We start from the raw sequence: 57,607 nt of genomic DNA, 5'->3' as shown, positions 1-57,607 counted from the left end.
CAACTCGCTTCTGTTGTGAATTCAAAACAGGAATAGTTCGACTGCTCATATACGCATTTAAGTTAATGGTGCTTATTCGAAAGGTCTTTCGAATAACGCGCCGATAGTGTCAATCGAAACCAGTCGAGTATAATGTAAATAAATCTGACACTCGGGACCAGACGCTCAGTCAGTCGGTTGTCCGCTGAGTTCAAAATTCAGCTGTTTTAATTTCTCCCGGATAACTCCTAGAAATCGTAGGACCGAATCGCAACCAGAACAGGTTATGGGCTCAGTACGTTCTAGCCAGCGATTGTGATCTCGGAGAGGAAGGATCGTGTGTCAACTCGGCGCGATCGACTCGCAGTGTGCTGCAGAAACGAGAAGTCTCCTACGATCGGCAGTGGAATCGAAATAAACACGGAAAATGGATCAGCCAGATGAATCCAGTTCGAGGGTGAAGATAGAGAAGCTGAATAGTCCCGAAGATTGGCCACGATGGAGATGGGCGATGGGCCACGTGTTCCGCGCGAATGAACTGGAAGACATTGTGTACGGACTAGAAAAATGTCCGAGGCCGGATCCAGCGGACGCTCCCGGGAGAGAGAAACTTCGAAGGTGGAACAAACAAGACGCCAAAGCAGTGAGTCTCATAGCGAGCGCGCTAAGTCGTCCCATAGCTGAGCTCGTGCTGACTTGCAGTACTGCCAGCGACACCTGGAAGAAACTCTGCTCACGCTTCGAGAGGAGCTCTAGTCAACGATTGGAATCTCTGATTGAACAATTCTACAAGGCTCAGAGGGATGAATCTGAGGACATGAGCACTCATATAGCGAAACTACAGAAACTGTTTCTCGACCTGAACATCGAGTTGGACCGGCAGAAGGAAAATCAACTATCGGAGAAAATGCTGACCGGTCGGATTCTCTCGACCCTAGGGAAGAATTTCAACGGCTTCAGGGATGTATGGGACACGATAGCGGCGAAAGATCAGACAGTCAATCTTCTGATCGAGAAGCTGTGCAACATCGAAATGCGTGATGGACCCGAGCAGAACCACGCCTTCGCCGTCAAGAAGATCTCGAACGCGCCAACTTCTGTCGAGTCTAAACAGTCTCAGAAGAAAAAGAAGTTTCCGTGTAGGAAATGCAAGAAGCTAGGACATTGGGCTAAGGAATGTCCGTCAGCGGATGATCGACGGAAAATTGGTTTGATCGCAGGCGCTTTCAGTGCCAACGGTACGGACTCAATCTCAGACATGTGGTTGTGTGACAGTGGTGCCTCGGTACATATAACCGCCAACAAATCATTCTTCACCGATCTGGAAATGTTCAGCGCCCCGAAGAGAATACAACTTGGCAAGAAGGAGCAGTTCATGGATGCTCTCGGAGAAGGGACCATCGAGGTACAGCTGCTTTGTCGTGACAAGTGGCTAGATGCTCAGCTTCTCAACGTCTGGTACGTCCCAAGCGCCAGTTTCAATCTGTTCTCGGTGAAAATGGCTGCGAAAAGAGGCGTGAGCATCACTCTGACTGAGAACAGTGTGTCCATCAGATCTACCGAGGATGGCAGCCTGCTCGGGGAAGGAAGCGAGAAGAACGGTCTGTATGTTCTAAATATGAGGGTGAAACCTCCGTCAGAAGTTCACGCGAACCTCACCTTCCCCACAGACCGCTTGCAGTTATATCACGAGCGCTTTGGTCACCAAAACAAACGCTACGTGAAGAGCTTTCTCGACCGCATCGGAGTCAAGATCCCGAAAGGTCCGGAGACCTTCTGTGATGGATGCGCCATCGGGAAACTACATCAACTGCCCTTCCACACAAGACCGCCGCAATCGAAAGTAGTTGGTGAGCTCATACACGGAGATGTCAACGGTCCGATATCCGTTCCATCGTTGTCCGGAGCGAAGTACTTCGTTTGCTTTAAGGACGACTTCAGTAAATTCCGGAGAGTCTTCTTCCTCAGACAGAAAAGCGAGGTTTTCGAAAGGCTGGAAACGTTCCTGAACGAAGCATCTGCCAATGGTCATACGGTGAAACGATTTCGATGTGATGGCGGCGGGGAATTCGACAATTCGGCAATTTCTCGGCTGCTCGGCAAGCATGGCATACAACAATTAACTTGCCCACCGTACACTCCACAGGTCAACGGCTCCGTGGAACGGGAAAACCGAACGATTGTTGAGGCGGCTCGCTCGATGCTAAACTCGACCAAGCTGCCAAGATGTCTGTGGGCGGAGGCCTCGAACACGGCAGTGTATCTCCTTAATCTGACCGGGAAGTCTTCCGACGAGCGAAAAACCCCGTACGAGCTATGGTTCAAAAGAACCCTACATCATGTGAATCATCTGCGCGTCTTCGGAACGGAATGCTACGTTTTGGTTCAGCACCAGTTTCGGAGGAAGTTTGATGATAAGGGGAAACTGGGCTACTTTGTCGGCTATGTAAATGATTTCGACGGCTACCGGGTGTGGATTCCTCTGGAAAGACGTGTGGTTTCAACCCGTCACCTCAGGTTCAAAAGTGAGATCACTTGCAATCAGCGTTGTGGAGAGGTCTCTACGTTACCGATTGAGACCAAGAGCGTGGAGAGCCAGACGAACTCTCGCATCGAAGAGAACTTGTCGACCGAGCTCGGACAGCCGGACAAGCCAGTGGGGTCACCGCACGGTTCAGGCTTGCCGGAGTCTGAGGCTGCCGAGGAGGAAGAGGATATCTTCCAAGATGCAAAGGATCAGGCGAGCGATTCGGAGGAAGACACCGACCAAGGGTCAAATACCCTCAGGAGGAGCACGCGTGTCAGGAAACAGCCATCCCGATTCTCGCAAGAGGAGTTCTCCATGATGTCAATGTCTCCGGCGTGCTACCGTGAGGCGATGGACAGCAATGAGAAAGAAAAATGGAAGCAAGCAATGGACGAAGAGATGGAGTCGATCCGGGAAAACGAAACTTGGGATCTTGTGGAAAGACCCGCCGGAGTAAAAATCCTCCAAAACCGCTGGGTACTTCGCGTGAAGGAGACCCCGACCGGGGAGCGCTACCGTGCAAGATTGGTTGCTAAGGGGTTCGGTCAGAGATCTGGTGTTGATTTCGACGAAACTTTTTCCCCCGTGGCTAGATATTCTACCGTAAGATTAATGATATCTATCGCGGCCGAGAGAGGTATGACGATGCGACAGTTCGACGTCAAATGCGCATTCCTCTACGGACTTCTTGACGAAGAGGTTTTCATGAAACAACCGGAGGGGTTCGACGACAACTCGGGCCGAGTGTGTCGGCTGAAACGCGGGCTCTACGGTCTGAAACAAGGGCCACGCTGCTGGAACATGAGGTTCGCAAGGTTCATGCGAGATCGTGGATTCAATGTCAGCACAGCGGATCCGTGCCTGTTCTTCCGAAGTCATGGCGGCAGCTCGATCTTCGTCGCGGTGTACGTGGACGACGGTCTGGTGATAACAGACAACGCGACAAAAATGTGAGGAATTTCTCGAAGTTCTCAGGAACGAGTTCAAAATCACCGTCGGTGATCCCTCCACCTACCTTGGGATACAAATTCGTCGACAAGCAGGAAATGCGATCAGCATATCGCAGGCCAAGTACGTGGAGAAAGTCCTGAACAGGTTTGGAATGGAGTCTTGTAATCCAGTTTCCACACCTGCCGGACGAGAGGACTCTCAAGATGGGGACTCATCACCCACGGAAAACCGTACAGAGAGGCCGTGGGCTGCCTGTTGTACTTGGCCACGGCTTCCCGTCCGGACATAGCCTATGCTGTCAGCAAAGCGGCACGACGGATGGAAAATCCAACCCAGGCCGACTGGAACATGGTACTAAGGGTGTTCCGCTACCTGCGAGGAACTAAGGATCTCGGAATCGTCTATGGCTCGAAGTCACCGTTGGAGGTCTACTCCGACGCCGACTTCGCGGGAGAACCGACCACTCGTCGATCAACCAGCGGTTTGGTTGCGATGTATGCGGGAGGTGCCGTCTCGTGGAGGAGCCAACTGCAGCGAAGTGTGTCGTTGTCGACGACCGAAGCTGAGGTGATTTCCGCGAGCGAAGGGGCGAAAGAGCTAATATGGTTGAAGAGGCTACTGAGCGAGCTTCTTAACGATCACCGCGATGTGATTCTCTTCGTCGACAATGCAAGCGCGATAAAACTCGCGAAAAATCCGGAATTTCATAAACGATCGAAACATGTAGAAGTACGCCACCTGTTCGTCAGAGAAAAATATCTAGAAGGTGTTTTGAGATTACAGCATATCGACGGCAAGAATCAACCCGCCGATATTTTTACTTAAAGACTTTAGAGAGGGTACGTTTTCAATTCCTGCGATCAAGAATCGGAATGAAGCCAAACTATTCGGAGGAAGTGTTGTGAATTCAAAACAGGAATAGTTCGACTGCTCATATACGCATTTAAGTTAATGGTGCTTATTCGAAAGGTCTTTCGAATAACGCGCCGATAGTGTCAATCGAAACCAGTCGAGTATAATGTAAATAAATCTGACACTCGGGACCAGACGCTCAGTCAGTCGGTTGTCCGCTGAGTTCAAAATTCAGCTGTTTTAATTTCTCCCGGATAACTCCTAGAAATCGTAGGACCGAATCGCAACCAGAACATGCTTATTCCGAAATTCTTGAAGAACATTGCTAGATTCTTTTCATTCCACACTTCATGTCCTCTCCGACATTCCGACGATCTTGAAGATTCAAGCTTCACCACCAGTAATCGTATTTCGCGTCTCCCTCTCCTCGCTCCGCGATTTGAGAGTCTGCTCAGAGAGGTCACCCCCAGGAATGAACTTGCGTTCCGTAACATCTCCGGCGTCTCCGCCAGCCTCGAATCATTGTCGGGAGATGTCTACTCTGCCTGAATTCTCATTTTGCCTCGTGACCACCACAGTGACGGTGGGGAAGGTGCCAGCTTAGTGTTTACTACCGCCGAATAAAGCAATCGCAACTTACCTTACCTCTCAATCGGAAACCTCGACTCCCGAATTCCCCCTCAGGAAATATCAGCCCGCCTCGGGGCTTGAACCCGAAACCTCCCTTATGATGGCGGCGTCCATATAGCGAGCGGCTGCATGTGCCGCTCAAGCTGGCCACTCGGCCACCACTATCCACTCTACCTGACGATCATTCGCTCGATCTAGCTGCAGACCAGAGCTCAGGCTCAGGTCAGATGATTGTGTCGATGGACATGCTGGGAACGCTAGGCGACCGTTCCTGCCAAATAGGGTGCTCCCCTGTTTGAGGCTAATCGTATGAGGGAATTCCCGCATGAGGATTTTTTCCAAAATGGAGCCTCGCGTGATTGTGCCAGTGGTTCCGCGCACGAGGAATTTTCGCAGGGCAGCGAGCTTGTTTATGTTCAACTCTAGGCGAAGGATCTTCGAGCTAACTCGGCAATAGTTGCGCACGAGCTCGTTCCATCGCCGGCTGTACGAATAGCGGTCTGGATTTCTCGCCAAGTCAACATTCTGCTTAGGCACTGGTTCCCAACCTTCCTGTCTCTCGGGAGGTCAATTTCAGGAACCGTGCGATGAAGTCACGGAAGTGATACGGAATTCATCAGCATAAACGTCGCGGTTTTCTACCGTATACCACAGTCAGCGCTGTATTCTTCACTCTGATTTGAGTGATGATCATGTTGTGATATTGGCACCAAGGAGTTCCTCGTAGTTGGTTCGAATCCCCCGTATTATGCTCACAACGCGTAGGATAATCATTCGACGTCTTTTGGAGCACCTGGTTGGGAGCCCCTGCGCTAAGGCTTGACTATCATCATGCCAGCCAGTATGGCCATAGCCTTCAATAATACACTCGGGTGATGCGGCGTCGGAACCTGAGTCAAGAATGCACTCTCCTATCCAGAACTTAATTGTGGAACCCCAAACATGGCGAGAAGAGCGAATCCCGAGAACGGCTCCGGCCCTTATCGCCCCAGGCAAGTCGCGGAGCTCGACTGAGAATCGAGTCACCCAACCACCGTTAGAACGAGAGCCCTGAGAGTCGCGCGCAAAAACTTCGGAAATTCGGAGGAAGAGAGCCGGTCACGATATCGAAGGGGAATGTTTATTAGAATGTTTATGAAAAAGTAAGAGGTCAGGGAGTGATCTGAGGGTGAGGAATCTCAGGCACTCCTGCCGGTCTAAGGAAAAAACGTACGAGTATTCTTCGATTAACGCGCTGTTCATCCTTCCGGTCTCGGGAAAGAGTTAGCTCGAGTCGCCGACAGACCAGCAATCATTACTGGAATTTACATCTGATTACCTCCATGATCAAGGTCGGATGGACTTCTACACTGATATTTTTGAGGCGCCGGTTGGATATCCCTGTGCCCTGTGTATTGGAGGAGTCTAGCAAACATGTGAGACAGGGAAACTTACCGCAGGAAGAGTTGCAATACTGGTTGCGGTGATTTTTGATAATTCTGACAAATCGTATCGCTAGGCAAGACGAGCTCCGTCGTCTTCTTCGAGAGGTCCCCCATCTTGACGAAGCAGGGCTTCTGATCGTTCTCGGTGCGACCTCTTATTGCGCGTCCGAGACGATTGGTCATCGGATGCTGGGCAGCTGTCGAGGCAAAGCTATCGAATCACGGAATCACTTCTTCGAGTATCACATGCGGCAATGTTCCACGTACCTCGTGAAGTTTCGTAGCACTCTCTCTTCGATGATTCCAGAGGGACACTAGCCGGGGGAGTTGGGCTCGATCGGCAGATGGGCACGTGGATAGCTCTCATGGGGAAGTCAGTCTCGGGAGAGAAATACTCCGATGAGCCCAGGCCACGTGGTATGCGAGACACGTCGAATCTTCGTCCCGATTCCAGGAGAGTGAATTGACCTGTCAGCAAGGAAACAAGCTGAGACAGGCTCCCTCAACACCGGACCACATCTGCTTTTCGCATGACGGATGTCTAACAGCAGATTCATGGTTGGCCGCTCAGGACACGAAGTTGGACTCCCCTCTGAACGCGTCTACTCGGACAGGAATGATCTTTTTGCTTCATCGGAAATCGGAATCCAGGGTTCTGTCCGGACGACCTCATCCGCACAAACCTTGTTGCATTGTGAAGAAAGTCAGGCTTCCCCTAGTCTGCGTCCACCTCTGCCGAACAGACTCTGACTCGGGTAAACAATCCGTACCTTCTTCCCTCTCATGAGATTTCAATGCGCGAATGCTCGATCGTTGCGGGGAGAACAACGAAGTTTTCATCGAGAGGCCTGTGGATCTGCGCTCGTGCGAATTAGAGTCCGGCTGGATCTCTCTATTGAACGTGTCCTTCTCCTCAAGTCAACCCGGTCGCTAGGCAAACGAACGATGATGCGGTGTATCGGAGAGGGAGGAGGGGACCACGATCGCTGCCGCGCCCAGACCCCCGACGGAGAAAGTAACCCTTGACCCGTGGTTTCTTCGCATCCTCTTCCGATGGGTGTGAAAGGTGAACAACGAGACTATCCTCCTCTGCCAGAATCATCTGAGCTCCCAGAAACCCTTCCCGAAAAATCTTAGTGGCTCTCGTCGGGATACGTCCTTGGAGTGCTCCCTTGCAGTTCGCGGCCATGTCAACGAGATTTTAATCGCAGTGAGACGAACTCTGAGCGATGTTGAGGCGCTACCCGGGTCCATATGAGCGTCTGAGGTGCTGAAATAGCGTGGTGTTTGCGTGGGTGAACTTCATGAAAAAAAGGATGGAGGAAATCTGTGCTGTACCCAAGGAACTCGTCGCTCGAAGAGATTATTGGTCGGCTCCGGGCTTCAGGGAGTCCGCGCGTTCCGTTCGAACCTTGTTACTTAGACGATATTCTCGGTCAGATGTCCCTCGGAAGGAGACCCATGATCGATCACGGTCGCCGTGATCCAGAGAGCCAATGTCTCACCGAATTCCGAAGGGACTTGCTCTTGGACAATTTCGGAGCGGCTAGGCTGACCTCGAGCACGGGGCGGGTACGAAACCTGACCCCGTAGCCGGATTACAGAAGCACGTCTTGGGGGAGACTTGAGTCTTGAGACTTGAGTCCGACAATGAGTTATATCGCAGCCGGCTCATCGCCTCGTGTGCACGACGGAGAGCTCCGGGCGCGTCCCGAGCGGTGTCGAATTCATTCCAAGAGTACATTCATCGGCAAGAATAATTAGTCTGGGCTTAGTTGAGAACTTGTTGTAACGTAACGCTGGAGCTGCAGAGCATGATTAGAACGATAACAATGATGATGACCTCTCCACTCGTTGGAGGCACGGTTGTCCCAGGATTCCGGATATGCTCTCTTCACCTATAAGGAGATGACATCCATCACCGGGCATCTCCGTCACCGGTTCAGTAGCTCTGCGAAGAAATGAGAGCCATTTGACAATTCAACGTTATATAGCGGCTGTTCGTGACCTTGTTGCGCGAGTGCGCGGGGTCTGCCGATTCTTCTTTGACCGACTGCCTAATGATGTCATGATATTTGTGGGGCAGGCCATCACGGATGTGAATATCCACACATAGAGAGGTTGACACAGATTGATGAAAACCTCGGCGCGGAATCCCGCGTTAGAGCTTCCGCTCATGCCACCAGGTCTCGACCTGGCCGAAAAGTTCCAGCTCACAAAGGAAGAGCCGAGGAGATTTATGCGAAAACGATATTCAAATCAGGCTTGGGCCGGAGGGACGAATTCCACGAGGGATGTCCTTTTTTCCTCGCTTCTTCTCCTTGATGACAGCGGCAGCTCCGCTGTTCTCATCTCGCTCGGGTCTAGACTCTAGACGTGTCCGGTTGGCAGCCACACAAGTTGGGAACACAGGGAACATTCTCCACCCGACTTCGAGCAAAATCATCTAAACTTGTCCCCGCTTCGCTTCTCCAACGCAGAAACCGAGATTGTTTCAGCTCCATGCCGCGCGGACTCGGATAAAACCTCCAGGAGCTATGTCTTGAACGTTCCGCTCGGAGAAGCTATTCGAGGCCTCATAATCTAGTGATTAGCTCTTGGGAGCTCTCATGTCAATTCCAGTCAGAGCAAGCGGAGTAAAACGTCGTTCTTCTCTTCGATCGTCCACGCGTCCAACGTTTTGGTGGAGATTGTGCGTTCCTATCGAGTTCCCCCGGGAGAGAGAAAACCGGGATGACAGTCGCAGATAGTGACACCCAACCGATTATTCCATTGTTCGCGCGCTCGTCTTTTCACTACTTCTCTGCATAAATCGAAGTGTCGCCGAAAAACAAGACATAGAATCGTCCTAAATGCCAGCTGTGTCTCGAAGGCAAGCCTCGGATTTCCGCACCCGACGGACGCCTCGAGCATCGCTAAGCGGTGGCATCCGAGAAAAATGACAGCCGTCCCAAGAAATTATCAAGGAAATATCTGGTAAGAACTTTCCATCGACGGTCGCTTCAACGCGTATCAGGCATAATCAAAGAATGGAGGATGGCATTGTGCTATGAATTCTGCGAGTTTCGGAGTCGGTTCAAGCTTCAAGCATCTTTCGGGACGGATGTCGCCTCCCGGGACATCCAGCGTTTCGCAACACACAGCGTTGCGTTGGATACGCGTAAGTCGTCTCGGGAAGCTTTTCCGAGCGCTCGTATTTATTTGTGGCATCTCAATGATGGCGCGGCGTTGTTTCTCGGTCGTATTTGTGTCGCATACACAGTTTGCGGCAGGATCCGCAGGCTTTTCAGCGACAATCACTCCAGAGGCTCTCGCTTCCATGCTGATTGAAATCCGGGATGTCTGATTCTGAATAAACAATGAATGGTGAGCGGGAGCATTGTGCTCGCGCTGGATCTTGCAGCTGACCAGCGGAAGCCGTCTAGTGGGGATGCGCAAGCCTACATCGCGATTTTAGAACCGTCGTAGTGTTCTGGAGAAAAAAAATCCTCGATCTTGCAGAGCCTTAGAGAGAACATTTTCGGCAGAGTTCTCGCCATTGGCTGTTGGGTTCCAATTCGCCATTATGTTCTAAGCAGCGCTCAGGATCTGCTCGGTCTTGATTCCCCCAAAGACTGCTCTCACCGGATTGTGCGTTCAATCATCCGAGCATGTACCCCTGACTGCACAGATCAATTTCATCCCATGGTGGTCGCCCCGCCAACGCTCCAGGATGTGGGTCAGCTCATCTCTCCTGAGGAAAAGAAACAGATTGTACGTCAGTCGAGAGTCCCCGCTCCCCTATCAAAGGTGCTCGAGACATCGACGGCAAGGTCGGGAGATCGTTCGCACTGAAGCTTGCGCTCTGACTCGATATTCCTCTCGTTGCCTCGGGATGGCGGAGTTAAGGATTCGGCTCTCATTATCTGCTCAGTGGAACCGTCGAAAACGCAGGTGGGACACACCTCCATAGGTGACCCATTTCTGATCTCAATTCTCATGTCGCATAGGCCCTCACGCTGAAATCCGATACGATTGGCAGCCAGGGAAATCCAAACCAGATGATCCACGAATCTCGTGAGCCTTTGTTGCTTCGCATATGCGAGCTATACTCTCTTTTGACGAAACATTCTCGCAGCTCCGGGGGGGGACCTTGGGGGCGTACGGGCGAACAAGAGAATTTTCCGCGGAAAGAACCAATTATTTGAATGATGCGCACTCCTGCGATGAAGTCTGCCAGAGCAGACAGAGAGAGCCTCCCGAGAATTGCTCGTCTTCCTTGTGCGGGTTTATTGGCACTGAGCTACCGACAGATCTTGACGCTCCGGAAAGATTATTTGAAGAAATCTCAGCTGGATCGACCCTCAGGACCGTCCCTCGCACTCGAAGGTCACGGATGTCATGAGGAAAACGAGCAGCAGCAGTCACGGCTTTCGAGTGATTCGTCTTGGTCGCAATTGGAGGAACAGTGTTGGGCAACATACACAAGACTCGAACGATTGTGTACTTGCAAGGAGACCTTGCGAGATTTCGGCTGCCCCGGGCAGGGCGGGCCTTCGCAAAAAAAGACGCTTCTGATTCGAGGTCTCATCACTTTATTGACCCGGGAACAAACGTGGCCGCATTCGCAATATCACACTACATCGCTTCCACTTCGCACCCTCTGTCTGCAAGACCTGCTATGAGCAGCCGGGGCCGATATCATACTGTGCCAGATCAAATGTATCACACTCGAACCTCAGACCGCAGGTTCGTGCTCGCGGAATTCAATCCGGAACAGTAATATTGTTGCCTCGTCTAGTACAGTGGAAGCTCCACTGATTCTCTCCGCTGCTCGGGGACTTTGTAGGGCAAGTTCACACGCCGAATCACTCACTCGTTCTGGAAGGGAAGAACTTCTGTAGGTGTGTAAGGAGCAACTGTTGAGGTTCCGAAGCGAGCGGAGTCTTCTTCCGCCCACCCTTCCGGCTTCATCATACCCGGCTGTGAGATTACCTTCCAATACTCACACTGGGGCGGCTTTGACGTCACAGGAAGTCGGCGTTCGCTGTTCCCGCTCAATTGAACAAAGGATTGCTGTTCACTGTTGTCGTGGGATGGGAAGGTCTCCTTTCAATTCTATTTTGAAAACATCCGCCCCGTGGTTATTACAGCCCGGATGCGCGTAGGAATCGGAGACAACATCTCACCGGGCTCGACGAACGCTGACATCTTCCAACATGAAGAGACAAATGCCATGCGACTCCCACGGAGCGAGACTCTGCGATGAGGCCCGCGAGTCCTGAGTTTCTGAGGAAAGTCGGGTCTGCATCACCTTTCGCGACAGAGGGGGGTCGGTTGGCGGAATTCTGCATGTGAATACAGACGAACGCGATGAGGGAGGAGTCTCGTCTTCATCATAGGCAGATCCTGCAGCCGTTCTCCAAGTATATGTAAATTCATTACAAACCCAGGCACGAGGGCCCTGCCGAACGTCAGAAAAGTTTCTGCTCTTGGACACGCGAGGGGGGCAGGACTGTATTCTGTGGGCTCGGAGAATCCGATAGCTCGTGAGTTTTCGCCTCGCAGAATTCTCGTTCCCGGGTAAGAGGAACCACACTCGAGTCTCATGAACTCTTGATATTCTGTAAAAGTGAATGGAACCAAACTTCACCGGACGTCGTACACGCATCAAAGTTCTCCAGCAGATACGTGCCCGCGCTAAAAAGCGCCGCTCTCTGGTCGGAAGAGCGTACGGAGACGGGCGACCACATCTCCGAAGGAACTTCTTGAAGAGTTTTCTGCCGAGCGTCCGGTCGGAGTCGCCGCGGCTTCTTCGACAACGCTAATTCCTCTCGGAATCCTCGACCCTCGCGGGAGAATCCACCATCAGAGCAACTCACTGGATCTCTCCGAAACGAAACTCGACCTAATATTCGAACGTATTCTCTCCTTAGCCGAGGCAGAGAGCGGGGAACATACTCTGCCGAAACCAATCTCATGGTGTCGCCTATTCAGCTCTCCATCGGGAAGTGGAGCGGATTTCGAAGTCCCTCAGAGGGTTCTGACTCCGACACTACCACAATTTCGGTCCCTGAGAGAAGCGAGCTCAGCAGCATCGGAGATCGATGACTGACTTGTGATTCCCAATCGCTCATTTGCGACTATAAGACGAGCCTTACGCGGACTTCATACACTCACATAGATCACGCCTCTGACATTCATATAAATTTCTCGGAGATGATACGCTGCGAGGCATCTTCCCTTGGAGTCTTCCATAAAAGAAAGATTCCCGACGTCTAGTGGAACATTAATCATAGTGGGAGCACTGCGCCCGTGCTCTCTTTGACGCCGGACTCCACGCTAGCAAACGAATCTGCGAGAACAATTTATCCCTGCCGAGCTCTCTCCTCTCGGCTGTGACATGCGAAGAATTACGACGATGTGAAGTTCTCAGTCGCATTCTTCGCTTTCTGGGGAGGCAATACGCCTTCGCAGTGTCCAATTAGTCCAACTCAGAGGCGTTGAATAGCTATGATGCATTAACTTCACGTGCTCCCGCCGCACCAGGCCGTTCCCCGAACCATGATCTTATACGTAGCATATGAGTCCCGATCCCCCAAGTAGGGAGCCCCGCAACTCCTGATGACGATTTTCCGGCACGAGAAGCCCGCCAGAACTTTCGAGAACAAAAGACGGATGGGAGTTATCAGCCTCGTGCGCTGTTCCAAAACATCCTTCGCAGATAATGGTAACGCAGAGGGAGGCTCCAGCCGTGGGGATGTAAGCCGGTGAAAAATTAAAGGACGGGAGACAGCCAAATGAATAATGACTCTGCGGATGAAAGAATTAATTTGAATCGGAAAGGAATCAAGAATTGACAGCTCCCAGCGCTTGGAAGCCGTTTTCCACGCAAGCACGACCGCCAGCGGCCTTGTCAGCGCTGCATTGTAGGAACGAACCAGCGATCCCGTAAGAGTTCGTCTATTCCTCGCCTAACAAGAGAGGCGAACTCGAATTATCCAGCCTAAGGGGCTTGGATGTCCTCGACCTCCTGAAATACCCGGAGATCATGCTCCTGATTCGATGAGTGTGCTTTGGAGCCTTCGGATGCTGCGTAGGATTCCCGCTCGAGGGTCCTTCGTAAAAGGTAACGCAGCGGTCAGGGAGGAAGTGACGGAGACTCGTGACATTGATTCCGGTACGGGGTCATTATTCAATTTACATATAGTCGGGCTCCCAATCGTTGGGGGATGGAGGGGGATTCGATTTAGATGAGAATTCCGGCAAATTCATTCACTTGGTGATGGATTCAGGGGCGTTCGGTGGACAGAGCTCCACTGTTGGCACGGAGTCGTCAACCGCGAGGGATTCAGGAGGACGGTCGAGAAAAGACGAGAACGCCCGTCATAATAGATCAAGTGCCCATCGATCGAGCCGACCGAAAATGCCGAGCCCAAGCTGCGCACTAGCCGAGCCAAAAAGAGTAGCTCTGGTCGGAATCACCCTTCTGCGAGGCTGCTGACTTGTCGTCTCATTAGGCCCGATCCCGGGGGCCCCGTGATCTACGTCTGGCTCCGGGATTCGGACTTTTTACCCTGTGAAGCGTCCGCGAGGCTGGTCATCAATTTGGGCGTGAAATATGAAGAGCGGCTCGCTCGAGGGATTCCTTCTCGAAAGCCTCGTCGCGACGTCGGCGCCCCTCTCGAGCAATTTCTACTTCGGAGAATCCTTTCATTTTTGCACAAGACCTACTCTTTGATCGGCCTACACGCTCCGACAATCTACCTTTTTACCCCGGAGCTGCACGCAGAGCTCCCGGGTGGACGTTCTCATTGGAGCCGAGATTCGCGACTGACCTCAGGAACAGAGAATTACCATCATGCTCCTCCAAGCTCAAGGTCATATTGAACGGACGCATCCATGGGGGAGCTGAAAATTAATTGGCTGCCTGAAAATTGCCACCGGTTCGGAGTTTCCCCATCGGTTCACGATCTTCCACTTCGAGTTGGAATGCTCCTCATGCACTCCACGCAGATGCTGACGAGGTTCTCTCGGAGGAAAAAGCATCAAGGCAAGGAAGGTCGAGAAGCTCTGACCCATGGTCTCCGAGAAGCCCGGTACTTATCCACTCATACATACCTCGGCTTTGAAGGCAGCGATATCAGCTCGAAAGCAATTCGAGGAGCCGCTCCATTGTCGTACGACAAGCTTGCTACCGGTCAACACCCGCTGTAGACATGTTGTTGGCTCGGGCGGAAGGAGGGCAGGGGGCGACAGCTCCGAGAGAACCTCCGATTCACCCGCGAGCTTACGCGGTTGCCGTCACTCCTAGATATCTTCCCTCTCGTCAGACAACCAATGTTATACAACAAAATCATGGGACGATGCATACCCTCCCGTATCGTTGAACCCTCGGGTGTGGGGGAGGAACCGTCTTGTGCTTCGGACGTAGAAGGCGGGGGGGGGCGGCGGTATACATCGTAAGATCCGGACTGTTTACTAGCTCGGTCGACTACCCTTTGCATGGCGTGATTGACCTGACGTGAGCCATCGGCACCACGCTGTAAAGCAAGCTCCCATTGCATAGAGGGCGTCCGACAGTTCCGAAACACCTAATCGTATTTGGCAACGTGTATCTGAATTTAGCTGTCTCCGGGTTACAAGGTGGGTGATGGTGAGAGTTTTCGCGAGAAATGCTTCCTTCTCTTTCGATATATACGAGTCGACCAGTTGACATCCATTAAGGATCATCGAATGCGTCCCTCTGGGATCCGACTTGGGTCGCTGGAGGAAAAATTCCAGAAGGGCTCGGTTGGCAGCCGTACCGGTGTCCACGTCTATGAAATCTTCGCCAGGGGAGCATTCGGCGCTCCGTAAGCGCAGTTAAGAAGGTCGCGTAAGGCGATCTTGAAACCTGGAGCCGAGATCTCGAGACAAGGAGCCTTGTCCTCTCGAGCGCTGATTTCGATGCTATGAATGCTGGTAAAACGTGAGCTCAAATGAATGTAAGGAGAGCATTTCCCTGCCTTCGATTTCGAATCAGCTTCCACCGAAATCCTCCATGAAGAGTCTAGAATTTTCAAACCGAATATTCTTTGTGCGATAGAGAGCTCTCGGAATGATTCTGGTGAGAGATAATCGACAGAGTACCAGCTTTCAGCGTAGCGGGAAGGAGGGGAGGAATTCGAGCCACTCCAACGGGGTGCACAGATCACAAGTCGAGTATGGAAACCAGCGACTGAGATCGTATCAATGAACCTAGAATTCATTTTGATTTCGTGCTTCGCATCTGTATACGATGTGGAATACATGTAAGTATATAAATCCTCCGACGGCTCTCCTTTTGTCGGAAACCGAGGAAGGACCCCGTTAGGAGTTATCGGGGAGTGACCCCGTTTTCCTTGGAGAAAAGCGGTGAGATATCCAATCATTCTCCAGTTTCTGATGAGAGTCGCTCTGAACCATCGGTGATCTTGAGAATCTTGAGGGAAATTCAAATGTAAGGTGAGTTTCAGGTGACGCTCGGCACATTGTCCAAACTCGCAGACAGCCTTCCTCATGCCTCGGAGGAGAAGATGTAAAACTATAGTGTCAAGGACGAGAAGACGTCTGAGATGAGTTGCTGCGAGTCCCGCTCATTAAGACGACGCGGCGGTGTCGAATTCTCTCTGTCGCGTTCATGGAAATTCTCCTTTAGAACAATGCCTCACGCACGAATTTCCTCTTCTGATTCATTTTCCGTGTTGAGGCAGCAATGATCGTACGCTGAGAGGGTTCAGGAGTTCCCCTACGCATTCCTTTCCTCTACCCTGTAACCGAGGAGTCTTCGTTCTACCGAGTGAGGAAACCGACAAGCATAGGCCGCTCGATTGCATGCTAGCGAGACTCTTCTTCGCCCACGGCCGCTCCGGAGCACGCTTCAACAAAGGCTCCAGCTCAAGTATTCTGACGTCTCTGCGGAAAGGAAGCATCATGATGAGAATTGTTTCCGTTTTTCCGCGACTTCTCACCTGAAAATGTTTGTATTGGAGCCCAAGGAAGAAGAACTGTTCGTGCGAGTCCTCACTCGCTCTTTCCCTGACGACTAGAGCTCCGATAGACCTCTTTGGCAAACGTGCCGAAATATAAATAATCCCCCGGCACCGATGGAATCCACAACCGTTCAGTGGAGCTTTTATGTCGCCACAGTGGGGTCTCGCATTGACGGCTTCAGTTACAACGCATTACGGACTGACGGATATCCCAAGGAGAAAAACGGATTTTCAAGACTGTCGAACGAGCATCGCAGGACGGACGCCGGGCCCTGTCATAAAGAGTCGAGTGGAGCGAATCGGGAAGAGCTTAGCGCTCATGTCGTGAAGTCGTGAATGATCGAGTAGGTTCGGAACGACATCGGTGAGTGATTCAATGAATGGAGCAGTACCTCCAGAGCTCGTCTCATCAATCGATTATCATCACCATTGTTGAGCTTTCCCCTCGAACGAATTGCGACACGAACAGATAGAAGGGTTGGCGAAAAGGCCTGCGTTGGATGATTTGAATCCACTGGTGAACCTACTGGACGAGAGACGCACCCCGTCGACCTAATTTCGAAACGGCATTTGGACACGAATGGATCAAGTGACCGACCTCTCATCACCCTAATAGCACTGGTCCCGATGTTCCATGCAGCTCAAATTGTGTGCCGTCATGCTTGTTCTTCTGAATGGCTGAAACAATTCAGGTTCTCGACTGCGCATCCCGCTCCACCGAAATATCGTCTTCTGGATTGGAGGGACTGCGGTTGCTCTCCTTGCCCTCGAGAAAAGTTGCGAAGCCAGTGCGACCCATCCATTTCATGATGTGTGTTTTTCTCTCACACAAAACCCAAGAATCCCAAACAGAGTTGAGAGTTTGCGAGATATCCGGAACGCAATTAGGCCTCCCCCTCGAATCGTTTCCCAGCTCCACGAACGATTGTCGTAGGCCAGCGGAGAGGTCATCCTCCGTTGCCGGTAGCTGTTGATCTGATCTTGCGTGAGCAATACACGCTTCAATAACAACGCTGTTGTCTCAGTGTGTTTGCTATCTCGCCTTCTGATAATAGACGGGCGAGCTCGAGTCCGACTGCTTGTATGAAGCTCCGAGAGACCCAGACTCATTAGAATGCGACATCGGTTCGTGGATCGGAGACATCGATGAGACAGCTGAAAGCCAGATGCACCAAGCGAGTGCTGCATCGTCTCGAGAGCTTCCCGAGACAGCGTCACGAAAGCTCGCTAGCTCAATAATTGATTCCGGAGAAGTGCCATTGTCTGCGAATGGTTGTTTCTCGGTACGTGAACATCAATGATATCTGGCTTTAGGTGGAGCTAAGCCGATCTTTATTTAGGTGCTGTCGCGCTCGCACTGAGCATCGGTGCCAAGTGTTGCTCAGATCGACGATCACGGGAGGCACTCGAGGAGCTCCGGACTCCGTTCCAGCCCTAAGAGAGCGAACGGAGCAGGTGAGCGATTCAAATGATATTCTCGGCAGCGAATGGGGGGAAGGTCTTCAATGTACCCTGAGATGGTCGTGGTTTCCCACCAATGGAACTCCTGGGCTCCGGTTGAGAACGTTCGCGGAATGACATTACTTGAGCAGAAATTCTAGAATTCGAACCCGGCGAACGTCCATCAATCAACGCCTAATTAGATAGACCGTCCGTCGCAATTCGCAAATCAGAATATCTGACCGCTAATCATAATGCACTTTAGACCACTTAACTCTTGAATCGTACGATTTGCATGCCGAAGACAGACCCCCGAAGGGATCGAGCGATTGAAGTACAGCTGTCTGTTCGAGACAGAGTGGATGTCAAGTTCGCACAAGACTCGATTTAAGAAACAGCGGAGAGCGGAGAAATACGGAACTACCGCGGTCCGAATCGACTCAAGGTCCAGGTGAACCCGTCGGACGTGGCCTCGCAGCGGGGAGGATGACATCTCTTTTCTGTTGTCGACCGAAGAATGTTTCGTGTGGCTTCCTTCCGGAACTCCCCCAAGGTCCCAGGAGCTTGGCTTCCCCCTCGTCATCTATCCCCGTGGCTGCAGCGCACGGCGAGTCTGTGCCGACAAGCGTCGTAAGATGCGTTTGACAGGAACAGACCGGATTTTATAATGACCAAAGTTTCTCCTTTCGAGAACCACAAGCCAGTGGTTCGAGGACGCAGCAAACGTCGGGCTGGAAAGCCGCGACTACGTCGTTCGATGCAGAGCTCGGGAGCTTGGGCAATAGTCGTCTCTGTTTAATATGGCGACACACAGCGGGGGAGATCGTTCAGACTGGAAATTCTTACGACAAACCACACGCATTCAATGCCGGAGCCGCGAAAGTAATCGCTGAGTTTGTTCGTATTCTTCGCTGATGACTGGAGATATCTCCCTGCAGATAAAACGAACGACGTGCTATCGCACAGGCGTAGAGAGGCGGGACGCTACGAGGAACCAAGATGGCTTTGTCACGAGAAAAGTGTCTTGTCCCGCCGCCGCTAACGAGTTCTTCCTCCAGGACCCTCTTGTTCCCCAGCTGGCGGAGAGGAAGCGCTCTCTCAAAGTCGTATGACACCTACAATACATATGTACATATATGCCGAGCGATGCTCGAACGTCTTCGATGAACACGCATGAGACTCGAGACAAAGTGAACACCGAGCAAACAGTCTACTTCAACCGGAGAAAACCAAGCCACGAGAAGAATGATGACGATCGGATTTCTGCGAGCAAAATACTCCGCTCAAACGAGCCGCGAGCGCTGCGACGCTCGCATTTTTGATTCCGGTCGTTGAACAGCCCGCCGCTTTTCCACGGGTCTTTTGTTCCGCGACATTCGGCGACACGCTCGATGAACGGGTGGCCTTCGGAGAACTCGACGAATGACAAGTTCGGGCTGTGAACCGCACGCTTTACCTGTTTCTTCTTGGTGTCCTTGGAGCAGTGCAGGTGGTGTAATTGAACACCATGAAGCGGTGGATTGTTCTTCCATGAGAGCGGAACCGACCGACTATCCCTGCGAAACACGTCTGCTGCACCAGAGCCCCACGTCGAACAGACTCGTCCCGTTTTCACGCCGGAAGGGAAGAAAATCTGTATAATATACTCGATATGAACCATAACAGCCTGCATCGATGATGTATGACGTTAACCAACATGGAGCATCCATGTAGATCGGAAGATATTACTTTACTCGCTCACCGCAAGGGTGGACGGTCATTAGTAGCCACTTGGGACTTCGACGAGAGACCGTGTAGAGAAGCAACTTCCGTCGATCTGTCTCCCAATCGAACGAGTGAAGGTGTTCCTATGTAGAGAGCTAGTCGACGAGAGCCACTCTCCATACATTCGCATCGAGAACCCCACGAGACGGGACGCCGCTGGTCAAGTGAGCTGGCTCTCCCCGTCGGAAAAATCGCGCATGTGCCAAACGGGATTCTAGGGAAAATGTCCCGTGCCCGCGCATCTCTGTGTGTCACTCGGAAGCTCTTCGCGGTTTGAAAAAAAATTGAGATGGACAGTCTACTGCTCCTTCAAACTCTCATCGGAAAGTTCGTCCGACGCTCCCCGACCAGACGAACTGAGCCGAGTTCATTGGAAAGTTTCTCCCTTGTAAGTAGACGTTCTTTTGTCAAAGGTGAGAAACAGGCTGCCTCCCGTCTCTCAGTCAGTCCTTCCGCTTCTTCTCAACGCCCGTTCGACTGAGAGCGATGTCATCCGGATTAGTAGTTTCCCTGGGGCGTTCACCCTCACCCTCGCAACACATTAATGAGGCCACCCTGATAAAAGCACCCAACGAGTTTACGAGCCAGCTCCATATAATCCTCCGCCATTGACCGTCTCTGAACAATCCATGTCCCTTAGCGTCTTCAAACGGCTCCCAATTCTTTTTCACTCTTCTATAAGCTACTTTATTGTTTTCTCTGGGAGTTACGGTAGCGCGACTTCGCTTTCAGCGAGGTCTTTCCCAGTCGAGAGGAAAGTTGTTCTTGATGTTATTTGCTCCGACATTGATTCAACTCCACTTTCAAGTTCAAGGAGCTCGCTCGAATGCTTCCCAGCGAGACTCTTCCGTACAGTGCGTCGGGCGCGTCAAAACTCAACCTCCTCCGCGGAAGGAGCTGTGGGGATTTCGTGGAGCAGATCCCTCCGGGGTATTCTAGACCGCGTACTTCATCGAGGTAGAACGAGGGGACGGGGCTGCGGAGCCTCGTGGGAATGACACGGATGTCGACCTCGTCGCCACGGCCTTGTTGTCTGATAAGTGTCACCGAGATGTCAGTGGCGCAAGGAACGTATTTCCGTGTTAGCGAGAAGCTTCTCGGCGGTAAGAGCGCCACTTGTTCTCCGGGGGGTCGATGGTATTCCATGAATAACACACTAGGACGACTACGGCGGTGATTCTGACGTGGGCGTACATGCAGAAGGCTTCCTCGACAGTGGGCTTCGTTATACAGGATAAGTTCCTCCGAATCGCACGTCTGACCTCACCCACCACCAACCAGACGGTCCGCTTCGTGCGACACTTTCCTATGGAGGGCATTCTGGGCCTGACAATGAGCACGAGCAAACTGAATAAACGCTCTGGTGTTCAGCTCATGCATAGGAACGTGAGAGGAAAGAATCCAGCCGAGCCGAGTAATCTGAAGCAGACCCAAAACAGTGCAGGACTCGGCATGGCGGGGGTACGCTCGCTACGGCCGATTCTCCGAGCGAGCGAGGGGGTTTCTACGGTTCATTCGACCGTTCTGAGTCGAACAACGGCGGTCCGATACCGCGTGAATCTCTCGGGGAAAATCCGGGCAAAAACTGGAACGGGGTTTGTAGTGACCCAGTTGATTTGCTAGGCTAAAGCTCTTGATCTTGATGCAATTATATGCATTCAACGCAGACACGGAAAAATCACGGAAGATTGTAGCGGTTGAGGGATTCCCCGTAGAGAAAACTGTGCCATGCTGTCCCTAGCGAAATGTCGGGGCGAGCCGCAGGCGGCGGAGGGCGGACCGGCCCCGGACGAAGCTCGCGGTCCGCGGGACTTACGGATGAGCCTCATTGGAACTTCGCGGTGACGGTCGATCTCGCATGCGTTATTTCCATCAGAACAGTTCCATTCTTGTATCTGGTCGGCGATGACAGCGCGGTCCGAATCCGCACTAAGGTGTAGGCTACCAGGAAGAGGATTGTCATCCACAATGTTCGTGTCACGGTCCTCAATGTCCATAGGAGACGTCGAGCATTGTGCGGATTTCGCGCTACTAACATTTCGATGTTGATTCCGAGGAATATGACGTCGTCTTTTCTGTCCTCTGATATTTGATCAGGCCGATCCCGGGAGGGCCTAGCATGTCTGCCCATGTTGGAATCGCTCTTTTGGTGTGTCACGCCGCTGCCTCGTCTGAGAATGTGTAAGGTTCGTTTCTTGACTTCGTTATCATCGCTGATGGCGGCATTCAAACACAGCCATTCGCTCCTCTGCGGTATCCTGCGCGACTATAGGGAGGTGGACCGATGAATGATTCACTGGATTGTGGCGGCTGGGCGCACCTGGACGACGGCCCTCAGCATAGAATCATCCGCCTATGAGGGTGGAGAATTTCCAGGCACCAATCAGGTTAATTCAGGACTACAATCCAAGCGAGGAGTATTGCCTTGTGAGCTATGGGTGATTTCCTTGGTTGGACTCGCTCGATCCAGGCTCGTCGAGGACACATCTATATCGTATGTTCGCCCCATCCCCCAGGCGAGTCCCTCAAGGGGTTTCGAGGAAGTTCACTCGAATAACGAGTAAGGTAGCATGTCGTGGATTAAGTTTGTTTAGGAATACCCGATGGCCAGCTTGCTCGGAGCCTCGGCATCCGTCGCGCATTCTCATGACGAATGCTTCCGATCTCCCCCCTCGGCTCTGTCCGCGGGGTCTTTCTCTACTGCCAGGGTGTATGTACTTGTATTAACCCGCACCATGCCCGAAGAGAACACTAGACCAGCAATTGTCGGCGCTAAAGCGAAGTACCATACAGCCGCTGTAATGGCTTAGGGTAAATGCTATACAGTTGAGCTCACCAGAGGCTTAGCCACGGACGGAGGGTCGAGTCCTAGAGAAAACGCTTGTTCACGATATGTTCCAGTTCAGGAATCGCAATCTGGAATCCGATGACCGACGCGGCTAGTCTGGGTCCACCCGAATCACCTGCCGCAACGCCCTTCGATATTGGACTTCGAATCCGAATATAATTCGACAACAATCGGGAAATTACTGCAAACTCCTTGAGAAGTTTTCCTGTTCGGTGAGTGACCCGAATCGATAATCAAAGGATAATGGTCCTGAGGTATTCCCTCTCCCGGAGGGCTCTTTCTATATTGCATTTTCTCCTAAACTCATCTTTACATTGACGCGGAACAATTGGCCGCATACGAGCCCCTACGCGGATCCTCATAGTACAATGAAGCCTCGTCCGCGGAGGAGCTGGGTAGAGGGAACCCCGAGGCCGCGGCACACGATCCTGCTCGAGACGTGGACGAAACTCTCTCTTGTAAAAAACTTTCCGGGTCTGCGACAGAGCGCCACAGTGTACCAACAAAAGGATACAATCGACCCATCCGTACGGGGCAGCCGAGAAGAGTGACCTTAGACGACCTAGTTATCGACGCATCGAAGTCTGCGGGCATGTATCGCAAAATATTTTCGCTGGAAGTATAGTATGCCGTCTGGTCTCCCGACGGCAGAACAGCTGTGATGAGGTTCCCGCTCGTTCTATCCACATCTCGGCCTCACCCGGACGGATCCGAGAGCCTCCGCCGGGGAACATGCGCGATAGTTGGCCTTGCTCTGTTGTTTCTGTGGCCCATTCAGAGGCTCGTATGGAGCGTAGGATCGGACCGAGCGTCGCCGACTTTCGCGAGGAGAAAACGCGGATGTGACGGGAAGCGATGGATCCGCGGTGAAATCCCCGGAGCCAACCTTTATCCCCTGCGTCGGCCGGGGCATAAAAATATATAGTCGCCGGTGAAGAGCTCACACCGATGAGGCGCATCGGGAGCCATTAATTAGGGAATAATGCCACGCAGTCCGCGCACATCTCTCTGCCGATCAGCTTGTCGGTGAGCGCAGTCTGAGTGCACGATCGCGACCGCGGTCTCGGACGTCTGGAGACCTCCCGTCTGCACAATCGAGCTTCTCGGTATCAACAATCCAGTCTTATTCTTCCCTCCTCTCGTACTGTATGAAGTACAAACTCTAAGGCTGTGCGGAGAAAAGCAGTCCCGAAAAGACCTAGAACCCTGGATTTGGGAAATCTCTGTAAATCCACTGGTGAGAATCTTTTCGGGATGGTACCAGATTCCAGAGGCTTGGAGGGTATCGATCGCTAGCATCATGCGCAACTCAGGGCACGAGGATAATCTGATCATGATGATGAGGATGGACGCGAGAAAGTTCGGAAACTCTCCCTGAATCGGTGTCGCTTCACGAACGATTTGTGACAAGAGGAATGGAAGATCAGGCGTTGCTTGTGCTGCTCGCCGAGATCGACTCACTTCTGCGTGGCATGAACGTGAGCAGGAGCAGGGAAATAAATCCGCGGAATCATCCGATAAAAGCGGAACCGGGGCGGATACTCGATCGTAGATAAGGCTGCAGACTGGGGCACGCGTTCCTCCCGATCTGTGTAGGGCGTTTCAATTTGGGAAATGCTTTGGTTTCGCAAACCGCCTCGATAGGGCGCACGATCGTTCGCTGGTGGGCCGTGCACGGAAGCGCGTGGGAGGGATCTCCATCAAGGTTTGGGGAATTCTGGCGCCCCCTCCCGAATTCAGAGGAATCCATGCGGTGGATTTTCCAGTTTCTGATAAGGCAAGCCTGCGTCTTCGGTGAGAGACGTCTCGTGCGCCGCGAAATCGGATCACAAAGAGTGAGGTGCATTTTACAACTCCAAAATCGGTCTCTCGGGACGTAATTCGATCAACAAGAACTCGGGAGCTGCTCGGCTACGGAGGTGGTCTCCTGAGAATGAACGAGCAGGGAGGTGCGACTGGAGGAGAACGCTCGATTCGAAGGCGACCAAGGAACGCAGACCTTTGTGAGAGAGTGATCGACACGCTCAAGTATTTCGAAAGTGTGCTACCCCCTTCAGTTTCGACAGAAAACCCAGATAGGTGGCTCAAAAAGAGAATCTACGCCAATGTGCGTGGGAAAGGAGAAAATGGAAAAGTGGATCCACGTCTCTTTCTGCTGACGTCATAGTCCGTCGCGTGTAACGAGGCATTTTCCGCAGGCGTAAGAGTTTCTCCTCTTGCAAAACTTCTTATTGGTTTCCACTAGCTCTCCATTTTTTCCATCCACTCTCCTCGCTCATTCTGACTGTCAAACTTACTTCAGGGTTCCGGCCGGCTGCGAGCCGTATCGAGTGTACCCTTGTGTGTTCTGGCGCTCGTTCCCCCTCCACATCCCAGGGAGTTCTCCCGTGACAAGTCTCAGGCACGAGCGGATTCCATGTCCGAGCTCTCGGCGTTTCACATGAGATCCATATCCTTAATCCAGAATCGTATATGGCGCGGTAGCCTCCAATGGTGGTCACTGACCAGGAGGATGATTTCGAGGGCGTTTTCCACCGCGAATTATTGAGGTGAACTCTCTCGATGAGTGATAAGTGATAAGTCAGCCCCAGTTTCACTCGCCGCCGAGTGGATCGTTCTCGGATCGCCCTCTCCGGGTATCGGGCCCTCAGAGACAATGATAGTTCGTTGTCCCCTTGACGACCTAGAGGAATTTGACATCGGTTAGACCAATATCATCATCACATAGACAGGAATTTGCGTCAATGCCACAAGCAGGTCTGTCGGGTTCATTTCCTCGTTCCGTCTTCAGATCACTGCCAGCAGGCTCAAGAGATGTGTAATTGTGCCTCGCATGCATGAACACGATATTGCGTGCTTCGCGAGGGATCAAGCACTCTTCAGAGTCAGCTTCTCGCTGAGGTTGTAAGCGTGCAGCTATTTGTTCACACGCCGTCACCCACGTAAGGAACGTGCAAACAGAAACTCAGAATAGTAATTCTCTCTCAATCACCACGAAAGCGCCGATGCCACGAGACTTCTCGTGAACACCCCGCAGCTGAGTCTGGTTCCCCTGATTTTTGTGCTCTCTGAGATAGGGTGAGCAACGCCAGAAACCAGGCAACATTGAACGGTGATGCCATACATTTTCCGAGAAGCTAAGGAATCTGCTCCTTTAGAACCCTCGGAGCAAGAGACAGCTCTGAATATTTGGCGGCAGGTATAGGTACTTATCCCTTGCACAGAGGGTCTCTAAAGTACTCTGGATGAGCCAGAAAATGACTCTGTGAAAGCGTGGGAGAGTCGCCGGCAGAAGAATAAATTGAAGACTTTGAGGCTTACTTGGCTTCTTTGAAAGATCCTCTGATTCGCTTTAGTAACGACCCCGACATTTTGGGGACTTTCAGATGCGCCAGCAACTAATGCCCCCAACCAAATTGTATCCCGGGAAAGGATGCTCTGTTCCCTTCTAGTTTCTTGACAGAATTAGCCCGGGTCCCAAAGGGAACTGAGGTCATCGAAACGTGAGAGCAATACTTCGAATAGAAATTCAAGCTCGAGCTCCTGCGGCTGAGTAGGAAGTCCGCACTAGTCGTGCAGGATCCAGTGCAAACGTGCCGCGAAATCAAAATCGAAAATCCGCTCGACATCAAAGGAGATTGCTTATATGAACCGATCGACTGTGAAGGCGAGATCAACACGGCGGAGCAGAATCGTCGGCTTTCAGAATAGGGGATCCAAGGGCTGCCAATCGTTCGAGGAGTTCCAGGGCGCCAACACGATTTTATGAAAGCACATCGTCAAACGCTCCCCCGCAGTTTGATGGACTTCTGCCCTCTTAATAAATACTCTCTGCTCCTTAGATCAGCTCGCGTGATTCCCAGAGATCCAAGGCGCTGCCTGGGACCTTCCACCGATGCAAGGAATTGGCGGAAATCCCCAGAATCAGTTTCGAGTATCCAGTCGGGGCTCTCGTCTGCTATCGGCCCAAGTCTGCTGGTTGATAGGATAGACACATTCGGATTCTTTCCATTGAGCTTCCGGCGGATTTCCTCCGCTCAGATTTGTCTTTGGATCAGTTACCCCAGAAGTTTCGGGCTTCGGTCCTCAAAAGTGCCAGAGCGACGATAGCGGTTGCGTAGGTCCTGCTGATACCGCGCTCAGCGCTCGTTCACTTCCGCATTTCACGTGACGATGCGAGATATCATTTTGGGTGTGCCGGTACAACAAACGGCTCGTTTCACTCGTCTCGCGCGTGCACCGATTGCCTGAGCGTTCGAACGCGGAATAACTCCGCTTAAAATTTCATGACCCCGATTGTGTGTTTTACTAGCCGGATGACGCCGACGCGTGCGTTAAAAGTTATTCATTGTTTTTCCTCGCAGTCAGTGAATGGCAAACTCGACTTGAAACGATTCCCCTCCGTTTTCGATCGGGGTTGAACGGCGACAAGTGACGACGGAAAAACTCCGGGACATTTTTCCCATGCACGGTCCGAGGAGTTTGAGTATCCCATTCATCGGTGACGAAATATGATTCGAAATTCGAGTCCATTATCGAGAGTGGTGATTGGCGATGGTCTGGATGTCGCGCTGAATGAGATCTTCTACGAGCGGGAAATTTATCTCGTTTCGCGAAGCAGCTGTCCGTTCGGATCGCTCCGGAGGAAGCGATCGTCGAGTCTGCGTTGTCTGGCTCAACAATGCCATGCTGCGATTTTTATTCCTTGGATGACGGCGATCCGAGATTTTTCTTTCATGAAAACAAGGAGCATGTTGTCCGGAACAGATTTAATTCATTTCACTGCAGCCAGTCTTCTTGGCACCGGAAATGACGCACGGAGTCTCGAGTTACGACAGATCAAGCCTCTTCTCCCATGCTCCGTCGGAGGGAACCGAACCCGGACAGCTCGGCAGATCAGGGTTTTCTCGTCGAACCGTCATGTTAGCATCGGAAGCGATGAGAAGCCGAAGAGCCCGATTCTGAGGACGCTCAGAGACGCACACGTACCGTTCAAAATCGCATCACCGCATGATTCGATGAGTCCGTCGCGGGGGAGCCTTCCGATCCTGCTCTACTCCTAGGCGGACAAAGAGCCAAGTTCGAATAATCGAACCCGATGGAAACCATTCGATCCCTCTCGAGAATAAATTCCTCATTCCGGAAAACTGCCTTCTCCAGGCCGTGATGGAGCATTCCTGTGCAGTCTGGATAAACTCATCCCCGAGTAGGTGCTTGATTCCCGCCATCTTGTGCGGGAATCTCGAACGATTCGCTTCGGAACAGATTCAGGGGCGGGGAAGGATCTCTCTCATGACCCAGGAGAAGATAGGGCATCGGGAGCAAGAGAACAATAAAAATACCTCACTTCACCATGAGTCGTTGATCAGAACGGTCTCTGGGAGCTTTCCTTCAGAAGGCAGCAGCTTTCTTCGGAATAATTCATCGCAATTCCCGGTCTCGTGTCGCCAGCTACTCTGATACCCTGACTAGGGGTAACATCTATGTCAGCATCAAAGGAAAGCGGAACGCTCGCTTCGAGCGGAACCGAAAACAGCTCCCAGCTGAGCGTGAGAGCCCGCTCCTCTCCTTCCTACCCGAAAGCATGGCGATCAGACAGGTCAAACTCTCTGAGATTCTGTCTGGAGACGCGAGATCGAAGTCCCAGAACGGTAATCATCTGTCTCCAAAATCAGCTGACTCCCAATAATCAAAAATGACAATGACCTCTCATGATTGGGGTCTGCGAAACACATCGGACCGAATAATCTACGATCGAGCTCATGAATAATGCTGATCATCTGCCGGGAATAACGAAGTCGGGACGCGCTTATCGCATCCTCTAGTAATCTATCGATGTCTCAAAAAGTCGACTTTAATCAGGGTAAGACCTCGACCTACATACATCAGAAGCCTCGCTCCGAGACTGTCTGACTTTGCTATTGGTGTCAGCCGTAGCCAATTTATGCCGACTTACGATCAGTCTGTTCCTAGGGATGGACAATCGCTTCAAAAATGTATACGAGAGCATAAAAGAGAAGCACGCTCCGTGAGTTTCCTGATTCGAGAATCTTTTATATGGGGGGTGAGGGGACATATATGTACGTCGTCGTCCAGACTGCCAGGGATAATTGAACCGGGAAATATTCATGCAGTATTCTGCGAGACTGTGGAACCCAGATGATGTCGTTCATCCAGAAATACTACGCATATGATCCGACACACTTCCCGGCTGAACGCTACGCCAAGGACCAATGCATGCTTTATCTGCAAGAAATTCTGCTGCTCTGTTCGCAGAAAAAAATGACCGTGCAGCAACTCCGGGAGGGTGTCGAGAATTTGTACTTCCTCTCCTACGTTCTGAGCTCGACCCACGTAGCCGCTTTCCGAGTACGTACTAGCTCCGTTCACTGCGCTTCAGTCTCATAGCACTCACGATGCCTGCAGTCATTCTCGGAGTACATGCGGAGGTGTTTTGTCTCTTTCCGATCCTCCGCATAGATGTTGATCGAGGACCTTGTATCGATAGTGAGCATGTCTCGAGAACTGATCAACACCGCAGAACGCACGGCTGGATGCAAAGTGACAAACTGGGAGGATGTCATAGGCTTCATGAAACAGGAAGCAGAAAACGTCTCGTCGGAAGCGAAGTTCGTGCTCGGAAGGATTTCGGACTTCGCCATATCCAAATTGATAGGTAAAGAATCGGCTTTCCTCGCTCCGTAGCCGGACATTCCATCACGGAGAGACGTCCCTCAACACTCCTTCCTCCAGGGGCGGGGAGTTTCGGTGCGGTGTATAAAGCGAGGATGGGCAGAGCGCAGTGCGTCGTCAAATTCGTCCCAACCAAAGCGCCGCCGCACGTGGGAGCTGCCATCGCGGATAAATGTGTCGCGTCTATGGTCAACCATCCCTGTGTAGTGAAATACTACGCTTGCTTCGCGGGCAAGGTTGTCATCTACATTGAAAACAATTCTCTGAGACATCTCGATGCTCGATAGAAGGCTGTTGCAACTCTCTGACACGTTCAAGGATGTCTACGTGACAGCGATGGAATATATCAGAGGCGTAGATGTGATTCATCTTCTGAAAGTGATGGGCAAGCTCTCGGAAAAGCTCTGTCGGGTCATCGTCTCACAGGTGGGCTTAGCACTGATCCATTTGCACCTCAAAGGTTTCATACATCGTGACGTAAAGGTATTGTTCCTCTTCACTACTGCGCATGTACTTTCTGGGCCTTTTGGAAAAGCCAATTTCGCCTAGCGAGCCCTGCTACTTTGCAGCCATCAAATATGATGATCACTGCTGGATGCCGCGTGAAATTGATTGATTTCGATACGGCCAGGGTCTGTATCGGGAAATATGATACACGCAAGAGCTGGGGCTTCATGCGGAGGACGGCCAAGGAGTTCGAGAGCGGCGAAATAGCGGGAACCCTCACATTCATGGCTCCAGAGATTTTCAAAAACTCGGGGTACGGTCGGGCACTAGACTGGTAAGTTTCATTCTCCACACGAAAAGTCCGACGCGAAGTTCCTCGGCCGTGGCTCGGGCTCATGGGGCCGAAGGGAAATCGTTTGATCCATTTGTGGGTTTCCGATAGGTGGGCTCTCGGAGTGACAACATTCGAGCTAATCACCGGCCGCTTACCATTCCCTGTAGAGGATTCCATCGACAAGACGAAGGAGGCGATCTGCAACGCTAGATACGAATGGCCCAAGGACCGAGGTTTCGACGCTCAGCTCCAGAATTTCGTCATGCGGTGTCTCACGGTCAGGGCTGAAGGTACATCTCGTCAATTCCGATAGCTCACAAACCTCTTCCTGGTGCCGATGGTAACGGTCGACCTCTCCCGATAGACAGGTTGGCCTCGATCCATTACAACGAGTTCCTGAGGCACCCATTCTTCGAAGCACCCGATTGGCGCTTGATTGAAACATCCCCGAAGTTGTTGGACTTTCAGCCAATCCAGGAGCTTCTTAGAAATCGCAAATCGATACCCGCGGAAAAGTGGTCCCCGGAGGTGAATACGAGCGAAACGAAGACGCTCTCCAGGGCCTTTGATGGGACGAGCAAGATGATATATTCTCCGAGCATATCGCATCCATTCCCGCTGTTCCACGTTCACTGTCGGACGTAATTCCGCAGATATCGCCGGGAGCTGCTCAGAAAAAATCCCGTCTCTTCAAAGAACTCAGCTTCGAAGACTCACTGGAGCCTACGCCGAATATGTTTGCCTACTCGTCCCCGGGCTTCATCCGTGCGAGAGAAGCTGTGGAGAATCACCTGATACCGGACAATCAGACTCTGTACGACCCGCCCGAATTGGTCTATGAGGAGGATGATCCGGAGGCCTACTACTTTGAGAATTTCTGACGGAAAAAAATTCGAGTGTGTTATTCACTCTCGAGAACTCAGCCCCTCCGCGGGATTAAGGTCGACTTCTCACGGTTTCGTGCTGCATCAGTCGTTGCACTTGGAATGAGCCATTGAGTTTTGAACTGAAATTTCCCGAACGGTATTGAGGTGTTCCGATAGGAATGTTGCAGCCACGAAGAATTTCACCACGCGGTCGAATGACGTTTGAGGGTGGTGTTCTCTTCAGCTACCGCCGTCCTCGAAATCTAAATCTTCTCGGCGGCTCTGGAGAAGTATTTGGACTTTCGGCGGAAGCCGAAGAGCACTGCAATTCCATCGGAAATCGTGGCTCCCCAAATCTCCTTCGGGACGTTAGTATATCCGAAGGGCGAATATATCTGACGCTTCCTATTTTCCCTCCCCGTGGCCTGCCCATGCAGGCGGATGTCCTGAGCGGACGACTTACCTGCTTATCATGCGACACGACTTCTTGGAGCGCTCGGGCTGCCAGCTGAAATCGAATCTCGCGTATTCGGTAGTTCGTGTAGAGAATCGTCACTCGTCATCGCTCTGAGATTCGAACTCTCACTCTCCGGGACTTATTGATGCAAGCAATCGACTGCAATAACTGACTCGCAGCTAAAACTGTAAAATTAGTTCACCGCACGAATCAGCTTAACTAGGATTCGAGACCCAGAACTCAGACGGGCGGTCCTTTCTCGCTCCCAAAAGAGTTGAAACGTGACATCAAAAATACTTCTTATCCATTGTGCGCCCGAAGTAAGGTATTTGCCCCTCAGATGTAGCTGCGAGTTTCTGCTTCGTCGAATCAATGAGGGAAGAGACGTAGTACCTGTGAGGGAAGATAGTTACAAAATTCTTTTGTCAAGTTCATAATCTTGTCTTGAGAAGTGCAGTGGAGCAGGCTCTGTTGCTTGGTAACAACAGCGAGGGCCCCACTATCAATTATTCTCTGATGTAGCGGACCAAGCTCCCGCTCCATCGGGTGAGCAAAAGCCGCAGACGATATCCTAGAGCTTGACAGATTCACGTAAATACGAGAACAATATCAGGGTCCGTCGAGCGACTCCTGTCGAGCCGGGTCCGGACACCGATTTTTCTCGACTCGTGGATACATGAGCATTTCTTCCGCCGCTGTTCCGGATCTCTCCCCAGGAAGGTCAAATACCTCGATTCTCGAGAAGAATCCCCGCTATCCACTTAGCCTCACGGGGTTACAAGAGAAGGAAGCTCCTGAGCGCCGCTCCCTCCCGTGGATTGATTCTTGTATGCTATGTGCAATCTCGACGCGTACCGCATCTGTGGAAGCTTTGAAGGAGAAGAGCCGCAGACTGGTTCGTACGCTCCTTCGAAAGCCGACTCCAGATCAAAGACCGAGTGGAGTATCTATGGAGGACGTGTTTCGCTTGTTTTCATGAATTTTCAGCGGAAACTAAGCTCAAAGACGGTTCTCTACTATTCGATCATGCGGCGCGATTTCCTATCACCGCTCAGAGCACCAGAGGAGTGGGCGGAGGGAGTGTTCACTGAAGCTTAGCAGAAGGTCTCGCATACCTTATATGATGATATTTTTTCAGACTACATCTCGATATCATAGAGATGGATTAGCCTCGCGAAACAGATCCCACAAAGGAACCTCTCGAGAACCAAGAGGAACTTCGAAGGAATGCGTGGAACCTTCTTGCGGTCGACATGAACTTGCGTCGACCCGCATTCATCGAGAGTCTCGGATTCGGATAACGCGAGTCGTTGAACTCCTTCCTCTATCCGATGAGCTCTTGCACAACATCTAGGGGACCAAGACTCGTCGAGTGACTAGGGTACCATGTAACATTGTCGGTGCATATCCTTGCAGAGAAGATTCTCTCTTCTCGGAATCCGTGCGCTGCTCGCGGAAATTTTCTTTAGCGGTTCTCGCGGGACTATATTGGAAATATACCCCTGTCGACGGTGTGCGTGACGCCTTGGATCACAGCGAAGGAGCGCTGAGCCTGAGGAGCTGTTGTACGAGCAGTAGAACGAATCCCAGAGGAATCAAGGAGCTGCGTCGAGTGGGTTGCCATAATCCGGATTTCTATGAGCTTGTCGGTCAGTGTTCTGACTCGATGCTGGCTCTGATTAATCGCAAACGGCGCTCAATAGAGCAGGCGGCAATGATTCATCTGCCCAGCTTTCGCTCCCCAGCACGAACGAAAACAAATACGGTCTGTCCCCGATTTTCGCGTTCGGGCGCAAGTACTCGCGTAGACTGACGCAGCCTTCGTGCGGCCAGCCTGCTGCTACGCTCAGACGCGGGAAGTCTGCTCCTAGAAGGAGCCTCGTCCGCCGTAATCCAATCGAAAGCCCTTGCGGGATGGTTGGGACAGTCGGTCGAAGGTCCGTGGCAAGTTCTAAAAAATACTTTTCATTTCACGGTCCTGTGTGCTATGATGGGGAAAGCCATCCGGTCGTGTCGTGCTCTTTACTCCGACAATCACGACGGCCATTAGTTCCTGACGGCAGTGGGGCTCAGCCCCCTAGTCGAAGCCTAACTAGACATGAAACATACTTCCTTTCTCCCCCCTTTGAACAATATTCCTTTTTTGTGTCGTATCCCGGTTCAGCACAGCTCCCCCTCGAACGTGCCGTCGCTGTTAAGCAGCGTCCTCGACGTCACTCCCAGATGTTAGGTTTTCTCCCACTCGGCTTCGTTGGGGTTGCGAAATTCTCATCAGGGTAGCAAGCGCTGGATTTAGAAAGACAAAAAAAAGATGGGAACAGCCTTCAGCCTTAGATTGAAAGTGGAGGAAATTGACGAGATCGACTTTCGACTCTGATCTAGGGGTACCCCGACTGTCTGGAAGATATACGAGCCTTTGAAGAGAAGCGAAAACTAGAAACTTTGTAGCGGAAAAAGTCGTTGCCTCGAGTCGCACCGACAGCGGGAAGCCGCTTGTAAAATTCGGATGAATCGAGAAATCAGATAATTGTGAGAAATTGAAGAAATTGATAATGGGAAAAAATAAGGGTGCGGAAGTATACAGTATAATAAAGAGAATGACTACGAAATCAGGTGAGGGTCGACCCCGCCTTTTTTCTCGGTGTCTCTCCACCGCCTGAACGCGATTTCGCGAAAACTCGGGTAGTGTCTCGATTCGGGGGGGGGGGGGGCGGAGATTTTAATTCGACCCTCGTAGCTCCGATACGCTCCGAATCGCTCATCAGATCGTTCGTAGACAGAGTGCCAGTTCTGTCTTGTCTACTGACATCTGCTGTTCACAACGAGATCTGTCGATTATTATTCCTCGTACCTCGGGCTTCGAGTCACATGGAATCGCATTGGATCCGATGGTGATCCTCGTTTGATCAACGGTATTTTTAGACTCACCCATACGATCCTGAACGCAAATGAGCTTCCTTATTCGTGCATATACTGCCAAGAACAACGCGCTCGTCCTCGATGGAGACTCGTCGCGGTTGTCCAGCCACATCCCAGCTCATGTTTTTTGAGGGCACGAGACATGTTCGGGACATGTGCGATGATATACATAGTAAGAACCCCAAAATGCATTCCCGTCGAATCGCGGTCGCCCTATCAGTCTCGAAAGTGTGCCGTCTTGTTCCTTCTCCGAATGTCCTACTTCTGACTGCCATCATCTACTCCGATCAGCGGTGATCCCCGAGCGGGAGTTCCCGCGACGGAGCTCTCGGCGAACACCTCACCGACCAGAAGAACGAGTCAATGTATCGACTCCGAAAGATTGCTTGAGACTCGTACCCTTTCAGCTCCTTATCGATCACTTGGAATCGATCAGCTCTTCTCATGCATGAGCTGCGATTTTCCCTTACTTATTATCAGCTCTGAACGCTCCCATTCTAGAAGAGCTGAAGAGCTGTTCTGAGGACAATTCGTCGTGCAGACCAGCCCCCACGCGGCGCTGCCACCAGTGTAGGTGCCCGCTGCTTTTTATTAGCTTGCCAAGCTTGTATCCCTTGAAACTTCATCGAGGAAGGGTCATCTCCTCATTGCTCTTGTATGGAACGCGTCCCGCCCACTGAAGACAGTTCATCAGTCGGCCTCAGGATTTTGAAGCTTTCGGCTGAAAGTCATACCCTCTCATTCGTGAAGAGAATTCTGCTCGGATATCACGATGTAAAATTCGAGCTCGAGAGAATATACCATGGACTGGAAATCGGTCGCTCTATCGCACCGTCGCCGGTCGAGTGACGGATGACTACTCGCGACAATGGGAACTCTCCCTTTGCTGCCCTTCATCTGGAACATTGTCCCTGCGCGACGGAACTACTCGTACGGCTCTCGAGTACGATACTCCGTCCATCGCAAGCGACTTTGCATCTCAAGGTTGACCTTGGCCGTCTCAAGGCATTTTCATCGGCCAATAAAAGAACTCCAAGTTTACTCGCGGTGCTGACAGTCCGAGAAGGGTCCAAGACCGCTCCCAGCATACATTTTGTTCCAAGCTGTATCAAGCACGGCGAGGGTGGGACTCCACAATTTTGTAGAGTGCTATTCGGGGTGCTCATCGCCTGAATCCGATTCATACTTGACTGAAGGACACGTCAGCTCCACGTCGTCCCTGCCTCGCTCTACTAATGTCCAGATTTGCATCGCCCACAGACGATGCAAAATAGTGTATCCTCACGATCCGACCTCCGCTGTCTTTCGAGGTCTCGAAGATTGCTCCTCGGCCTTCCGAAAGGGTGGGAATATCCCGCATGATCCGTCGTGAAAATTTTGCTCCGGTACTGCTCGGAGCCCGATGTTTTGATCATCCGATCGCTTACCTCTCGCATGAGAGCGAGCAAGATGAGCTCAAATCAGATTTACATAGGAGCGACGGGAAAAGCCGAAGATTCTTCTTGTGCTGGGAATTCACTCGGATAAGGTTCGTCCGCCAATCGACGAGCCGCTTCGAGCGGATGGCGGATCCAGATATTCTCCGAGAGGGGGAAGGAGGGTGCGAATCAGTGAATCAGAGGGATTCCGCTTAGGAACGTTGGTCCTGCTCTAGCATGGGGGAAGTGCGGGCAGTCGGAACCCTTCAGGAGGCTGCGATCGCTTTTGCATCCTGAACGCATTGTTGAGATCTTTTTCGACCCTCTGAGCGGCACGGCTTCGGCCTTTTGTCAGATGAGCCCTAGGAGCCGTCTGTTGTCGGCAGCACTATTCTATGGTTGTCATTTGGGCTCCGATAGGCGGAGATATATGGTCAACGAACCACCAAGAACCCACCAACTCTGAAGGTAATTTCTGGGAGATACTGCAACTGAATTCAGCTCCGATGGAATCACGGTGATCCTCACGGACCGTGTCGCAACATGGAGAGCTCATTCTCGAGCCATTTCCTCCCTGATCGATGCTTTCGCTCCATCAAAAAACGCAGCGTCGCACGGAGGAATCGTGGAAAAACACTCGAAGCGGGCCACTCTGAGAGTCGATGGAGCTCATGTTTCATCACAGCCGTCTGAAACGTTTCAATGACCCGGATTCATGGGAACCGGCAGGGGAAACTCGCCCTTAGCGCCTTATGTCAAGTCTTCGATGGCGTCTTATCGACAATGCCTGGCATCATACCATGATCGAGGCTGAAGTTCAAGCCGGAATCGGATTCAAGCGGCGAGGAGAGAACGGAACCGGGCGATTACCCGATTTTTCGGGGCCGAGCGGCCTGAGAATCTTTTCCTCACCACCTCAGTACTACGCGGCTAGGGAATGCAAAGTCTAGAAAGTCCGTCGAACTGAAAATCGGGGTAACTCGAGTCGGAGGATCAGGGCAGTGGCTTCCGAAACATCACCAAGTCATGCGTTTTCGGGAGAGCGAAAGAAAAAATGTCTCCAGAATTGAGCTTCCTTTCGCTAGGAGATCGATTCGCTGAGCCTCAACCTCAGTCTTATGCAACATAACAAGCTTGAAGCACCCTCACATATTCGCTCCGCTCAAAGGAGACACGGGCTGGAATCCAAATACCTAGTCTCACAGGGAGCTCATCAAAATTCAATTTGACGAGATCTCGAAGTGTTCGTCGGCGGTATCGTTCTGCTTAACTGTATGTGGAGCATTTGCCTTGCGCAGCCGAGCCCAAAGCCAGCCAGAGCAGCGACCCATGCTTTCGTGAGGTGCTCAAGAGCGATAAACATATTCATTTTCGACGTGCAACACTTTCATGATCGTTGAGCTCGCCGGTCCTCCCTCTGCCTTGTCATGAATTCGTGAGCATCTTGTTAGCTTTCCTGACTCACAAAACTCATGCAATGTGCCGATTTCGGAGGAATAAGATGCTGGTGTCGGCCCGGTAGACTATCGAGAGTCGCCCAATTCCTCTCCTTAGGGAGCATTCTTCCCGGACACTATACGTAGAAAAGCTGTAGTTTATCTGATCCCTCATCCCCCCAACTCGGATGCTCGACTCATGTTCCCCGACAAAATCGAGCTCACTCCATATGCTCATTATATAAGCTCCGATGCGAGGCCGGTGATGCGGGAAAGACCATGACGGATATCGGAGAAGCTCCGGCATCGATGAGGAAATCGCTTGTTTAGCCGAAGGTCTGATGGGAGAATCGTTGTCCAATTGGGTGGGTGCGATCGCTATGTGATTGATCTCCAACACGTCCGTCGGCACATACGAGACAGCTGGTTGTGTGCCGAAGCAACTAATCGCAGAGGTATTTGTGTACCTCGGACTTAACGACGATTCCGGTTGGCGACAATGTCATGAGAAGCTGGTCGCGAGGAAATCCATCGCCGGATCTCATGTTTGCTCCGGGCTGCTCTCCCCGCTCCTATCGATTCCGGGACTTGCCCATGTTCGATTAATCAAGGTCACGAGGCAGAACTCACCTCACATCGAGAGTTGCATTCCCGTTCGATGAAACTACCTATGTACTCGAAAATCGAGGTTGCTCCCGTCGTGTATGGGATTTCGGGTGAGGCGAGTTCCACCGTCTTGGGTTCGTTCCACATTATTCTCCAGTAGGGGAGGTTGATCAGCTCCTCTTTGGAATGCGGGATTCCTCCACCATGCACGGACTAGGTACATGCAATGCTGCGGAACCGATCAAGCCTCAGTTACGGGTCTGCGATGAGCAGGAGGTCCACGAACGCCTTCCACAGGGGGGAATTCGACGACTCGACGAAAATAGCTCGACCGTCCGACGTGGTCGACCTCGCGAGAAACTCTGGGGCTGAGCAGTACGTCGCTCGGCTGGTTGACCTTCGCAGAACGAGTGACCGAGCGACCGAGAGAACGTGGTGAAATTGTTTCACACTCGAACTGATCCGGTCGCTTCTGGAAACTCGGGTAGCCGCAAACTTCGACTCTCCCCGACGATGCGAGGAGCAAATCCGTTCGACTGTCTTCCTTCCTCGAGTTTCGCGGACCTATCAGATTGACTCATCCATTCTGCGTGAACGCCCGTCTTGCGTATGCTTTCGGCAGAGATCTTCCGCTGGATATCCTCGTCCTGGGGAACATCGACAGCCGACTGGGCCCAATGTCCTTCCTTCTCTCCGAGTAGATTCTGCCTTCCGATGTGGGTTTCTGATCTTTCGGTCGACTGGAGACTCTCAATCATGTAGATTCATCCTGCCGACAGCGATCCCGAGTCGGAACTCCTACGGAGATGACGAGATCTCATTGTCAGCTCACCAGATATCCATCCAAAATTGTGGGCTCCGGTCTCCCGTATGTGGTAATCTCCTCTACGGTTCGTCCCGAGACGGGTCGCTAGTCTGATTCTCGCATCGATTTGAGGAGATTGCTCCGTTTAGACACATTGGGAAACGAGTGGGACATGCCGGCTTCAATGGCGTGCATCTTGCTCACGAACAGGAACGACTGCTCGGTGCCTCTGAATTTCTTACTGTAGCCCTGGCGGGGCTTCCTCCATAAGGTTTCGTGGGGGGTGAGGGGGGAGGGGCGGAAGCCGTCATCAATGGCACGGTCTTCATTCATACAGCAAGAGGCTAGATTACCGCCTCCTCATTCCGATAGTTCGGAGCTCGTTCCTCCGGCTTCCTTTCGAAATACTGTCGTCCCTCGCAAAGCGGGTCCCTTCGAAGCAATGAGATGGAGAAGAGCGGGAACAATCAGACTCGTTCGCTTCTCCACTTTTCCATCTGAGCCGCGGGAGAGTCTCAACTGCAACTCCACACTGATTCGCAATCCCAGTTCTTTTCAAGAGACACCTTCGCGGCCGCGAAGAAATTCTAAGATTTCATTCTGGTTTCGAAACTTATTGCGAGAGGAAGAACGAGCTGTCTTGAAGGGAGTCCCGTGATGAGCCTGAAGTTTCGCCGTTGGGCTCGAGTAACGAATCTCTGGGCTCTAAGCGTGTGAGCTCTGCTTCTGAACTTGGGAACGCACTCTGATCTATAAGGTAAGCGGCTGCAGTCGGTGTCGGAGCCCTTGCATTTGATATGATTATTTGCGCCTCGGGCCTGAAATCAAACTCGAGGTTGACACCATTGCGTCAGGAAGGAGCCTTTCTCCTCTTTGCTCAGAGGACTTTGCCTCGAATGTTCAAATCCCGTCTTCGTTCTCCAATACGCGTACCACTCTGGAAGCTTCCAAGGTTACATACTATACTAGGCACCCCGCTGCAGGCTACGTGTCTGCAAGGCCGTCAGTTCCTCCCACTCATGAGCCTCTCTGTCTCTATCTCGGTCTAGGGAGAATGGTCATGCGGTCAATGCTATTGCTTCGCGTTCAATCGGTTCCTCAGTTCTCCGCGAAGAACGAGTGCTTTCCTGCGATTTTCTTCAATAGAACTATGATATCGCTGGCTCGAAGAGTATCTCGGTGCGAGGAACACCCCTTCAATTCGCAAATGCGAATGCGGAAGGAGCGAATCCGTGAGCCGAAAGCTTACGAGGACGAGAATCGTTCGGACTACCTAATATCAGAACAGCTGCCGACCAGCGAAGATTCTGAAACCTCCTACTGCGCGATCTATGCTCTCAGCGCGTCACGCTGATGACCTTCATCCCTTTCGCTGAACCGGCCTTAGATGAGCTCGTTCAGAAACTAGGTGAGGAATCCCTCTTTCGCGCGGGTCAACTGATACACACAAGTTGACTTTGTCGCCGACCCTGCGACCAGTTTCCGAGTGAGAACTAGGAGTCACTCGCGCGCTCACTGTAGCTCCTAACGGGGTTTCAGGTTTCATTTGTTCATTTTACGGGAGCGCGGAAGTCACTATCAGAAATCCGATCGCTCGACCACTTCTGGCCGCTGGCTGTTGGGCTGATTGGAACGTGGAGGGTCCTAAGGCGAAGAACCGTTAATCCGACTGCCGCGAGCGACTCATGATTCTTTTCTCTGACAGAATCCCCTCCGTAGGATTTTGTCCTTCAGGTCCAATCCGAGCTGATCACGAAAAGCATCACGTACGTTTCACTTTCCGACACTTGACAGATAGTCAATATGTTAACGCATCGCTGGCCGTGATTAGTGGCTATCGGCCTAGTTGTCAGCGGCATATCTCCTCATAGACTGTCTGGCTGGAGCAATATACATCTCTCGCCATCGAGCTCGAGGGTTGTGCCCGTTAATGATCGTGCTGCTAATAACACCCGTGTTATTGAGGACGAGCCGCAGTACCTTAGGCTGAAATCGCTCCATCGTAGGACCCATGCTATCGGCGGCGAAGTTCTAAGCCTACACTCGCTCCCACAGAGGACCGCTGCCCGGGAAGAATTTGTATTTCGTCGGAAAGGAGGAAACTCGAAGAAAAATCATATCTTGGACGTGCCTCTACCACGACCCGGAATGAGAATGCTCCCGATGCCGATCAAAGTCCGAGTTTCGAGATTTTACGCGGGGATAGCCGATGGACCGACGTGCATTGTGAGGGTGCATACGATGCTAGATCAAGGAAGGCCCACCAGTGAATTCGTTCTCCGAGGGAGCTCGATGCGAGAGGACCATAGCTGCACTCAGCGTCATTCTCCTCGGTGATACGCTCGATACGAATCCAGTGGCAGATGAGGTCACTACAGGAGTCAGAAGATCACATATTGTATCGCTTTGACGTACGTTGCGGAGGCCCCTAGACCAGGATGATATGATTGAATCACTCAGGCTCTGCCGAATCGATATTCCGCGACCTATGAACTGAAAGAGGCCCTTAGCCCAGCTGGAGATTCTCGGGAAGAGTTCCCGCAGATCTTCCGGATAGGAGGTGAGCGCTTGCAGCGATTCCGATTATAAATGAAAACGAGGAGTAAGCTGGCCATATTCACGAATATGATGAGGACGAAGTACGGCGATCCAAGCATATTTCTCCCCTCACCTCACGAAGTCAATTACGCCGTCCGATCGAGCGAATCGCTATTCCCTCGACATTCCTACTGAGGCAACGGGCGAATCAGGTGGTCAAAGTCTAACTTTTGATTGCGTTAGCTCATCAGCAAGTGAGGCACGGATGCTCACCGGGCAGATGGTGCGCCCTGGCTCATTCTTGTATTTTTCCAGACCGTTCTCTAGGTGAGCGGATTCCTGCAAATGCTCGATGCTTGTCTGCGTGCCGAGAATGCTCCCCTTTCCGAGATGAATTCTCATCCTGAGAGCGTGTCGACTGGCCTGGAAAAGGAAGGTAATTCCGACGTATAATTGCAAACGAAGCCCAAATGTGCGCGACTCTCTCAATTTCGCAAGTTGCGGCATGAGCTCGAATACCTTCCTGAGGATCTCCGAAATGAACAGCAATCCGGCGTACAGTCTGACGAGTCCTCGGGAGCGTTCCCGAAGATCGGTCAGAGTCACGGCTTCCCCAGATGAATTTTGAGGGTGAGAGCTTCTGAAGGAAAACGTCGGATATGAACTAGGATTGAGACCACATCGCGTGCCTCGTTCAAACTGCCGGACTCTCCTCTAGTGTACCTGTAAACATTGACTGAAAAATCTAGCTTCTATGTACATCAAATTTCCATTTAGCTTTCTCTAAACAATCAGGCACGCGAGTCACGCTATGCGGACGACTGCGACCGACCGCAAATCACAAAGTTCCGCAAACACAAACGAATCATTCCTCCGTCGCAAGTTTTTTCATGTTTTGTCCGGGTTGCATCTCATTTGAAGCGACGCGGAAACTTCAATAGTAGAGCACCGGATAGTGGATCTGACGTCGCAAAAGTTTTCCACGAGGTACCTTAAATTATAAAGGCTCCAATAATGGCACCTGTCGATAGAGAGTTCGGAGGAAAGGGAGGCAAGAGCCTGATCATTCGCTTCCAAATGTCCCGTCCGTATCACAAGGGAAACCTGTGGTCGATCGGCTCACTGGTTGACGATACACAGTGATTCGCACCGCAGTCTCTGTTTACTGAGCAATTAATGCATACCAGAGCGTCAATGAGTTGCAAGTGGTTGAGGCGTCGGCTTCGGTCGTCGATCTCAGCTCTTCGTCGGAATGCTGCCAATAGATCCGCATCGGTCACCTCGAATCGGGATAAGATCGGCGAGGGTCTACGCGGCCCAGAGCATTCGATCGATGACGCACAGCGACAGGCGTACTTTACGTCTGTATTCCATGAAGTGTGCACAAAACTGTTTCTCTCCGCGCAAAGCGCATGAGGGACTTTATTTTCGCGTCTCGCTGCGAGGAACAAGAATGCCAGCATAAATAATAAGTTTTTCGAAAAGCCTCTGCTTCGCCTCGATGAATTCCTGCCTTGCGCCAGTTGGATATTCAATCCGACATCTCCATTCTCAATCCATGTCAGATTCTCAGCTTGTTCGCCTAGCTACGGATAAGCAGTTGCGTTTCGGCTTCTTCCTTTGAAGTGAACACCAGGCAGACTAGTTGACTTCGGAAAAGAGTTTATTATATACACAGTCAGGTGAATGTTTCGTCGCTCTCCCGAAAACAAAGTTCCCTGCGTCCGGCTCCCTCGGCTGTCCGTATACGACTCCACATAGCGGAAGCAAGACGTCTATAAAGAATAACCTCACGGGGCGAGACGTGGTTGACGGAGGTATCGTGCGAGCCACCCCCCCCCTCTCTTTACTACCGTGATGCCAATCTCCGGGGATGCGTCGAGCTATGCATCGAGAAGTCCTCCTACACAGTCCCGAGCGGGGGCCATGGGTCTTGACTGCAAAGGCGGTCGGAACCTCCCGTGAATGAAATGATGAGCATTCATTAGCAGCACAGAGACGCACAAAGGTCCGCCGCAATGGCGGCGAGAGGGGAAGCGATTGAAGGCTGCTCACTTATGCTGAGCGTTGGGAAGTTCGGCAACCTTGTTGAATATGGGATGTTCTTGAAGAGTTCCTTGAGGTCGCCTACTTTCTCTTTTTATTATACATACAACACAACGTAATCGCTGTATTGCCCCAGGGGAAGAATTCTGCCACAGAGGAGCTCGGAATAGTTTCTGCTCTGCGAAGCCGACCGCATCCTTTCGCTGGAAAGGTGAATTAAGTTGCGATCCCGAGAAAACAACTTTCTCCCGAGAACGTTCTTGTGAGTAACCGTTCCAAAGGAGGAACAGGGAAACAAGTTGGAGGACCCGCGAGAGGAACGACACATCTTCCTGAAGGTCTCTGTCATCGGATAATGGAAATTTTCTCTTTGGAAACAGCTCTTCGACTGCCTCCTACATCTTGTTTCCAGCAGGAGCAGTGAATTATTCCTGAGACGGCAAAATGATCACAGAGGGCTCCGAAAGGATGGCACGAAGCCTCGCCCAATCGGTTGCGAATGCGAAACGTTCTTCGCAGGGAAGATAAATGATGACTGGGAATCCGTCACCAGATCAACAATTACGTCTGACTGACACTCGAACGCGCAGACAATTCTCGAATTATTGAGCACCTTCGAAATTCCAGAAATCTCGACTCGGGTTGGCTCCCAGTGACATGCACAAGCCAAAAAAAGTCTGGAGCGCTCTGGAGCTTCAGGAAGCTTTCCGGGGAAGGGAGGCATTGATCTTTATGCGCAACGCAGGACAGATCCGGTTCGAATACGACAAAACAAACCCTGAAGTGACACTCCGCTAAATGAGATTCATGGAACAACCATTACTGTCTCGATGAGTTTCCAGACGGAGGTCTGGATTACGCATGACACTAGCGGCTCACTCCGCGAAATGTCAACGACAAGTTTGGCGGCGATCGAACAGAGGCTGCTCGCAGGCTGAATCCCTGAGGGAAACGCTCCTAGCTTTCGACCGGTTCTCACTCAGCGGGCAAAGGGCTCGGCAACAGAGCCGCAAACACCTCTCCAGCAGCGAGCGGATCTAGATATCCAGTGATACAAGAGGTGTATGGACGTCTGAAAAGAGGTCTGCATTGTAGAATAGAAGGACCGTTTTCTGAGATTTGAATTTGAAGAGGGATCGGGCACCATCTGTCGAGTCTGACGCTTGATTTTTCGCTCAATAATCGAGAAACGATAAACGCATTTTCCTCTTATCTCGAGTTCTGATACTGTCGCTTGGCCGTTCCGCCTCAAGCCGAGCAATTCCCGATTCGCCCCCATCTTCACAGCTGATGGAGGGTTTTTTTGTAGAGAACGGCAGGACAACAGATGGTTTCGACTTCCCTCATCGATACTTCATGTAGACACATAGATCTGAGTACAGAGCTCTTCCTCTTGAGAGAAAATGCGGTACGGGATCTGCAAACTCAAGCTTATCCTATAATTATTTCTAATTGCATCGTCTGAGCCCGCCTTGCTGGAAATCGGCCCTAATTGTCCAGACACGTCGATGGAGAGGCGAATTAAACATCGAAGCGTGTAATCAATTCCTCATGGGATGTCCTGAGGAAATGGTGGTCGGCTGGTCGGCTCTGGCGAGCGCCTTGAGGGCTCTGAAGACCGTTAGGCGCAGGAAAGAAGATCTAAAATATGATATCGTCTCTAATACCGCCGAATTTTCGCTCGCGGGAATATTTCTGCTCCGATGCACGCACGGGTTCGCTACAAGGGAGCATCGATGATATTTAAGGAGAAGGTGTACATACATACATAGGGGCAAGGCCGAGGTAAGTCGCGTTCAAAGTTCAAACATCGCAGTCTGCAGCTTCTCTATCTAATCCGATTTTGGATTCTCCAGAACGCTCGATGAGCAACGATGTCAACCCTGGAATTCGCTTCTCCAGACGATGAACGCTCCGTTCCGCTTGGTTAGCTTCAGTGCCTACGCAGGATGGTGTCGGGGACGCGGGGAGCCACAGCCGCTCGAGGGCCGCGTTCACCGGGGGTTCCGTCAGGAGAAACCTGCGAGACGCTCCAACAGCTGGACTCATTCTGACCCGTGAGCCGGATGATTGATTCCTAGCGTGGAGCTAAAAAGGACTACAACTCAGGGATGTTCGCTACAAAGTGGAATTTTCGACATATGTATCCTCCTTACAATTTAATAGGAATCCGTTCATAGACATCGCAAGGGTTCCACGGTCATATCTGCTGCGGGACTGTGATCGGGAGGATTCGCCGAAATCTCGCACCTTTTATGGAGGGATGATGAAGCTGATATGTCAATAAATTTATCCGTCATTCTCTCGGTAGGCCCTGTTTTCCGGGTTCATCGGATACGGAAGATTCCATAGATCTCCCGCAGTCCGAATGTGTACGAGGAACTTCCAGAATCACGAATCGGTCCATTGACCCCTCCAGCAGTTTCTCCCGCAGAACCTGCTGAATTGAATTCTGAGCGAGTGTCATGCAAGTCTATACCACCAAAAGTCTTTGAATACATCAGACATCTCCGCGACGGATTTCTCTTAGAGTTAGTCGACGCGACGGGTTGAGGTAGCCATGAACGAGCTCTTGCTGAAGCTGCAGGTTTCGGTAGCAGCGACCGTCCCTGCTTCGGCTCACATTTCCATGATTCCTCTTCGACTTTGCTTTTCCTAGGAAAAACGTGCCCAAGAGCGAGCTCCGCCGTGCCGATCGGAGTCCGAACTCCGACCGTCCAGTAAGACCTTAATTATTGTCATTCAGAAGATCAGGAATATCGGCAGGCCGCGAGATCCGAATCCCCAACCGCCTTTGGACCGGCGGGATACGCGCAGGTAATGTGCATAAGGCTCAGACCCCTCGATCATTGGGCGGCTGATCCATGTGGGCCACAGATTGGATGTTCCTAAGTCCGAGTGGGGAACTCCGAAGTCCGGCACAAAAGCAATCAACGAGCCTGAGGCTGCATCTTAGTGTTGCGATGAGAGAGATCCACACCATCAGACCCGTGGACTCCCAGCTTCTACGAGCGAGGTCATTGACGAACAATTATTTTGAACATAATCGTGATACTCTCTAGAGCGGCTGCTCGAGGATGGCAAGCGATAGCCGGGACGAGGCAAGTGGACCGAGAGTTCTCTTCGTTGGAGGAACGTCAATGATTCCAGCTACTCGTAGGAGAAAGGCTAACACGACTAGCAGATTAATTGCGCGTGACTTGTCTGTACCCGAGCTCTTTGCCGCCGCGTCCATCAGCAGGAGCTCTCAGATCATTTTTCACGGAGGATCCTTTCTACTCGACTTGGGGTTCGCCCCTCCCATTGCTCCTCTTTGTTGAAAGCCGGGTATATATATTTCCGTTCCTCAAAAAGCCCCCATTGTTGTATTCTGTGCGACCTCTCTCACAATTCGAAGCACAGCGTCTGAGATGTCCGTGTATGTTTTTTATATTTTTTCTGGAGTTTTTCTAAAACCTTGAAGATAGACTCTCGTATTAGGTTCGATGTCCGAGAGACGTGCCTTGGCGTGCACCTATGATCATGAGTCATGAGAAGGAACCGAGACGATCCATTCTCGAACGGATCCCGTTCCTCGATAGGATAAAGCGTGAAACTCTGCTGACCCTCGGAGGAGGGTGATCGAGGTCTTGGGTGGGAATCGGAACGAATGTCGGATCCGCCCTCCGGGAAGTTTCGTGCGTAGGTCTTCAGCACCGCTCATCTCGATCGTCTGCGAGGAGGATATACTCGGAGGAGGATTTCCTTGATCTATCCCACGCCGGGCATCCGGAGCGATGGACTTGACCTCGAGAAAGGTTTGTCCTCGGGAATCACACGGAGGAATCGCATCGTCTCCGAGAGGGGTCGAGCTCGAATGATTCACACTTTGTTCTACGGCTCGAGAAACCACCCGGTGCTGACGTACGTGTAGCGTGTAGGTACCCTTGCCTCGCGACGCATGACTCGCTGGTTAGCCCGGGGGATTGAGACAACCGTGAGGAGGAAACCGCACACCGAAAGTAGATTCCAGCCATGCCCCAATCGCTCGCTAGTGAACCAAGTTCAAGAAAGTTTTTCTCTCATTTTTCGCCGCTGGCAAAACTCCAATGCCAAGAACCTGTCGAAAGCGATTAGCACTGCGGCGATGCTCATGGCGCGCTGGAAAATTACTGCCATCCCTCCTCCAGGTATCTCGTTAGTGGGTGTCGTGTATCGCCAACTTGCTCCCGAGTTTCTCCCTGTCGCGACGAATTCTTCACCGCATCGGCGGCTACAGAATCTCCGCCACTGGACGCGATAATGCCCATCAGGGAGAGTAGAAGCCGCTAATGTCCTTGCTGATAAGGACGGATTTTCACGGAGAGCGCCTCGAGCTCTTGGCCGTGCAGCCGACTTGGGCTACTACATCGACATCAAATGCGGCCCACATGTCCGCTCACCAAGCCCTAGTGACGGCGACGATGCGGCGATTAAAGCGATCACGGAAAGATGGGAATGACACTGCTTTTTCGAGGTCTGGGTTTCCCTCTCTCCGAGAACTAGACGATTTCACTCCCGAAAAAATTCATAGTTCCGTATCGTGAATTCCTGGCTGCCATGAATCCTCGCCGTCCCCCGATCTTATATTTTCCCACGATCACTTGGAGGAGAGATTCGCGAAAGTCGCGCGCTCCAAGTTCTGACTCCCGGGGCATGTACTCGACTGATTGAATAGAAGAACGGGAGGAATTCGGGTCAATTTCTGTTCCCACAGATGAGTCCTCGACCACGAGGTCTTGAAATTGGGTCGGCGGCCTCCAGGCGCACTTTCCTCCCTTGATAAGAATAGGCTGCCTCCGCGCTCTCCATCAGAACTCCGGGAAAAAATGTCGTCCGCTTTCGAGAAGTGAATCTCACTCCTAGAGGAACGGATCTGTCTGCAGTCGCCCCGTCCATACAGGAGGACTCCAACGCGTTGTCCGGTCCTGCATCGTTCCGGATGCAATCGGTAGACCGTTCGAAGCTCTGACAAAAATCGGAGGATGGTCTCGGTCGCATGTCTCACGGAAAGTCGCATGCTATTGCTGACAGCAGAACTGATAGTTTCAGCTCGAGGCTAGTCGAGCTCGATGACCATGAACGAAGCCGGGGACCTCGCGAGAATCGTGCGGAAGTTCTATCAGGGAATTACCATTGTTCTTGGTGACCTTTCCCGTAGAAGGCCTGTCCTCTCCGATGTGCGACTCGAGGTCTGCGATCAAACGTCGATCCTCCTCGCTGAGCTGCGTCCTGCTCCAGAATATATTGCCATGCGAGCATTGCGACTGAGAATCCAATTGATCTCTCGGAAGTGAACACACATGAGTCGTAAAATTTGGGAGAATCTTCCGCGGAGCTTGAAGCTTTTTCGCTCAGGCGACGCGCTTGTCGGGCTCGAACGATGCATTCAGCGGAGCCAAACGAAAAATTGCGTCTCTCGCTATATGATATTATAGGAGCATTATTCTGAAATGATGAAGCCTCTCGCTAATACGTTCATGGTTTGACAAAGCCACAGTTTTGAGAAAAGCTTCTCGAGGAACTCTGCCCGCGCGCGTCTTGAGTTCATGCATGAAGACTGCTCGATAGTTCAGTCTTCTACTCGAATTTTGGTTTTATCTAGGTAGTTCCTCAAGTCAAGTATTCTTAGTGGGGGGCTGATAGCCACACGAGTCGCTGTCGGAGGGGAACAACTGTTGGGCGAAGTCTTCCGTAGATCGATCCGTCAACCCGGCAGTTCAATCAATGATGGTGCTGGTCGCGATACCTCAGGGAGGCGACACGATCAATCATTCTGGATAGGAGCTCCTTCCTCATGCTTTTCCTCTAAGTTCACCGATTCCGTCTCCAGGAAGCCTCTGATGTTGTAGTTCTATGAGGTCTGCCGACAATCCGGCGCAGGCGGAATTCGAGCTCGGGAATCCTCTGTTGCCCGAGCTCCTCGGCGAGACTGCCCGTACGTCGATTCCCCGCGAGTTGAAGTTGATTCCGAGCGAAGGAATCGCCGGAAGGTAATCAAGGAGACAGGGTGATGATGGATCATATCTTTAGTTCAAAAGCGGAATTCCCCTCTCTCGTAATTTCAAATCCGCCAATCGAAGAACTTCCGGAAGGGAATTGATCGTCTGAATGAAGAGTTCTCTAGTCTTCCGGAACTCCGAAATTTCGGATCCGACGCTTTGAGCTTGACATCAGGCTGGTGGCAGAAATCCGGTGAGGTATGTATGTATGTCCTAAAGCTGACTTGGCCCGCTGACCACGGGTCGAGGAAGACTTTCGCAAGCGATGCTCTGCGAGAATCCGCACGGGGATTGTCTCGAGGATTGAAGCCGTGCCTGAGATGTCTCGGTTACTACTGAAATCCCTAGCTCAGTTTGCATGAATATATCAGGTGGAGTTTCCAGATGATGCACCTGAGATTTTTCTTGCGAAGGGAAATTCTCGGGAGTGAGAGAATGGCGCCTCTACCGGAATATCTCGATTGCCGAACATCTCGGATATCGACGAAGAGAGATTAGAGATATTTCGGGGACGAGCAAACTCGCTGGCCGAGCTTGGCATTCATTCACATCCGATTCATACAACGAAAAGGAGTTCGTGCGGGGGTCAGAGGCAACGAAGTATTCCCCTGAACGTAAGAGTTCGGAGAGGGGGATTCCGGGGTCGGCTCCTCCAGCCACAGGTTATATCAATTATGAATCCCTTCGCATATCGAAGCGTGTCGGCATGCATTCACGTGTACGGCTTCATGCCTATGCGTACTCATATAACGAGTGGAATCATCATGAGGAGCTCTCAATGCTCCTGTTCAAATGCCCAATCACGCATATAAGTTTGAGCTATGATTGTGTTCCCCATCCATTTTGATTTTTTCGAGATGGACTCTTGAGGGAAAATTTCAGGTATACGGAAAGAGCTCGACGACGCTGTATGATCGCACTCTCTGTGACAGTACCAGTGGAATCCCTCTTGTCGCAAAGAGAGTCGCAAGTGCCGCTGATCGCCGTAATATTTTTCCGCACCGCAGAGGATTTGACTCATTGCGACATGAAGAAGTTTCGTCTGACTCCCCTCCCGACCGAGATGGCATCAGCTATCTCGGGAGAGGAGAATGAGTCGGCTGTTCGAGCGAGCTCGCTTGCTCGGGGATTATCGACATCTGATGTCAGAGTGCCGATATGAACGGAGATGTTCTCTAGTGATGGGGAACATCTGACGCGTTAATGGTTCAGGAGGTCCTCCATGGGAGCTCCCCGACTCGAGATCCCGAGGGTCATGGTCTGATCCCTGTCTCAAGCGCATCCACTTTAAAAAAAATTGCGAGCATCGCTATCCTTCAGCGCTTCATCGGACTCAGAAAAGGAGGAGTCCAGGACTCCGGGATTAGCTCTACATACATGTATCCGAAGACCGAAGATGGCATCCCCCCGAGATGGCGTGGGCGCATAAAGGTCGCCCGGCATTACCAGCGCTCGATCATCACCGAACGGAATGAGAAAAAAATCGACAACCGGGCGGACTCACAAAGGCGACCCCGTCGGCGAGCCAATGATATCCGATGCAGAAGGGCATGTTGCCGAACAGAGAGCACTGAAATCAGACGAGCAAATCCGAGAGAAGGTGAATGGGTTTACCTGGGGATAACGTTGAATAAAACATCACTGAGGGAAAGCGAGGCAAGAGAAGTTGTGGCAGCCATCTCGCTCGCATGTGTACAAAACACTGCAGCCCCAATGGTCGGTCGCTGTCCCGAGCAATCCAGATATTTGCATCCTAGGATCACTCGATCGTCTGTGTCATGAACACGCCCAGCGTACCATAAATTTGAGCCACCATCAGTTTATGGTCCCCAATCAGATAGGCAAATATTTCATTCAGATACTTCCGTCGACCGTCAAGACGGGCGGATAAGCATCCATTTGGGGGCTCGATCATTTTCCTGCTGAGCTCGCGTGATTCTCTGACAACGAGCACATCTTCTGGGAGCACGTCACAGGCCCATGATACTCAATTCTTGAGGAGCCTTCCCGGGGGGCACTCAGAATATAATACGTTCGTGGTGGCGAATGTTCCAGATGCGAACTCTTGATATAAGTCAATAGATATGATGATATATCAGATGCGCACAGAGCGAGACCCTTCCCGGGCCAATCCCCGATGCCGTTAGGACCAATGACATTGGAATGAAAAGTGACACCTTTCCGGAAGGAAATTGCGAGTGGTGGCGCGTCAATGCGGACGCGGAATACAGAGTAGCGAGCGGCTGCTGCCAGACGTCATCGTTCCTGTTGAATGAGAGTGGTGCACAGGCTCACATGCATCCTGTCGTGTATTCAGACCACCAGTCGACCGGGTTTTGTTTTTTTCATCTCGCTTATGGACATGAAGAATATCATGAACCTCTCCACAAAATGAAACTTCCTTGAAATTTTGAGCCCGTATCAATGAAATGCGTCGCGAGAGCGGCTCGGAACGCCACCCTCTCATTCCCAGTGGAGATGGGTGTCGGACGACTCATCGGAGGCTGACCGGAGGGTCGAATGATCTGCAGGAAGGTCAGACGAGAGGGAAGATCAACGAGGACATTGTCGAGGGAATCGTTTTTCCCAGTCTTCGAGGTCAGCCATGGTCTGGCTTCCTCAGTTTCTGCTCCCTCTGTGTGGTTCAAATTCCCTCAATCTACGGCGGAGCCACGTGCTCTTCAGACGAGCTCCATATCTTCTGCTCTCTTGGACCGCTCTTTCTCAGCTCAAATTATACAAGCGTGGGCGAGGTCAGATGATAGAGCTGGCTTCTGGATTCGGAGCCGCCCCGAGCGCTTGAATGGAGCGGGGAATTTCCGCGCCCCGCCGAAATATTCGAACGAGTGTCATTTTATAAATAGAGCGTGACGACTTCTTTTCCGCGGTACTTTGCTCCCAGCTCCGGAGCCGCGGGAGGGACCCCCATCGACGTGATGTTCCCCTCTGTGGTTTCATCGCATCGAATCGGCGCAGGAACGGCGTCCGACCGCACTCGGTCTACCACCAATCGACGGAATTTCGCTGCCGGCGATCGTTTCCTCGGTGGGGAGGGACTTCTATTGTTCCATGACGCAGAAGAGATTGCTGCCGGTCGAGCGCCCAGGCAAGGTCAAGTGTTGGAGCCACATCCGTACTCATATGTTTTCCTCTCGCTCGAAACCTTTTCAACCATAGCGCTGCGCTGAGCGCTCACGGTCGGGCGTTAGGATGAAAAGCACCCTTTTCGCGAAATTGAGGCGTCTAGCTGGCGAATCTTTCCAGCTGTTCCTAACCACGCTCAACGCGCGCCCTCCCGGAGATGCTAGCTACAATAATATTAGTTAGTCGACTGGTTGGGTGGCTGTCTGGCTGGCTCGCTCGCTCGCTCATTCACTCAGTTCAGGCACGTTCGGCAAGCTCCGCCACGAGACATTTGGCTCAGAGAGAAGCTCTCTCTCCGGAGAACCAATTCGATTCGGAACGCGAAGAGAATAAAAAGCCTCAGAATGGTTTCACTTTCCCGCATTGCGCTCGAACACTTTCAGAAAGAAACAGATCTGGGTCGCATCCTACAATCGATGCTGCGCCTCTCGCGATATTTTTCGCGACGAAGACTCAAATATATCGATTCCATCGCGTATTTGCTTTTCAATTCTCGCAAAGTGTGCCGCATCGTATTCTGTCATAGCGTGATTACATCTAGACTTCCGAGACCTCGATGAAAGCGCAGTATCGCTGAGAGTGGAATTCTCAAGTTCTCAGATGAAGATAGCTTGCACAACGAGCTCATGCCTGGCACCGCCACTTTTGAGCATTGTAATGGAGTTCCCGCGCGGGTCAGCTCCGAAATGTCGCCTGTAGAAACAACCGCCAGTGGGTTTGGTGCTCGAGCAAAGATACGCCGAAAAGTTGAGGCTGATCCATTCAGCATCGCCACCAATGTTTTTCACGGAATGTGCGGGCCCGGATTCCACGAATGCCGAGCTCGGTACTCTCGCCACCTTTGGAACCCTTCGCTCAGACCTTATTGGTCAATTTGCATGCTCGGTCGAGAGCCCTCAGCTATCCTCTCCAAACTCCGATGAGGGTTCACGATTTATTCGGCCGATGGTATTTGATAGCATATACATGGGCTGTGAACAGGGTGAACTTGGCTTTTGGAAAAGGAGCATTCTGGAACTGAACCATGAAACGTTAAGGTTTATTGACAGAATCCTCCCGCTCGATATACAGTGCGGATACCGATCTCAATATTCCATTTTTGACATTTTTCAACCAGATAACTTTGGTTCAAAGCTGAACGCCGACCATCGAGACATCCCAGAAGTCCACAAGCTGTACGTTCTCATTTATTTTACATCACATTCAATCGAGGCTCGGAACTTCGGAATTACTTCCGGACGCTTCCTGTCGCAGCGACACTCTTCCATTTAAATGATCACATTATGAAATATCAGCGAGATCTGGAGTTTCCTGCTGACTGTTCGCTGTACAATTTATACAAAACAGATGCCCTTCTCGCGGCGAATGATCCGAACTTTCTAGATGCAAGATTGGTCGCACTACTTCACTAAACGAGATGTCCTATGCCCAAAAGTCACCGTATTCTATGACGGGAACCGAGCGCATATTCTATGGATCTTACCGATCGACATGGATCGACTCTCCGAGATGATTCGCTCTCCATGGATATAATACACACCGACCTGGGAGTCGCTCGAAATATTTCGATCAGCATTAAGGATGCGTCGCTCCTAGCAAACGACCTACTGGAGGGAATCGAGGCTTCGACGTATCAGGGGAAGAACTTAGAACGAAACGTTGTATATCCGAGGTAGGGATAAGACAGCTCGAGAGCGTCGATGTGCTTCTCTGTATGGACACTATGTACAAGAAGATCATGTGGCACCGCGTACATTCACAGTATGCTACCTACAGTACTGGGACGGTGACCGTTGGTACTACACTGTATGTAGCGATGCTTGAAGCATGAGGTAAGTTGAATTTTCCGTTTGAATTGAGCGATAACCTCCTGGTTACAGAGGCAGAACAGGATCGCCACGGCCAGACCCTGCAATAGGACACCGTTAGTGTTTCGATTGAATGGGTGCATGAAAAACTCGTGTCGCCTCGGATAAGGAGCCTTCCCAAACCGAAAAACTCTCGAGGTCTTTCGTTCATTTATTAACTCGTTCGTTCGCCCCCTCCTTCCCGCACGGGATCGCGGAGCTCACGGACGAAGGTCGTAGTAGGAAGCGTTCGTCGGACGGTAATTTCTAATGTGCACAGGAGAGAATCTCAGAGGTTGTCGTAATAGCTAAGAATAGTCCGGTCTCTTTTGTTCGCGGTATCTTTCCGGAGAGAGCTCGCCCGATTTTTCTGCCGACACGAGGATATGGTCTCAGCGAAGGACAAGTTAGGGTGCACCTATCTGACAAACCTGATATGATGTTGTTACGGCCGAGTAGATTTCGTAAGCTTCGTAAAAGGAGGAGTTGAAGCCCGGTCTGAAGGGCGTGAAAATATAATGCAGCCCCAACAATGGCAGCAGAATCAGCGCGGCTCGTATCGCTTTGATTGGAACAGAAGACTCTTGCGAAGACTGAGCGGGCGCCTTGAGTTTCGACCAGAGCACGCGGACGATGTTGATGAGAAAAACGAAATTCACGATTATAGACAAGGTGATCGGAATGCTCAACACGAACGTGTAGATCGTAGAGGCGTCTGTCCAACAGGACGCCGATGCTGTGGGGTCCAAGGCGCGCGGTACAGCGTAAGCGACGATGATCAGCGCCGGAAGGATCCATCCGATCAGATAGAAATAATATACAAGCTTCTTCTCGGACACGAACGAGAAAACGAGCACCGTGTGCAGATAGAGTCCCTCGTTGAACATCCAGAAATAATTCGACAGCAGAAAGTAGTGCGTGATCACATGAAGGAGCTGACAGGTCATTGAGTTGTTGACCAGGAATGTCTCTCTTGAGGCTTCGATGTACCACGCCAGCCAACAGAGGTTACTGATGATGAATGAGGCGAAAAGGTTTTTGTGAATGGTCACGCGCACGCAGTGCAACGCAGAACGGAAATAGAAGAAAATCGCCAGCGACAGACTCAGAGCAATTAGAGATACCGTATAACCGCTGATGTATATATTGACTCCGATTTCGCTCAGACGCAGCTTGTCGACGCTCACGCAACCCGAGTAGTCGGCCCAGCGGTGACGATTGGTCGCTCGGTTGTAGGCCCAGCTTCCGTTCTTATGACAAACTTTGCTGGCCTTCAGCTTGGATATGAATCCGGGAACGAAGTGCGGACAGCTGATCGAAGCGGTTTCTCCAGGGGGAGTGTCTTTCCAACAGCCCCAGCCGTCGAAGTGGCGCTCGCAGTGAACGCCTTCGGTGCGGTTGGAGTCGAGCAGAATCTTCTCGAGGCACCGTCTGAAGTAAGTTATTTTGACTTCGGCGTCTTCTCCTGGTCTGTATGGATCCCATGGACGTGCGTAGCGCTTCTGTTCGGCTTCAGTCAAGTCGTCGATGAGTTTTCTGTCGCTGGCGAAGGATTCTGTCGCATGATGCAGATTGCACACTTTCTCGTAGCCCGAGACATCGTGCCACGACCCATTCGGGAGACATTCGTATGTCGCTGTCAGCAGAGACGAACCCGGACAAGTGATATCGAAGCCTCGGCTATCGCTGCTCTGCGGGAGGCAGACGAAGCCATTGAAGAACGGAGGACACTTGTCATCTGTCGCCTCTCTAGCCAACAGGTCGCACTTCACCTTCTCGTTGATACGACTCATCATGAGGTGCACATCTTGTTCTTTAGCTGCGGTGCACCCCAGGCCCAATAGAAGCCAGAAGAGCATTGCGCTCGTCAAAGAAGCATGGCGTTGCTGGGGAACTCTCGGCGACTCACTCGGGCTCGTTGTACTTGATGCTCGAGCAGACGGCTCCGAAAACAGAGTTTGCAGCCTGAAAAGATACAAAACGAACATCGGTATAGCGAAACTACGATATTTCGGAACCACGGCCTCTCTCGGATCTAATCCACTGCTCTATCCAATCAATCTTACCGGAATCCTGATTTCTGATCGACAAGAATGTCAGTATCTCTCGAAAAAAGGTCCCCCACATTCAATGGCCGAACACTCCGAGGAGGAAGCATATCAAGTCGACTGACCATCCTCACATCATCAGTCCACCCCTTACTCGTCCTCTCCTCGGAGAGCTCCTAAACTTTATGAAATTTTCTTGGCCCTGATATCATTTAATTGACCGTTATCAGGATTAGTTTGTCTCAACCACTTGTCGTAAAGCCACGCCGGCTTTCCGACTTCCGAGTCTTTTCTCACTCGCGCCCAATCTTGCACCATTTTCGCCTGAAATTGCTGACGGGGTGGGGAACGATCACCGAATTCCCACCGTAGAATCAGACGATGGATTGTCCGATAGGTCGCCTTTCATACGAGGGAAGGCGAAGTTGTTCGGGGACTCCGGAGGGTCGTACTCACAATGAGACCGGCGCTATTTGGCAGCCGAACGGTGAGAGAATAATGGATCTATCACTCTAGGAAAAATTGATAGAACATTCTGTCGAGCGTGCCTCACACGCCTCTGCTGCAAGATCGAGCTGACGACCAGCCACATTTTTCGACTATCGGAGGCTTGCTCCTTTCGATACGAGGGCTGGAAGGAATCCGAGCTTCTGTATCGAGGATGATATCGAAAAGAAGCCATGGAATCGCGGGAAGACTTTCGAGTACGTTTCTTTTGACTCCGGAAAGCTTCAGAAAGAACAGGCAAGTGGCGTGGACGTCACGTATCATGGACTCTGTATTCAGCCTTTCTCTCGAAGCGTCTTGGAGTACACGAGATGTGCGGTGACCCCTTCCTGCAGAGATTTTCTCGCTGGAGCGCAAGCCCGATTCTTCGATTCCGCTTTGACAATGAAATGAGACCATGTTCCCGTAGCTCCAGAGAAATCGAAAACCGCGAGGATTCGAATGCGCTACCTGAACGTATCAGGGGGGGGAATCGTCGCTCAGAATTTCTTGTCGGCGATTCGATATTCGGGAGCTCGTTCTTATTATCCCGAGGAGAATTCGGGTCCAATCTAAGCAGCAGAAATGGAGACGCGTTTTTAGCCATCTACAGCACCGCTTAGCATATGCATTCATGATCAAGCATGAAAAAAGTTCTCCTACTCAATGGTGCTCCTCGCATTCAAAATGAGCAGTGTGCTCCGCTATCCGTCGTTAGCCCATCTCTTCTTTGTTTTCTCTAACTCCGCGTGCCCCTTCACCTGATCGTGAGCGGTGATGTTGGGGAACTTCGCTGGTGCTCGAAAACTCAGAAAGAGCTTCTCAATTTTCTTCTCCCTCATTCTTCCTCGCGTCCGAGTATCCAAGCGGGATATGTCTTTCTTGACATCTGCCCCTTTCGCGAGTTCTCATCGATCTTGGAGCAGTCGAAATATCGCTTCGGCAAGATGGAAAATATTATTGAGGATTGATACAAGCTCATTCAGCCGAGAGAAGAGGTTGCAAAGGAAAAGATCTGCAGCAGTATACCTTCCCGGGTTTCTCCATCCACAGCCGCCGGGAATATCGACTATTTAGCGGGAGGGTCTCG

At 51.6% G+C, this 57,607-nt stretch overlaps 2 protein-coding genes across 2 annotated transcripts; one reads left to right on the top strand and one right to left on the bottom strand.

The window, feature by feature from the left end:
- The first annotated feature begins 28,382 nt into the window (after positions 1–28,382).
- LOC108864207 (probable serine/threonine-protein kinase pkgA) lies at positions 28,383–30,762 on the top strand. Its single transcript, XM_029111357.1, has 9 exons — positions 28,383–28,435; positions 28,542–28,776; positions 28,888–29,083; positions 29,161–29,336; positions 29,419–29,583; positions 29,670–29,881; positions 29,990–30,171; positions 30,246–30,409; positions 30,535–30,762. Exons 1-9 carry the CDS (start codon positions 28,383–28,385, stop codon positions 30,760–30,762), a joined length of 1,611 nt encoding a protein of 536 aa, XP_028967190.1.
- Positions 30,763–53,766: 23,004 nt separating this feature from the next.
- On the bottom strand, positions 53,767–55,842 carry LOC100908455 (calcitonin gene-related peptide type 1 receptor). The gene is made up of 2 exons (XM_003742925.1): positions 54,415–55,842; positions 53,767–54,045 (listed from the first exon to the last, which is right to left on the bottom strand). Exons 1-2 carry the CDS (start codon positions 55,840–55,842, stop codon positions 53,893–53,895), a joined length of 1,581 nt encoding a protein of 526 aa, XP_003742973.1. The 3' UTR covers positions 53,767–53,892.
- Between the last annotated feature and the right edge of the window lie 1,765 nt (positions 55,843–57,607).

Source organism: Galendromus occidentalis, unplaced genomic scaffold (assembly GCF_000255335.2).
Source record: "Galendromus occidentalis unplaced genomic scaffold, Mocc_1.1 scf7180000077435, whole genome shotgun sequence".
Classification (NCBI taxonomy): Eukaryota; Metazoa; Arthropoda; class Arachnida; order Mesostigmata; family Phytoseiidae; genus Galendromus; species Galendromus occidentalis.
This window is presented reverse-complemented; position numbering and strand designations above follow the sequence as displayed.

Excerpts from the sequence above, each read along its gene's own strand:
- LOC108864207 (XM_029111357.1), top strand. The coding sequence starts at position 28,383 with ATGGACAATCGCTTCAAAAATGTATACGAGAGCATAAAAGAGAAGCAC. Across the intron at positions 28,777-28,887 it reads CCCACGTAGCCGCTTTCCGA|ATGTTGATCGAGGACCTTGT; the intron begins GTACGTACTAGC and ends TCCTCCGCATAG. Across the intron at positions 30,410-30,534 it reads CGGAAAAGTGGTCCCCGGAG|ATATCGCCGGGAGCTGCTCA; the intron begins GTGAATACGAGC and ends GTAATTCCGCAG.
- LOC100908455 (XM_003742925.1), bottom strand. The coding sequence starts at position 55,842 with ATGCTCTTCTGGCTTCTATTGGGCCTGGGGTGCACCGCAGCTAAAGAA. Across the intron at positions 54,046-54,414 it reads CCGTAACAACATCATATCAG|GGTCTGGCCGTGGCGATCCT; the intron begins GTTTGTCAGATA and ends GTCCTATTGCAG.